Source organism: Haliotis rufescens, unplaced genomic scaffold, assembly GCF_023055435.1.
Source record: "Haliotis rufescens isolate VD_foot unplaced genomic scaffold, xgHalRufe1.0.p SCAF_95, whole genome shotgun sequence".
In the NCBI taxonomy this organism is placed as follows: domain Eukaryota; kingdom Metazoa; phylum Mollusca; class Gastropoda; order Lepetellida; family Haliotidae; genus Haliotis; species Haliotis rufescens.
Genome location: NW_025964389.1, coordinates 1,038,823 through 1,110,911, shown reverse-complemented (window position 1 = coordinate 1,110,911; position 72,089 = coordinate 1,038,823). Strand labels below are relative to the sequence as shown.

At 40.4% G+C, this 72,089-nt stretch overlaps 3 protein-coding genes and 1 long non-coding RNA gene across 6 annotated transcripts in view; 2 read left to right on the top strand and 2 right to left on the bottom strand.

Annotated features, from left to right (window-relative positions):
* LOC124129031 overlaps positions 1 to 14,877 on the bottom strand; it is a 16,140-nt gene extending 1,263 nt beyond the window's left edge. Inside the window, exons 1-4 of one of the 2 annotated variants that reach the window (XM_048391695.1) lie at positions 14,769 to 14,877; positions 4,227 to 4,338; positions 2,506 to 2,685; positions 1 to 558 (exon numbers count right to left, since the gene is read on the bottom strand). The exon at positions 1 to 558 is cut by the window's left edge and continues 1,263 nt beyond it. In XM_048391695.1, the coding sequence (XP_048247652.1) occupies positions 137 to 558; positions 2,506 to 2,685; positions 4,227 to 4,299 (675 nt within the window). In that variant the 5' untranslated portion in view covers positions 4,300 to 4,338; positions 14,769 to 14,877 and the 3' untranslated portion in view covers positions 1 to 136. The remainder of the gene's footprint in view (positions 559 to 2,505; positions 2,686 to 4,226; positions 4,339 to 14,768) is intronic. The other variant, XM_048391696.1, reaches the window with a different exon arrangement.
* A 22,991-nt stretch (positions 14,878 to 37,868) lies between these two features.
* On the bottom strand, positions 37,869 to 46,769 carry LOC124127526. The gene is made up of 5 exons (XM_048391697.1): positions 46,720 to 46,769; positions 44,818 to 44,929; positions 44,622 to 44,732; positions 44,352 to 44,502; positions 37,869 to 38,192 (listed from the first exon to the last, which is right to left on the bottom strand). The coding sequence occupies exons 1-5, from the start codon at positions 46,742 to 46,744 to the stop codon at positions 38,073 to 38,075; spliced, it is 519 nt and encodes a 172-aa protein (XP_048247654.1). The 5' UTR covers positions 46,745 to 46,769; the 3' UTR covers positions 37,869 to 38,072.
* A 6,089-nt stretch (positions 46,770 to 52,858) lies between these two features.
* Positions 52,859 to 56,871, top strand: LOC124127529. Its single transcript, XR_006859982.2, has 3 exons — positions 52,859 to 53,154; positions 55,732 to 55,768; positions 56,191 to 56,871. It is a non-coding gene; the product is annotated as an uncharacterized LOC124127529 (long non-coding RNA).
* Positions 56,872 to 61,179: 4,308 nt separating this feature from the next.
* On the top strand, positions 61,180 to 70,661 carry LOC124127528. 2 transcript variants are annotated; one of them, XM_046490915.2, is made up of 2 exons: positions 61,180 to 61,625; positions 69,264 to 70,661. In XM_046490915.2, the coding sequence occupies exons 1-2, from the start codon at positions 61,613 to 61,615 to the stop codon at positions 70,184 to 70,186; spliced, it is 936 nt and encodes a 311-aa protein (XP_046346871.2). In that variant the 5' UTR covers positions 61,180 to 61,612; the 3' UTR covers positions 70,187 to 70,661. The 2 variants fall into 2 exon arrangements, with proteins under 2 accessions (XP_046346871.2, XP_046346872.2); XM_046490916.2 differs by lacking the exon at positions 61,180 to 61,625 and adding an exon at positions 65,525 to 65,821.
* Positions 70,662 to 72,089: the final 1,428 nt, after the last annotated feature.

Here is a 72,089-nt window from a genome sequence, read left to right as displayed (position 1 = left end):
TAGTTGGTGAAACCAAGCAATGTCACTTTACTGTGATTCAGGTCTCCACCGGCTATAATGGTCTGGCTCAAATCTATTCTTCCAGCTCTTTGTCGTGCCAACGTAATGAAATTGTTGTTCCAATCCGATTGTTCCCTTATCCAGACATCACTCCTGAGGGGTACACCGCCAACCATCTCACGTCTCTGAACATGAAGGTCACCCCTAACGCCTCGGTAAACTCAGTGGCGACTCCGTATACCAATTCTGCATCAGTACAGCACGCATCTGACAGATAGATCGCCACACCCCCTCCTCTTTCCCTCCCTGATACATCGTTATCTCGATCTTGAAAGAAACCTTTGTACCCAGTTATGTTCCTTTCAGTATGATTATCCTTGTACCACGTCTCGGACACCAGAATGACGTGCGCCCAGTTGAGATCATCATCAAGACGACGCTGTAGGATCCACTTCTTTCTGCATAGGGAGTGCGCATTCACGACCAATGCATTGGGCACAATAGGCACAGAATCCTGAGGAGGGACAGCTGGTGCCGGATCCGGACTGGGCGGCGTAGCTGAAACACATGTATCAAAGATAACCGTTGGAGCCAACAGTATATACAAGCGTCAAAAAGTAACTGTGATCAATATAACGTGGTGTAAATGTTATGTTATTAAAAATAACAACATAATATATGGTCATTAGTCTGATCAATGTTTTATCATTACAAATGCATTAACAAAACCCATACTGGGTAACAGGGGACAGTGGTACGCTCTTAAAGAGGGATGGTGAAGAACTCAATTAACAATGCCAATATTGGGCGTGACCACCATTTGCGTTGATAGAGGCGAGGCACCGGATAGCCTCGGAGATGTTCTAATTGTCACTCAGAGATTGGACCATTTGAGCTAGCGTTACCGGCTTGCTCTGGTCCTGATGTAGGTATTGCTCTATCTCATCATGGACATGTTCTATGGGAGAGAGGTCGGGTGAAACTGTCGGCCATGCAGTACAGCAATGTTATGTTACCTCAAAACGTCTGTTTTAACACGTGCAACGTGTTGGTGGGCATTATCCACTGCACACTGACGTTACGTCCCTGCATTTGAAGTGTAGAACATGATATCGAGTGTTGTCGTCCAGGTAGCGTACGCTTTTCAAATTGACATGATGAGATGTGTTCTCCTATAAGTTTTGATGCCACCCCATACCATTACACTTCAACCCCAAACTGACGACGTTCAGTACCGCAGGCTTCGCCCAAACGTTCTGCTGGAAGCCTGGAGACCCCATCAGGGATGTCCAGATGAAACCTGGACTTATACGTGAGCAGTATACTGTCCCTATCTTGTCTTCTGAACCCCAGATGCTGTCTACACCAAGCAAGGCGTGCCTGACGGAGACGTGCGAGCAAAATTGGTCGTATCGCGGGACATAGGGGCCGGGTGTTGTGGTCCCTCTACTGGTCGCATATATTCTGCCAAAAAATGGTCTCAAACCAGGAATTGTCCAAAAAGTTCATGTAGTAGTTTGGTATCGATTCCATAGATTCACAAAAAACACTCATGACTTGCAACACTCAAGTCATGAGTGTTGTCCTGCTGTAGATAACGTCTCCAAGGAGATGATGTATTTCGATGAACAATAAAATGTCTGGAAAGTTCTTTTCTCGCTATTCCTGTTTGCAGCATAACCACGGCGCGATGACGTTTATTTTCAGCAAGCCGTGACATTGTATGAGCATTATTTACAGTTTAACGCAAGTGTTTCAGGAGCACCTGATAGTAAAAGAACCATTGTGTGCTGTTTACATAAAAAGGAAAACACGTGTGTGAGTATTAGAAACGCATGTACATGCCTTAAAGTCGAGGAGATGTATTCATGAATATGGAGTGAAAGTTACGTTATATAATTTCAGAATAGATATATATTTTAGTGAGCTTTATAAAGGAGCACAATCTCTTTTTTCCGTATGTATATGTGTATATGGGTTCCTAGAAGAAATATTATACTCATGATTCAAGCAATACTTGAATTCAAATTATTCTTTTTATCGTGTTGGTGTCTTGTTCTCTTAGGAGGAGACATGAAGAGAAGTATAGATCCAATATTTAGTAGTAAATAATGGTCTCTTTACAATGTATATTCTCATAAGGCACTTGAGTCACACTGTGTGGATCAGTGCTACAAAAATATTTGGTGAATAGCGAGTGAGTGAGTTTGATTTTACGCCACTTTTACCAATATTCCAGCAATATAACGGCGGGGGACACCAGAAATGGGCTTCACACATTGTACCCATGTCGGTAATCAAACCCAGGTCTTCTGCGTGACGTGATGAGCGACCGCTTTAACCACTAGGCTACCCGACCCCTCTCGGGATTAAATGCTCTTTTATGTGTATGCATCATCAATTAAGTTGATTGAGACATTTAAGCAAACCTCTTATGTCGAATGAGGTACTAGTCAATGTGCCCTGAGTATTATTTTGAATTTACACGTTTTTGATTGTATTTACCTTTTAAAGTAGACTGTGAATCTGTATCCACGGCGAGGCCAGCAAATTTGTCGGCAACATCTTCCACAGCTTTCTGGTCTGTGTCATCCTCTGGAAGCTTCTTCTTGAGATTGTCTTCAGATTTCTTTTGCCGTACACCAGTGACAGCGTTGGGCTCCTCGTTGTCTTTTATTGACACTGCTGAAGTATGGACGACATGTGAAGTGTCATGATTCTCGCTAACCATTTTATTTGAACCAACTTCTTCATGATTTGTCTCTTCAAACTTACAAAAACACATTCAGTCGGACCCCATTATCTCCAACCTAGCAGGGCCGATTTCTCTGCTGGAGGCGACAAAAGGATCGGGTGGTCATGATCGCTAGTTTGATTGATGCATGTCATTGTATTTAAATGCGGGGATTGATGCTCATGAAAAAACAATTGGAACACAATAACCATAATCCTCCAATCAATACAATCAAGGAAGGACTTTATTTATATTCACAGAAAGTGTTTGTGACAAGTGGAATTAATACCATATGGATTCTTCAAAATCCAATTTTTTTTCTTGACTTTATGCAATCTCAGAAAAGAACCAAGTTCCACTTTGTACCTCACTATCCAACGTGACAAATTTAAGGACAATTTTCATTCCTTGATGCATGGGCTTTTGATACAAAACATGGTGATCAGATACAGCTAAGTACCTATACTCAGAGGTTCAGGGCAATTTGTCAAAAATGAAAGCAAATGCCATCTGAAGTTTACTGAGAAAACAATACGGGAAATGCTGGACTTCCTCGTTGATAACATGTATCTTATTAGGCATAGCAACAGTCACTATTTAGTCTGCCCACAAACAACAAAGTGCCCCTCTCAGTTCAAGCTTGATTCTTCTTTGGATATTGTGAGTAGCGTAAAGTGGCTTTTTCAGGAAGTGATGTCATGATTTTCCTCGTGTCTATTCAGGATGTTTTGTTTGTCAGTTAAGATTACCATTACAATTGAATTACAATATAAGTTTTTGGTTTTGTTTTGTTTGGTTTGTTGTTTAACGCCGCACTCAGCAATATTCCAGCTATATGACGGCGGTCTGTAAAATAATCGAGTCTGGACCAGACAATCCAGTGATTAATATCATGAGCATCGATCCACGCAATTGGGATGGATGATATGTATCAACCAAGTCAGCGAGCCTGACCACCCGATCCCGTTAGTTGCCTTTTACGACAAGCATAGTCAATTTTACGGCAAGAATGGGTTGCTGAAGACTTATTCTACCGTGGCATCTTCACGGGCCTACAATATAAGTACATAATTAGTTGAATAATTGGTTTAAATTACTCAAAACTGTTAATGTGGCAAATGCCAACTTCGAGATAAAGGTAGGCAATTCTTTAGTTAGTTCGAGATATCTGTACATGGGAGATGATGGGGTTCGAGATAACGAGGTTTGACTGTACGTACTACCTAATCAATCTCAAACTGAGAGTTAAACTTAGTTTTTATTCGTAGCTCTAATGAGCAAATTGCAAAGATAAAAATTCCTGACTTTACATAGCATGTGTTACCGTAAATATGTTGGAACTAATTGTATCTCAAGTTAATACATTATGTGGTCAATGTGTGTGTGTTTGTTGCTTTGTTGCTTAACGGCACATTCCACACTTGTCCAGTTGTATTACGACGACCATGTGGTCAATGCTTATATTGCGAATAAAAACTAACTGTCAGCTTACGAGCCTCATTATCCTCATTCTGCTTTTCAGTTCTTTCCTTTTCAATAGTTCCCTTCGGTTCAGCGTGGGCCATGTCGTTTTGTTTAATTTGTTCTTCAAGTCTTTCGAATGGCTGAAAACATAAACCTTGTCGTAAAACACATAAACATCCGTTTCGTGTACACACGTCTAGATGGTGCAGTCTGTAACATTTTATACAGTTATCACTAGCCTGGCAAAATCTATTTCTGTGTTAATATAAAAAAAATATATGTGACCTGCTATCGACGGTGTCCTTCTTAAATTCACCACTATTGTGATATAATATAAAGGACATAATATACTCAAAAGCAAAAACAAAGAGGGCTCCTGTCATATTCAAAATGAATCATGTCACACGAGAGGTTCAGAGGCAGGTCCAGATAGTCAGGTGTCCACCTTGTGCATTGATTGAGGCCTTACACCTTTGCCTAACTGAGGCCACTACACGTTAAAGAAAGGCCTCCTGAATGGCATTCCATATATGACATTTCAGAGACACAACACCAGGAAGTAATGTAGCTTCGAATTAGTGGTATAACTAAAAATACAACAACTGTCATATAGCAATATTTCTATGAAAAAACGTTGGGTTAAACACACGAGAGTTATGTAGGAAACATATTTCTGAATTGCATTAATATATAAGACTTTAACATCTCAAATTCTAGGGTATGTAAGTCATATCGTGCGATGTAATGGAGAAAAATACTTCGTGAAACGTACTTGTTTTTGCCAAAACCGATGTTTGACCAGCTAAAATGAAACATGATAACCCGACCTGATACCATCACTATTTGATAGTGATTCATAAACACATTCTCATGATATAGATGGAATCGTACAATCGACAATCGAGATTTCGTGTGGCGATGGAAAGGATTTTGTCGTTTATTTTTGAACGGCCTCATATCTACACGAACACAAACACTGAACTCAATAGATAAAGTAAACATATATTACATTATGTCTCTAAACAAATTCATGGCTTCAAACACAATGCTTTAACAAAATGAACACATTAACAATCTATTATCAGCCGGAGTGTTCAATACACATGAAATAACTTTGATATCACGAAAGAGGTTCACAGCAATAGACCGCCTGATATGGCCGCCGCCATGTTCAACAGTGAAGCAATCTAGAACGTCAGTAACGAGTACGTTGTAAACATGATAGTGTTCATAACAGCGACATATGTCACACCTGACTAAATCGCCATGATATGTCACTATAGGACAGTAAAGCTAGAGCTTGTGATGTGTCCCTACATGCATGATATGCGGTGATAAGAATGCAGTCTGATAACAGCTTCTTTACATATGTTCAACCAAAGTCATCAAGCTACATGCACTACAATCACATACATGTGTCAAAAAAAATAATCATTTGTAATAGGAAACAACATGATCACACTTCGTAAATAACGACAGAACCATGCAACATGTATCTTCGTGATCCACGAATATTTAAAGTGACCATCAGTGAGTTATAATTTATATTTTAGTCATAAAGAGACGGAATGATACTTAAATAGGCTCAGACATCCCACAAGCCACCACTCTTTGCTTAAATTAAATGATGTTTATTAATTATCCATCTATTATCAATCATTTATTGAGTGAGTGAGTGAGTGAATTAGAGTGAGTGAGTTAAGATTTAACGTCACATCGGCAATATCTCAGCCATGCCGTGACGAGATAAAGCTAAACATTGACAACAAATATATTTACTTCGAGGAAACAATATGATAAGCTCTCTTTCTGGTCAATATCAAAGTCACCAGCTTTCAAACATTTTAGACCACCTGCGTGGCAGGTGCCATAACTGTTGTTCACTCCAACACATGTCGTCAATAAAATAGTTGATATGTTTGCTATATTTATATTCTATTTCATTTTTGAGAGTCTATAATACAACCATCTGTACTACAATACAACTTACACGTACCACGATACACATATATGTACAACTGTAAAGAACACATATACCATAACACAGTACACCTGTCTCACGACATATATGTCACTATAAAACACCTGTACCATGGTATAACACACCTGGACCACAATACAACACGTATACTACCATACAACATACCTATATATGATAAAAATGTTCCAAGATACAAGGCACTACTACAACTCAACACACTTGTACCACGGAACAACACACCTTGATCACAGTACAGCACACCTGTACCACAATACAACACGTGTACTATCATACAACATACCTATATATGATAAATATGTTCCAAGATACAAGACAAATCTGCTAAAAACACAACATACCTGCACCACGGTACGGCACACCTGTTGTACAATGCAACATATATGTACATGTATTACAATACAGCACACGTGCACTACAACACAACACACATGCACTACACTACTTGGGTGCTGCATGTCATCGTAACCCAAGTGATTAGATCGATGCTCATGATGTCAGACACTGAATTGTCTGGTTAACAAGATTATTTACAGGTCGACGTCATATAGCCGACTATTGTGAAAGCAGCGTTAAACAACAAACAAATAATACCATGTTACAACACACCTGCATCATGTTACCACACATCTGTTCCATAATACAATACGCATGTACCATTTTACAAGATACCTGTATTTCGGTACAAGCGAGTAAACAACGGTACAACCGACATGAAACGCAGAACAACAGGACCCAGTCGCACAAAGCGATCTTAGCGCTGCGACTGTCGTAGGCCCATGTTAAAGTGTGGGAGTTACGATCACCTTAGCGCTAACATAGTTTAATGAAACGGGCCAGGTCAGTAACTGCCCAAAGGGAAGGCGAGGGCCTGAATACAAAACAGGTCCGACACATGTTGGAAAAGGGAGGCATGTGTCCATATCGACCTATGTTCCTAGATAAATTTGTCAAGTGATATAAAGCAGGTGGCTACTCCTATATATTCAACTATGTAGACAAGCGGCACACATTGTCATGTATGGTGTTATTATGGGTAACTTATGTCATGTTGTCTTTGTGACAGTTATAATTGCACCAAAGCTAACATTCCTTCTCAAAATGCTCGGCAAGATACAGGCAGTAGCATAATCGAAATCACTTATGCCTAGACACAATTAATTTCTTAAACACAAACAAATAACCGTTATACTCGATTAAGTTTTCGATCTGAACGGGTTACTAGATATGGTGCAAATACTGGTTTCTGGTTTTCAAAAGTTGTTTGATCGCAAATCCGCGAACACCTCGTATCATCACTATTCGATATATAGTGATTCATAAACTCGTACTTATGATACATACGGAATATAATAGTGGACTGATTTTTTTTTAGATTTTGGAACGGGTTTTGTCGCTTTTATTTCCAGATCAATCCAGCATGCTAGGATACAACTTAAAGAGTGGTCAACGCGGCATTGGAAGAAACTCTCAACCACTTGTTCTAAATATTGCACTCATTTAAACGAATAATGCCATCTGACATTGGCTAAAGAGAAGAAACTAGAACCTTCACAAACACTTATGTATACTAAACACGTCCCATTTTAATTCTGAAAACAAAAAGTGCAGAAACTCTACAGTCTTTGCCCAGTCTCGGTCAAAGGTATTTACAAAATTAAACATGCTGTTTTCCTGGGAACATACCAAGGAATAAAAAATGAAAAACAAATTGTTAAAAAACTCAATATTTACACTATGTCGCCCATGGGCGAAGTGTGGCCCATGGGCGAGAATAAACTGACGGGCAAAAGAAACTATACCAACACTGATTTGGTGTTGACAACATTATCAAATATATCACAAAAATATAGTGTTGCGAGTTGGAAAGATAATTTATCTGAAAATGTTCTGATTCTAATGACACAAAGGTGGCGTTTACATGAACCTCAATATCAGGTAAGGAATGACACAGGGGGTAAATGTCAATTTGCAAAATAAACAAATCATCTGAACGAAAACAGAAAACGCATTTTTTTATAAATGCATTACTGTCAGTATCTTGTATGGCCTCCATTGCTCTGAATACAGGCTCGGACACGTCGCCGCACGGAGTTTACAAGATCCCTGATGACGTCATTGGGGTTGGCTCGCCATTCTTCCAACAGTGCCTCTGTAAGTCCCCATGGTCCCTGGTATGGTGTTCTCCCTTTAGTTACTGACGATCTCTAGCCCATTTTTATATTGTGTTGTTAATTCTTTCTGCTTTTACATGTTCCTCAACTAGTTTTAATACACTCTGTGATATTCTAGTTATTGTACTGTCCTTTGCTGACAGGTTTTTTATAAATTATATATACTTATTTGTTATAAATGTATTAATTCTCGTCACGATATGGCTGAAATATTGCCGATGTGACGTTAAATATTAACTCACTCACTCACTCCAACAATGCCTGAATCAACGTTTAACGACTTGGTGGAGGGGGATTTCTTTCCCTTATTTGTCTGTGCAGATAGTCCCACAAGTTCTCAATGGGTGTTAAGTAAGGCGATCTTACTGGCCATAGCAAAAGGTTTACATTAATTGCAGTTAGGATGTCTCTGGTGATCCTGGCGGTGTGGGGGCGAGCGTCGTCCTGTTGGAAGATTACTCTGGGATTCCTCTGGGGGAAGGGAAGCACCACAGGACGCAATACATGGTCGATGTAGACTTGAGCATTTAAATTACGGTCAAAGACAACGAGGTCTGCTGTACGGTCCCTGTAAATCCCACCCCAGACCATGATGCTTCCACCACCGAATGGCACGGGCTCCTGAACACAACAATGGACTGTTCTCTCTCCTCTCCGACGATACACACGCACACGGCCATCAGCTCGATACACCTGGAACCTGCTTTCATCAGAAATGAATTCGTTGCCAGTTCCTGTTTTGCCACCGCTGTACCATTCTTGCCCAATGGAGGCGGTTACGTCGGTCACGACGGCTCAAGGTCATCCCGCATAAGGGCCAGTAGGCCCGAATACCGTGTTGTCGAAGACGCCTGGCAACTGTCCTTCTGCTGACCACATGATGTAAGGCTGCGGCTGCCGATGACGTCACAGTGACGAAACGATTGCGTAGATGAAAGATGCGGAGGTACCGATCTTCATTGGCGGTTGTGACCCTGGGTCTTCCACTTCTTGGCCTGCCATCTGTACAACCTGGTTGTATGAGTCGTGTCTGCAGCCTCGTTATCGTTTTTCTGGTGCAGTTGAAGATGCGAGCAACATGGACATGGCATGTTCCCAACTGCAACTTCCCAATTGCTCTCTCTCGCTCTTTTTTCGGTCAGTATCGGCATGTCAGCTGCAGTGGCCGGTACGATTGTGGTGTAAAACATACAGATTGGCGGATTTTATACCGTTCCGAGCCATTTTATCGTGAATGAAAAAAGCTCCATAAAGTCCATTATCGGGAAAAAGCAGGATTTTTTAAACTCAGTAATGACGGAGCTGCGTTCATGCGATTTTGTTTGACAATGAAAACTCCAGTTCAGTGCTTATGTGATATTTTTTAAATACAAAATACTTTGGTATAGTTTCTTTTGCCCGTCAGTTTATGTTCCTTTACTTAAAACTCATGTTTTTGTTTCGCTAATACATATATGTAGATCTTTCAAGTATCATGACACAAAACTTATCTCATTCTAACTTAATTCAAACGATTTTATAGCGATATTGAACCAATTCATGGTGTTATTTTCCAACGAATTAAAGTTTAGTTTGTTTCTTATTCATTTGCCATTTTATGTCTCGTTGATACATCACACTGGGAAATTAAGTGACACTTGAAATGATACTTGACCTTGTTGATTGTTACTATACTTTAAGGATTTCTGTGGCCGGTGGCGGACGTAATTCAAACTCCTTCCACACTGACACTGCATCAAATATATTTGTGTACCGATTACATAACTCTTACGGACAGGGTGGGGTGGTAGTTCACCGGACGATACTGTGTATATTCGGCGGCTCCTTTGATATCTCCTCCAAACATACTTTTATTGAATGACCCATTAAACGATGATACACATCTCCTTGAATATATCAAGGCACTAATTCATCTTTCATAAACTTTTTTTTTGTCTTTGTGCTTAATATATCCACATATCAACGAACATATGTAATACATGTATCCACAATATACATGTACAGGCTAGGTATTTGCCCACAGCAACACCTGCATAACTGTTTATTCACGCGTGGTGTGGTACATCGTAATTGACCGAGAGCAGGTATTGTAAAATCACCTGTAAATAATGCCGACACTCTAATTAGATACATCGTACTAATAAGAATATGAGAATTATCATAAGAAGGCTGTTGTTTTTTCTGAACTGTTACCATTTTCATACTAAAAGTTACAATGCATTTAAAAGTTGCTTTAGTGTCACTCAAGATTTCCTCAATCGTCTATGAACATCGCACCGCATATAATGAAATAATTATTTCGAGATTTCGTTAGAATGTGAGATATTCAGCTAGACGTTATGCATTGAAAGACGAATCGGGTTTTTTCCCCATTAAAATACGCGCACGTGTACCTGTATATTTCATATCTAGTGTCACTTAATTTCCCAGTGTGATGTACCAATGAGACATAAAATGGGAAATGAAAAAGAAACAAACTAAACTTTAATTTGTTGGAAAATAACACCAATGATTTGGTGTATACGCGCATGAATTCGAATGCTAAACTGTCAAAACGTTTTGAGAGATAAGGCCGGGTTCATTAAAGATCGTTCATTTAAGATATGTAAAAAAGGTAAAATTGGTAAAACTTCTGCAAAGGAAACATCCAACCAAAGGCCCTTTTTAAATAGTAATGTAATGATATAATACAAAGTATGTTTCACATGATTCAATGTACTTTGTAAACAATTAGTTAATTATTTAAAGGGACTGACGAAAACATGGGCGAAATATTTTAATAACGCCAAAAATAGTTGAATTAAGTTAAAATGAGTTGAATCATGTGTCATGCTTATAATTCCTTAATGTATTTGCGAAACTAAAACTGTTGAGCAAAGGAAAATATTCTTTTTCTCGCCCATTGGCGAAATATTTCAATATCGCTATAAAATCGTTGAATTAAGTTAAATGAGTTTGACTTTGTCTCATGATACTTGAAAGATATACATATATGTATTAGCGAAACAAAAACATGAGTTTTAAGTAGAGGAACATATTCTCGCCCATGGGCCTGTCCATGGGCCTGTCCATGGGCCTGCCCATGGGCCAATCTTCGCCCATGGGCAAAACAATTGAATATAAACAAAGCGACAAAAACCTTTCCATTTCCAATAGAAAGCAGAGCCGATTGTACTATTCCGACTATTTCACGGTTTTACGGGTCTCTGAATATATGTATTGGGTGGTCAACGTCAATGATGTGGTTCGAGTTATTTAACGCCCCACTCAGCAATATTCCATTAATATGACAGCGATCTGCAAATAATTGAGTCGGGATCACACAACCCAGTAATGAATTATGAGCAACGATGGCTGCAAACAAACAATTCAACGCGCCTGACAACTCGATCCATTACGCCATATCTTACGGCCAGCATAGTTTGTAAAGCCCTAACCCTTCTTTAAATAGGTCACGTTTTGCCTCGACCGTTGTTATATGTGGGTACATTGGAAAGGCACTGGTGAGTGTGTGGGTGAGTGAGTGTGTTTAACGCCGCTTTTAACAGTATTCCAGTTATATCAAGGCGTGTCAGCTTAATGTGGGAGGAAAGCCCGACGTGATGTAGGTCTCAGACGTTTATCACTTCGGTGAAACCCGCGAGCACGGGTGTGGTGCTGATAGACCTCGAAACTTAATCGGGGCGAACCGGGAATCGAACCCACAATCATAGGTTTCTAGCCTGCCCAAGGGACGCAACTCTGCACAGCGAATCGTGGTGGCTTAGACGTCTGGGCCACCCGTATCCCGGCACTGGTGAAGTCTTAGCACTTCCAACGAAAAGGGGCGGTGGCGTATTAAGCGCTCGATCGTTACGCCAGAGACTAGTGTGTGATTCCCAGATGGGAAAATTCCCATTTCTGGTGTCTTTTTTGTTTGTTGTTTTAATGCCGCACTGTAAATAATCGTGTCTGGACCAGACAAAACGGTGATTGACGTTATGAGCATAGATCTACGAGAAAAAAGGCAATTGGCGCGTAGAAGGCAAATTATATGTGGAAATTATATGTGGAATGGCCCAGGGTCAAAATAAAGAATTGCATCGACATCATTTTTTAAGGGACGCATCAAATTAGAAATGTCCGCCAAATGATAGAGTCGGAATCTTACAATGGTGATTTTTGATGTTTATGAAAAGGGTTTTGTCGCTTTTATTATGATGGCAAATGCTCATTATAGCAATCAACGAGGATATATTTTCTTAATTTTAATCTGTTGACTATCAATGCTTGATTTGCTTTTGCGAAACCCATTCCCTTTTTTTAAGACACTTGACAAAACAATAAGTCACACACAAAGGAAGGTACATCCATCAATACAGAGCTAAGCGAGTTGTTTGAAAAGTTGTTCTTTAAATATCTGAAATTAATACAATATAGCATGGTTTTGTCCAATGAAAGACATCTTTTCCTTTTCAGGAATGCAACTGTACTATAATAAGTCAGATAACTCCCATCCCGAGTGAAATTCATGTCAACAGTACGCTCATTATTATTGTTCCAATTATTACAATGTGTTACCGCATGTGAGTGAGTTGGGTTTAACGCCACTTTTAACAGTATTCCAGTCATATCGCGGCGTGTCAGCTTAATGTGGGAGGAAAGCCCAAAGTGATGCAGGTCTCAGACGTTTACCACTTCGGTGAAACCCACGAGCACGGGTATGGTGCTGACAAACCTAGAAACATAATCGGGGCGAACGGGATTCGAACCCACAATCATAGGTTTCTGGCGTGCCCAAGGGACGCAACTCTGCACAGCGAATCGCGGCGCCTTAGACGACTGGGCCACCCGTGCCCCCCAAACGCATTTGAAAACAAGTAACGTGTCTATAACCGTTGTAAGTTTTCATCAACAGTTTATCGTGTGGCAGTTCATCTCAACATCTTCATCACATACATGTTCAAATCAAACTAATAAGGCAATGGCATGGTAAATGCAATCCCTGGCACGTGTTCCGACAAAGTTCAATTATCGTCACTTTCAAAGTTATTTTTCCACACACTTTGTATGTGTTTGTGCGTGTGTGCGTACGTGCGCGCGTGGGCGCATGTGTGTGTAGCAAAATACAGCTGTGTGTGTTAAGTTTATACATCTGAATGGTTGCCTTTGGGCTATTATTTAAGTTTCTTCAGTGAATTATTGTTGTGTGTTTGGGGGCAGCTTCATTGTTTGTTTTCATCAAATTTGCCAAAGTGAAAAATAAAAGCAATCTCAAAATCACATTAGGCAACCAGGACAGAATACTAAAGGCACTCAACTATTGCACATCATATCGTTCTTTACATGATCTTTAATAAATTACCTCTGTAGACTAACTGTAAATGACATATTAGGGGACATTACTGAACACAAACGAGCAATGGCCATTGTCAGGTAGGGGACTAGCGTTGTCACCATGTTCCTGATCAAAATAAAAGATCTGATTAACGATTATGCAGTTGACACGACATAGTTTGGTGAAGTTGAATACGGTATTGATTGGTAGAGATAACAATGGACTTATATCGACGTACAAGGAAGTCATGATTAAGTTAACAGCATTCAAGGCGGTAGTTCCCAGGTACACAAATCACACAATGAATCGACCTTAATATCGATTTGCAGTGAACGGAACACGTTAGCTGTGGCGCCTCCCAACATGATAACCGATATCAGCTTTGCATTGACAAAGGAGCTTGCTTTTGCATGTGTTTGTGGCGGGTGGCACCGGTGGGGAAGCTTATGCTCACCTGTACGCGAAAACCTGGTGTCATCACTATTTTATGGTGAGGGGAAATGGGGCTTAAAGTCGCGTACAATATTATTGCACTTATATAGCGGCGTGCATGCACGTGTATCTAGCTGCTTGTACTAGTCCGGACTGATGCCGATTTATAGTGCTAGCCCACTGGGATACCATGCCGCATAAATACCCCACTGAGACACAGTACACTGACTCCGAGCCGACTAGTTTTAGCCCCTTAATGGCGAGCGCCAGACAGAGGAACAACAAATACCATCTTTTAACGTCTTTTGGCATGACGCGGCCGGGAACGAAACCAGGACCTTCCGATCTCAAGTCGGACGCTTTCACTAGACCACATGCTTATGATATAGTCGCAATCGTACAGTGGACTCTACTTTTATCAGATGTTTCTTTGATTATGGAAATGGGTTTGTCGCTTGTTTTTACATGTTATATGTTTTCAAGGTTTGGATCTTTGAGTAAGTGTTCATGTGAAGCCCGCGAATGATTAAACAATAACCCACAATCGACTCTCCAAGCCATATGACGACCTGTCCTCATCGTTACAACTGGCTACAGCATGGCCAGCTAAAGAAACACATCAAATAAATTTAATCAAGTGAGTCCTACCTGGTATAAGATTGCCCTTTGCTATAGTTCCACTTAATTCAGTCAGAAGTCCTCGTCAGTCAGACCGTCTACACCTGTCTATGGAACCAGAATAAAATTCCTGCTTAGTGTTCAGGTGAATGTCACGTGATATGACAGACAATGCCAGCCTTTTGTTTGTTGTTGTTGCCGACAGGTTGCTAGACATTCTGTGCGATTGCGATCAATTGTTTAATGCGCATATGTTTTTCTGCATTGTCTGCCAGGAAGGAAAATGATTAACATGTATTCTCTAGCTAGAAAGGTACACGTACTAATATCAATGTCTGAACTATAGTTTTCAAGTAAAAGAGTGAGATGATTGGCTTAATACTGTTTTTAACAGTTTTTCATTTATACCACGGTGTGTGAGCTCAATGTGGTTTCTTAACTATTAACCGCCGCAGTCAGCATTATTCCAGTGAGAGAGTGAGTGAATGAATGCGTGAGTTGGGTTTAACGCCGCTTTTACCACTTCGGTGAAACCCACGAGCACGAGTATGGTGCTGACAAACTTAGAAACTGATAGGGGCGAACCGGGATTCGAACCCACAATCATAGGTTTCTGTCCCAATGACTGAACCGGATTGAGGGGATTGGCTTTATACTGTTTTTAACAGTTTTTCATTTATATCACGGTGTGTGAGCTCAATGTGGTGTGTTAGCTGTTAACCGCCGCAACAAGCATTTTTCAAGTGAGTGAGTGAGTGAGTGAGTGAGTGAGTGAATGAGTGCGTGAGTTGGGTTAAACGCCGCTTTTAACATTATTCCAATTATATCACGGCGTGTCACCTTAATGTGAGAGGAAAGCCCGAAGTGATGCAGGTCTCGGACGTTTACCACTTCGGTGAAACCCACGAGCCCTGGTATGGTGCTGACAAACCTAGAAACTGATCGGGGCGAACCGGGATTCGAACCCACAATCATAGGTTTCTGGCCCAAGGGAGGCAACTCTGCACCGCGAATCGGGGCGCCTTAGACGACCTGGCTACCCGTGTCCCCATTATTCCAGGCTCAGTGTTTTAAAAAAGGCCGAAGTAGTTCAGGTGTTACATGTTTACAGTTTTGGTGAAACCCACGAGCACAGGTATGTTGTTTACAAAACCAAGAATCATAATCGGTGCGAAGCTGGGATTGCAGCCAATGATCATATGCAATGTACATATGCAAGTTTGAGAGAAATAGTTAATGACTCCGTGTTTCCTTGTTTCATGGCAGAAGGGGCAGCAATCATGGGAGCAAGGTTTTGCACGATAGAATTCCCAATTTCACGTTGATATATATACCATGGGGAGCACCTTTTGATCATTACGGCTGTGAATGCGTACATATATGCAAAGTTAAATTACAGTTTCGTTTACTGAAATGCAATGATTTAGTTGTGAATGCTACCTTCGGGACAAATATGGCTCAATGTTAGTGCATAGCACTTCAGATATTTAGAAGCAACAGATTATAGATGTCACACTGACACATAAGTTTAGTTTGAGAAAACAAAATATATATGAATGGTGCTCAGCTTCTGGTCAATAGCTAACACACAAGCTCACACATATGTCAGGCCACCTGTGCAGAACCTTTTCGTCAATATGATAATGGGAACCTCACACTGTTATAACATAAGGCTGTGAGGGACAGAACGAGTTACTTCGGTTTACCCCTATTTTGAATAGTATTTCAGTTATTTCACATAAGGCACTCGTGAAGAGCAACCTCCTCGTGGTGAGTGCTGGGTTACGCTAATAGCTCTTCCCCCGTGTGGAACCGGGGCAGAATATTTCCACAGCCTCCCATTGCTGGTCGTATGAGGCGACTAAAATGGGCAACCTGTTTGCCGTGGGTTGCGTCCCTGTGTCGGCGGAGGACGGGAGTCTGGTAGTTGAGGGCACTGGTTCCTGGAACTGTGTTCCTTTGCCCAACACACTACTTCGACCCTTACTTCGCCTAGACGGGTGGTAAGATGGGCCCGGTCTTATCAATCGGCTGGTCATGCCAGGCCCTGTGCGTAATATTGTATATGCACACCTGTGTTGTATTTCACTGTATATTTTGGTCTTGGCCATGCATACCTTGTGTATGTTCTCAATTTTGGATTGTATACATTGCCTAGAGTCTTACGCCAGAAGGCGGTGGCTCATGGGCCAATCTGGTACTTTCGACCTCTGAGTTCTGTATGTCTTCAATTTCTTGCCATGGGCCGAACCAGCCTGACATTTTATTTGATAGACAAATACAGCTATTCATGTTGTTCTTACTGGAGTATAACACCTCTGTATCCCTGATGTTTGCATGTTGGAGATCCGGTGCAATAAAACATCGCTCTTTGTAGCACTCCATGGTGGGTGGGGAGCAGGGGTGCTGAATCAATTACTTTCACCATGGCTCACAATCACTCTGGTTCGATCCGCAATGAAAAGAAGAGACGTTTGGAAACTGAGATTTTATCATCTGATGATGATGCTTCTCTCATACCAAATAATAATTCTTGGGCACGTTTTTTGGTAGTTGAATCCAGAAATGAATTACCACTAAAAATAAATCCTTTTGCCATATCTAAAGCCATTGCAGGTATTTGTGGTGAAGTTAAGAATGTTTCACGGCTCCGGGGCGGTTCTCTTTTGGTAGAGTGTGCACGGAGACAGCAAGCTGTCAATCTTTTGAAATGTACTACATTTGCAAACACTGAAGTTGCTGTCTCTGCGCACAGAACGTTGAACTCGAGTCGGGGGATCATCCGCGACAGAGGCCGTTGTCTGGCGGAAATGAATGCAGATGATATTCTTGACGAACTCAAAGATCAACATGTCACTTCAGTGAAACGGTTTACTCGAAAGGACGGAGAAAACATTATCAAAACAAATACTTATTTGTTCACATTTGCACTGTCGACTATACCACAATCAATTAAGGCAGGCTATTTCAACATCGGAGTGGAGGTGTATGTCCCCAATCCACTCCGATGTTACCAGTGTCAGAAGTTTGGGCATGGCTCCAAATCATGCGATCGGCCGATTGTTTGTCACCGTTGTGGTGCAAATCATGACGCCTCAGATTGTACAGCTGACCCCAAATGTGCTAATTGTATGGGTAAACATGTTGCGTCTTCGAAATCCTGTCCTCTTTGGAATCATGAAAAGGAAATCTTAACTGTCAAATGTAAAAACAACATTTCTTTTCAGGAGGCTAAAAAAGTCGTTGCCAGCCGGTCACCTCCATCAGCGCACACCTATGCTGCTGCTGTCTCTCGACCTTCTACCACAAGATCTATAGAATGTCAAACTGACTTGACATGGACACACTCTGAACACCCTGTGCCTATGGTTACAACATCAGAGAGTCAGACCAATGATTCCGATAGTCAATCATGTGGCATCTCTTCAGCATCTCAGGTTGTGACTCAGACTATGGCCCCACCTAAACCAACTCCTGAATTACCAGCACCTAACAAACCATCGCCTGAAATGCCCAAAAAACAAAAGAAGAAACAAAACAAGAAAATTTCTACTAAGATCCCTACTCTCACTGAAACATCTGTAGATGTTCACAATTACTTTGATCCTCTCGAGATGGATGTTACTCCATCTTCCATGAGTGGTGACTCTTTTTCACGTTCACGTAAGCGATCTCCTATAGAACCGCCATGAACCATTCAAATATATTTCAATGGAATTGCAGAGGACTTAGGCATAATTTTCACGAATTGCAATTATTAACAACAGATTTAAGTCCATCAGCAATTTGTTTACAAGAGACGTACCTAAAACATACAGATAAATTTGAATTAAGGCAGTATAGTTCCTATCATTCTTTTTCTCCTCCGGGTGATAAAGCTACTGGAGGAGCTACTATTTTGGTGCGGCGGGGCGTTGTTCACAGTCCTGTTCCGCTTGACACAAATCTGCAAGCAGTTGCAGTTAGACTTACACTGCATATTGCCTTGACACTTTGCTCCTTATACATTCCACCTTCTTCAAATCTTCAGCGTAATGATCTACAAAAACTATACGATCAGCTCCCAAAGCCCTGTGTTATCATGGGTGATCTAAATGGGCATAATCCTTTATGGGGAAGTGCAATCATTAATCAAAAGGGAAAAGTGATCAAGGATTTTGTTTCCGATAATGATCTCTGCATCTTTAATGATGACTCCGATACGTATTTACACCCTGCTACTGGCACGTATTCATCTCTCGATCTGTCTCTGACAGATTCAGTTTTGTTACACGAATTTTCCTGGTCAGTCCACGATGACCTGTGTGGAAGTGACCATTTCCCCACTGTACTTAAACCCATTAATCCCGCTGATGATCCACCTTCACCTCGATGGAATTTTTTGAAGGCTGATTGGACTTTATTTCAATCTTTATGCAAAGATAAATTGCAACTTACGTCTTTTCAGAATGTTACTGACCCGATTCAGTTGTTCTCAGATCAACTGAATACAATTGCTGATGAATCAATTCCTAAGTCCTCCGTCAACCCACGTGTTCGTAAACCATGGTTTGATGACACTTGCAAACAAGCTAGGAAATGTCGTAAGAAGGCGGAGAAATACTTCCGTAAACATCCCACTGTCCATAATTTAAACACTGTCAAAATTTTAAATGCTAAGGCAAGACGTCTATTTAAGCAAAATAAACGTCTATCATGGAGAAACTATGTCTCCAAAATAAACACTCGTACCCCTATGTCCAAGGCATGGAACATGATTAAAAAGATCAAAGGCAAGGGATCAAATTCTACAGTTAACCATCTGAAGGATGGCGATACTTTACTAACTGATAAAACTGCTATTGCCAATAGACTTGGGAAAACATTATCTCAACATTCGTCTTCATCTAATTACGTTCCCGAATTTCAAAAATATCAGCTCCAACAGGAAAAGAAAAAAGTAAATTTTACATCTGATAATGGTGAAGATTACAATGAGGTATCTTCACTACATGAGCTATATACTGCCTTTGGGCAAGCTCATGATACAGCAGCAGGCGCTGATAATATTCATTATCAGCTACTGAAACACTTGCCTGAATCATGCCTTGAAACTTTGTTGACTATATTCGATGACATTTGGACATCTGGGACGTTTCCAACTTCATGGCATAATGCCATTGTTATACCAATACCAAAACCTGGGCGGGATCATAATGATCCTTCAAATTACCGACCTATCTCTCTAACTAGCTGTGTTTGTAAAACGATGGAAAGCATGGTAAATAATCGATTAGTGTGGTACTTGGAAACAAATAATCTTCTTACCAATATACAATGCGGTTTCCGGAAGAACAGAAGTACTATCGATCACTTAGTGTGTTTAGAATCGTTTATTAAAAATTCCATTGTAAATAGACAACATGCTGTATCGATCTTTTTCGATTTAGAAAAAGCATATGATACAACATGGAAACATGGTATTTTAAAAGATCTTCATGATTTTGGATTAAGAGGCCGTTTGCCTCATTTCATATCACAGTTTTTAACAGACAGGCAATTTCAAATCCGAGTGGGTACAACCCTGTCTGATCATTATAATCAGGATCAGGGTGTCCCACAAGGCAGTATTTTGTCTGTCACTTTATTCAGTATAAAAATTAACAGTTTGTCCAAAGTTTTAAATGATTCAGTTGATGGATCACTTTTTGTGGATGATTTTAATCTATCTTGTCGTGGTAAAAATATGCGCACAATAGAAAGGCAATTACAATTATGTCTTAATAAAATTAACAAGTGGTGTCTAGAAAACGGGTTTAAATTTTCCAAATCAAAAACTAATTGCATACATTTCTGCCGAAAATATAAACCGCATAAGGACCCTGAACTATTTCTGAATGGCACCCCTATCAAAGTTGTTAAGGAAGCCAAGTTCTTGGGACTTATTTTTGATCATCACTTAACTTTCCTCCCGCATATTAAATACCTAAAAGCTAAATGCCTGAAGGCACTCGATCTATTGAAAGTTGTTTCTAATTCAAAGTGGGGAGGGGATCAAACAACCCTCTTACACTTATACAGGTCACTCATTCGTTCAAAACTTGATTATGGCTCCATCGTCTATGGTGGAGCCTGTAAAAGCAATTTAAAAAAACTTGATACGGTACATCATCAGGGCCTGAGGCTTTGCCTTGGTGCCTTCAGGACGTCTCCAATTCACAGTATATATGCAGAAGCGGATGAACCTTCTCTTAAACAACGCCGTCTAAAATTATCTTTACAATATGTCACTAAATTATATTCTAATCAGTCCAATCCAGCTTTTAATTGCGTCTTCAATCCTCTTTACCAAGATATTTACAATAAAAAGTCATCTCTTGTTCCACCACTCGGAATCAGAATCCAGTCTGCCTTGTTTGCTTCCAATATTAAACTGCAAGATATAGCTCCAACTCAAATGTTTTCAACACCTCCTTGGCAAATGGTACGGCCAGAGGTTGACCTTACATTAACAAAACTAAAGAAATCAGACACTAACGAATTAATTTACCAACAAGAATACAGTCAATTAAGAAACAATTATGACACTTATAAATCTATATTTACAGATGGATCCAAGGATGGTGGCGCAGTTGCTAGTGCCACCGTCATTGGATCCAGAACAATATCTTCACGTTTACCTGATAACAGTTCCATATTCACTGCAGAAGCAAACGCCATTTTTACAGCACTTAAATATATCAGTAATCAAGCTAAACATAAACAATTCATACTGTTTTCAGATTCTCTTTCATGCCGTCAGGCGATTAAAAATATGTCATCAAAACATCCACTTTTAATCGAAATTCTCGAATTATTTAATGATCTTGCTACTGGCCAATATGACATCGTCTTTTGTTGGTTACCAAGCCATGTTGGTATCAAAGGTAACACAATGGCCGATGCTGCTGCAAAAGCAGCCCTCAACAAATCTGTGACACCACTTCTGATCCAATACACTGATTTTAAACCCATGATTCGATCTTACATCCGAGATCTTGTGCAACAGAAGTGGGACGCCCAAGTAGGTATCAATAAATTACATGAAATTAAACCAAATATTGGTTACACCTACTTGGGCTGTCAGTCCAGATTTGAAGAGGTCATTATGCGACGATGTCGTATTGGCCATTCAAGATATACACATGAGTATCTTTTAAATGGTGAGGATCCTCCGTTTTGCATCCCTTGTGATGAAAGAATCACGGTCAAGCATGTCCTGCTTGATTGTATTGATTTTTCCATCACAAGGGATAAATATTTCAATGTTAAAACAATTAAGGACCTTTTTAATGATGTTAATTCTCGTTTACTGTTATGTTTTTTTAAAAGAAATAGAGCTTTTTCATAAATTTTGATGTGCTAACTGTATTGTTTTAAAAATTGGTAGTGCAATTTAATAACTTAGATTGTTAGTGGCTATACCCTCGAGGGGGGTTGAAGTAGCGTAAAATTATTGTCCCCCTAAGAGGGTATGTAAGTCCCATTTCATTCCAGGTATTTTTCTGCATACCAGGCTTTTAAACGTAGTATATTCGTTATTTTAATCTAAGGCTTAACTGATACACTGCCGTCAGTGACTGAAGGGATGATATAAATCCTGCCGGGGTCCGTGCAGGAAGCTAAGGTACTGTAAGTCCCCATGGTCCCCAGTATGGTGATCTCCTTTCAGTGGCTGACGATTTCTAGCCCATTTTTATATTGTGATGTTCATTACTGCTTACTGTTTTTATTATTCACAACTAGTTTTAAATCAAGTCTGTGATATTCTAGTTATTCTACTGTCCTTCGTCGACAGGTTTTTATTTCGAATAATTATGTGTATTTTTAATGTACTTCTCGTCACGATATGGCTGAAATACTGCCGATGTGACATTAAATCTTACCTCACTCACTATTTCACATAAGGTCAGATTGTTGGAGGAAAGCCCAACCCGATGAAGGTCTTTGATGTTTACAATTTCAGTGATGACTAAGATAGACACCTGAACCGAGATTTAAACCCACGGACATAGGTGTCTGGCACTCCTAAGGGGTGCAACTCTGCACAGCGAATTGCAGTGCCTTCATAATCCTCAATAAAATCAAGGAAAGACCTTCTTTATATTCACAGAAAGTATTTCAGACAAGTGGAATTAATTAATGCCATGTGGATTCTCAAAAGGTCAAAGAGGTTGCTTGACTTTTTGCAATCTCAGAATAGAACTAAGTTCCATTCTAACACATGTTATATTTGAGATAACACTTTCTCAGTAAAGTACAGATTCTAGTACTTTTTTGAGTTGAGTCCCGTCCGGGATTGGAACCCACACTTGCCAGAGTGAGGCACCTAATCGCCAGCACACAAAGTCAGCGACCTAACCCACTCAGCCACCGTGGCTTCCACAAAAATGAAAGTCCGACAACTGGTAGTCTAGATCACGTACTTTGAGTACCCCTATGACAAGTGTAAATTGGCACAGCTCCCATGGCCGAAAGCCATGAATATCTGTACTTTACTAAGAAAGTGTTATCCCAAATATAACATGGGCTACATTTGACCAAATGACATTGTGTATTCAAAGTTCCATTCTGCCAAAACATTTGATTTTTCAACTTTGTACACCACTATTATCACACATGACAGATACCATGACACCATAGATTAGCGTAGAGAAGCTTGCCGTTGACGGGTGTGGTAGACAGGCGTAGTAGACAGGCGTGGTAGACGGTGATGTGTACAGCTGCGTCAAGGGTGCCAGTACAAGTACAGATTGTGATCAGATGTCAATTCCCACAGAGGAAAAGGACTTAGATCTGAATTGACCAGAGGAGTGTTCTGTAAAGGGAAAGATAGGTAGGACGTTTTGTACTTCTTAAGAAAGTTGTTTGGAAGAGTCTGTCTATAAGTGAGTCTAATAATGTTTAACAATCAAATAAGCGCAGTTTGAAACTTACCTTGTCCATTTCAGTGGTAGACTGATACTGCCAACTTCCTACCCCAGCACCACACATGATTAGGGATATTTTCCTTTAACTCATTGTATCATAAATGGTAACTAAAACATTTTGTTGATGTGACGTTTTAACCAAATGCAGTTTGATGCGTTGTTAGACATACCTGTGACATACCATACTACCTGTATTAAAATCTTTCTCAACAATCACATGACGAAAGACGTTCACCGAATACAATTACCCGAGAACATGTTTGTGAATACAACCGAGTCATCGTTCAACAAGAAAGTGTTAGCGGGTGTTTCAGGTAGAAATGTGAGCCATGATACATGAAACATCCCTCAACACCTCAGAGCTGCCGAGTCATCAGGAGGTACACATGGACACCATCAGTGGACGATCGTGTCTGAAGCAGGACGTTGTACCAAGTTTTGGACATACAGATCCTGATAACACCAACATGTTAAGTTGGCATCTTTGGATCATGCTGGCTCTGTGTTGATTGATGAAATGCTTGGGTAGTTTAGTGACCAGACATATTGATATGGAGTGAATCAGAGGCTGTCCATACCTGCACATGAAGTGGTGTAATTGGCAGGTGTTGGAAGAGGAAACAATAATTTGTTAATTTCAGAATTATTCAATCACTTGTTTAAACAAACATGACGATAAGTTCACGTCTGTGTTGTCCTTCTTAAAGTTGTTGATAGTGGACGGACGAGTACCGGAAATGGATGCACTTACATAAACACTGTTTCAGTGAGCTATAGAGCAGAAAATCAATCTTGATTCAAATCAAAATGACGGGACAATGTTTGCCCTAAAGAATAATTCCTGGAGCAGAAATGATTCGTTTATAACTTTAGTTTTACTTACGGCATTAGGAGTAGCTGGTCGCCAATGGCAGCTTATGGCCGTCGATGCTGGTCACCTGTCGCTGTCTTTTCCTGATGAACGAAGCATGGTCCGTTGGTTACGATGCCTGAAGTGGCAAGGAGATTTTCGTCAACATTTGTAGAAACAGACCATTTAAACACCAGGGTGGAAACACCTATTCTTTGACAAAGATACACACTAATCAACTTCTGAAAGCATCTACCAACACCAATTTCCGACACATATCAATCTTGTCTGAAAATCTTCAAAGTTTCACAATTTGGTTGCATCAGTGCCAAACAGTACTGAAGTTAACTGATGTAAAAATATGTCGCGGTATTTTCATAGTGGACAGAACAGTTTGATGTTGGAGGAGAGCCAGAATTGATGTAGGTCTCAGACGTAACGACTTTGGTGAGCAGGGGTATGCTGCTGATGAACCTAGAAACAGTCATGTCGAACAAGGATTCGAATACGAATTTATAGGTATCTGGGACATCTGAGGGAGGTAGAGTTACCATTGCATGTGGGAAGGTGAGGGGGGTGAATGTTGTAGAATGCCGCAGTCAGCAATATTACATCTAACAATTGACTTTTATGCGAACAGTGGTCGATGGGATGGGAGAATGATACAATCACATGTGCCAGGTCAATACATTTACTAGACAACAAGAATCAGGTACTGGGTATTCTGTTCAGTCCTGGGTAACCTGGAGAACATATATACTCAACAACAAAAGTTCCTGTGACACCAATATTTTAGTGTATTTTTCAAACAAGTAAAGTTTGGTTTTCAATATTGTAATATATGTATGGAATCAAGTCACAAAAACGCAACTGCTACAGAAAAGCAGGCATTCCATGCAAGAGTTGATTTTTATGCAAGCTCCATGCATTTCACTACCCAAGAATGAGTATAAAACATGTGCGTTTACGGGATTCCATATGCATTGTTAGCATCGTGCTGACAACAGCCACTCAGAAAAATAACAAACTTGCGCAATTATTCAATATTACGAAATGCCACGCCTGTCCGAAAATGAGCGTCTGCGAGCCGTTGGTATCTTTGAAGCAGAATCAACGTGATATAGCAAGGCAATTTAACGTCCACAGTTACACCATTTCTTGGTTATGGCAACGTTGGTAACAGACGAATGCAGTCAGAGACCATCCTCGGAGTGGCAGGCCACGCGTAGCCAATAATCGACAAGACAACTGGATTCGAACAACACACCAACGAAATCGATTCAAGCCAGCAACAGTGACTGTAAGAAGCATCCCTGGCCTTCGACGAGTATCTTCACAAACCGTACGTCGTCGCCTCGGATGTGCAGGGATTGTAGCCAGAGGACGAGCCAGTCGTCCCATTTTGACAGGAAACCACCGTCAAGCACGTCTACGCTGGACGGCCATGCAGTGGGGACAAGTTCTACTCACTGACGAGTCTCGTTTTCACCTCAGCAACAGCGATGGACGGATTCGAGTGTACCCACGTCGAGGTGAACGTTACGGCAATCATTGTGTCATGGTACAAAGTCGGTTCGGCGGCGGCAGCGTTATGGTATGGGGTGGTATTACAGCAAGACAGAGGACCCGTTTGAAATCTCAATGGACAGCGCTACCGTAACGTGATAATCGGCCCTTGCGATCTTCCGTTTTTGCGTCGTCATGGCCCAGGCATTACCTTTCAACATGTAAACGCCCGGCCTCATATTGCTCGACTTGTTCAGGATTCTCTTCAACAAAACAACGTGAATGTCATCCCCTGACCGGCTCGCTCCCCTGACCTCTCACCAATCGAGCACATGTGGGATGAGATGGATCGGCGCCTTTGTCGTCAACAACGTGTTCCATAGACACTCCATGAACTTCGAAACATGCTCCAGCAGATATGGACAGATATCCCACAGGACTTTGTGCGACGCCTGGTCCATTCTATGAGATGAAGATGGGTTGCTTGCATCGCAAACCAGAGGTGGACACACACGCTACTGATTTGTAAATTGACATTTAAGCATGTTCATGTTTTTTCATGAAATCAAGCATTTTTTTAAAGTCAACCATTTGAACACATACAGGTGTCTTTTATCTGTTGCAAACAGAAATTGTTTTAGATTTAGTAAAAAACATAACTTTGCATTAACTCTTATTCAATGTCACAGGAACTGTTGTTGTTCATTATAGAAGTAGTAGTGAAAGCAGTAGTACCGATTTCCGATTTCCGGGTACATTCTGGGAAAAGATTGTTTATGTTTGTCTGTTGATAAACGCCATACTCAGCGATACTCCAGCTATATGGCGGCGGTCTGTAAAAAGTCGAGTCTGGAACAACATGACAACATTCACGCAAAAGGGATATGATGACATGATGTCACTGAGCCTGACCACCCGATCCCGTCAGTTGCCTCTTACAAGCAGAGTTGCATTTTCTGGCAAGCATGGGTTGCTGGAGTTTATTCTACCCTTGATATTCAAGGGTCTCGTGGACAGTGATTTTGGGTTTATTGTCACAGCATATAAGCAGTGATATAGTTAAGTATCGGCGAGACCGTGGTCTAGTTAAAACGGAACAGTCACCGTTGCACTTAACAATGTAATATTAAGGATACTAATCATGGTGTTCCGATTGTAGAACGAGTTGGGGTGTATCGTTCAAGTATATTAATACAATATTTGAGAACACCCTGTTCTATATTTATATGTCGCAATTTCAAGCTTACTGTTGATGTTGAGACTGGCAAATATTGAAATACCATTTACAATGAAAGATAGTGTATGTCAAGGAAGCTTAAAGGTTTATTTGCTGTTGTTCCTGTTCTTTGTGGGATTTCAACTCTGAATTGAGGATCAACTTCATTGTCAAAAAGTAGTTGATATCATACAATCTAAACTATTATTTTTATCATACATAGAAACAGCATTGCTATTACAAGAAAACATTGCTTCTTTCTAAATAAAAGATACGTCCGTCTATTACAATATGTTAATAAAACTAAAAACGTCCGTCTATTGCTACATGTATATGTTAATAAAACAAGAAACGTCCGTCTATTGCAATATGTTAATTAAACAAGAAACGTCCGTCTATTGCTATGTGTTAATAAAACGAGAAACGTTCGTCTCTTGCTATGTGTTAATAAAACAAGAAACGTCCGTCTATTGCTATGTGTTAATAAAACGAGAAACGTCCGTCTCTTGCTATGTGTTAACAAAACAAGAAACGTCCGTCTATTGCTATGTGTTAATAAAACAAGAAACGTCCGTCTGTTGCTATGTGTTAATAAAACAAGAAACGTCCGTCTATTGCTATGTGTGGATAAAACAAGAAACGTCCGTCTGTTGCTATGTGTGAATAAAACAAGAAACGTCCGTCTGTTGCCATGTGTTAATAAAACAAGAAAAGTCCGTCTACTGCTATGTGTGAATAAAACAAGAAACGTCCGTCTATTGCTGTGTGTGAATAAAACAAGAAACGTCCGACCTTCTGAACGACTTGGCGAACAATATTCCTAGAACACAAAAGTCCAGCCAATGAGAGGTCAATATTGGGAACCTCCCCTCTCTTCGCTCGTCATGCCAAAAACACGGGTTCGATTCCCCACATGGGCGTAAAAGCGGCGTAAAACCATACTCACTCAATCACTCATTGGACAGAAGGACTGTGCGACAAAACGCAACAGTGAAACAGTGCGCCTAAACGCACTCAAACGAACATTAAATCGACATGAAATTGTTGAGTTTCACGTGCACGCTGAACTTGACATGTCATGCGACTATGGTTTTCAGTTCAGTTGTGATGTAGTTGTGATGTAGTTGTCAGGTGGGAACATGTGCTGGTGTTTTCTTCCCAATTCGGGAGTTAGAAGAAGAAACGTTGTTATAAAACAACCCATTAATATAGTTCACATCTAAAAGTTTCCTGATCCACAACTAGTTGATAAAGCTGTTAAATATAGAAAATGTAATTGACGAGATAAATTTAAGAAGTTTGAACTTGTTTTAATAGTATCAATAGTATTTGTTTTGGTTGTCTTTTAAGGGTTTATCGACCCGTGAAAATTCAGCAAACAAGTTTGGTTTCCTACAGTCACTTGGATTTACCCCGCAGTCCCCAACGTCGGACATACAGTGTTGGTGGTGCGTCTTGTTTCTGCACAATGACGCAATCGAGTCTCTCAACCGCGAGATATTCTCTTCGACTATTTATATAACTACTAGATGAATTGTAATCAGTTCTCAGAGCTTCATATTTATGAAAACCAGAGATGTACACATGAATTCGTATTCCAGTGTACATGTACATAGGAAATGAGCTTGGGCAAAATGAAGGGTTTGACATTCAGTTAATAACTCACATTGGTGACTAAGCGTTGTTTTATTGTCAGGTCTATAGCTAGTTATTGTAGTCATATATAAATAGTAATAGGCATGCTTATTGGAAAACATGTGTCACGGCAAGCTACACAATGTATAGCGAACATGTGCACTGTGTTCACACATAGATAATGTCAACTCTTACATTCCTTCTTAGGTTTTCCCGTTGACATCTACGGCAACAGCGACATTAGGCACTTTGGCGACACAAACGGTTCCAACTGGTTAGGAGTTGGGTTTAACACCGCTTTTAACACTATTCCAGTTATATCACGGCGTGTCAGCTTAATCTTGGAGGAAAGCCTGAAGTGATGCAGGTCTCAGACGTTTACCCCTTCGGTGAAACCCACGAGCACGGGTCCGACATTGTGAAAGAGGTTATTTTAAGGTTTAGCGTCACCATAGCATTTCAGTTAAACCTCGTATTCAACACACCTATGCATAACACAATGTTCTACACAAACACATCTGATTCTGGTTTGTTTGTTCTTTAACGCCGCACTCGGCAATAATCATAATAATATAACTGGACCAGACAAGCCAGTGGTTGACATCATGAGCATCGATCCAGGCATTTGGGATCGATGACGGCATCAACCAAGTCAACGAGCCTAACAATCCGATCCCGTTAGTCGCCTTTTACAGCAAGCATGGGTTGCTGAAGACTCATTCTATTCCGGATCTTCACGGGCATCAACCTTTAGGAGCAACAATTTGGGGATGGGGGTGGTTGCCTGGTGTGCTGGGTTGACTGAGGTCCGACGTTGGGGCCTGCGGGGTAAATCCAAGTGACTGTAGGAAACCAAACTTGTTGAATATTCGCTGGGTAACATGTCCAGAATGGAAATCGCATTGCAATGGTAACGAGATGCGCGATGCGACTTTGGAAGTATCCATGTTTTAATAAAAGTGCAACCTTTAGGAGCAACCATTTTCAGCATTTGATTTCAAGGGGATGGGGGTCGCCTGGGTTGCCTGCTGCTTGGTTGCCTGGGGTCCCTTGGGTCCGGCCTGAATGGCCTGCGACGCCAGTCAAGGAAACAAAAAAAAGTAAAAATGCTTGTTGGAAATAATTGCTCGAAGTAATTGCTGGAAATAATGTTGAGAATGGAAATCGCAGAGATCGTAAAACGAGATGCGCGATGCGACTGTGGAAGTATCCTTGTTTTATAGTGCAACCTTTAGGAGCAACCATTTGATTTCAAGGCGATGGGGTGGGTTGGAGATGGGGGATTGCCGATAGGGGGTTGCCTTAGGTTCATGCTGCTGGGTTGTCTGAGGTCCCTGTGGTCCCTGGGGTCCCTTGGGTACGGCCTGTGGGGCCAATCAAAGACTGGAAGAAAGTACACATGCTTGCTGGAAATAATGTTGAGAATGGAAATCGCAGAGATCGTAAAACGAGATGCGACTGTGGAAGTATCCATGTTTTATAGTGCAAACTTTAGGAGTAACCATTTGATTTCAAGGGGATGGGGGTCGCCTGGGGTCCCTTGGGTCCGGCCTGAATGGCCTGCGAGGCCAATCAAGGAAAATCAAGGAAAAAAGAAATCATGCTTGCTCGAAATAATGTTGAGAATGGAAATCGCAGAGATCGTAAAACGAGATGCGACTGTGGAAGTATCCATGTTTTATAGTGCAACCTTTAGGAGTAACCATTTGATTTCAAGGGGAAGGGGTGGGTTAGGGGTTGCCTCGGGTGCATGCTGCTTGGTTGCCTGGGGTCCCTGCTGCTTGGTTGCCTGGGGTCCCTGGGGTGCATGCTGCTGGGGTACCTTGGGTCCGGCCTGAATGGCCTGCGACGCCAATCAAGGAAAAATAAGTAAATGCTTGCTGGAAATACTGTTGAGAATGGAAATCGCAGAGATCGTAAAACGAGATGCGACTGTGGAAGTATCCATGTTTTATAGTGCAACCTTAAGGAGCAGCCATTTGATTTCATGGGGATAGGGGGTTGCCTGGGGTGCATGCTATTGGGGTACCTTGGATCCGGCCTGAATGGCCTGCGAGGCCAATCAAGGAAGAAAATAAACATGCTTGCTGGAAATAATGTTGAGAATGGAAATCGCAGAGATCGTAAAACGAGATGCGCGATGCGACTGTGGAAGTATCCATGTTTAATAGTGCAACGTTTAGGAGCAACCATTTGATTTCAAGGGGACTGGGAGTCTTATTTTGGTTTGAGCTTAGTTCACTTTACACAGACGTGACTCGTCGATAATACAATCGGGAATGTATGCACTAACATAAACAAACACCACCAGCGGACAGCAGGGAACATTGTTCATAATTATTATTCGGGTATGGCGCCATTATTGCCAGATCTAACTAAAATTAAGGTAGGAGTAGTTGACCTGAAAACACATTAAATTATTTTGAATTCTCTTTGGGGTTAAGGATATGTTCCCGATACAGACGTTAAAAGATGGTACATTTTGTTTCTCTGCCTGGTGCTATTCATTAAAGGGATACACTGATCGGCTTGGAGACGGTATACTGTGTCTGAATGGGACATCCATGTTAACGTCGGCATGGTATCTCGTTGGACTGGCGCTAAAAAGGGTTATAATCACAGCAGTTAAGTTAGCCTTCACATCAAGTGGGTTACATGCTCCAAGTTGCAAGGTCAACCAAACATGAGGTGAGACCTTTGTGATATATGATATAATGTACCACACACTATGTATAATATTTATGTACACCAAGCAACTACCATGATTTATACAATTGTATATCGGACATCACAAAATCCGTATTTGGAATTTATCAGATTCGGTTAAGAACTGGTCTTTAGCAACCCATACTTGTAGAAAGCGACTATGCTGGTAGTAAGAGGCGACGTACGGGGTCGGGAGGTCAGGGTCGCAGACTTGGTTGGTGCATGTCATCGTATCCTAATTGCGTTGGTAGATGCTCATGTCAATCACTGGATTGTCTGACACAGACCGCGGTCAGACATGTGATATTATTGCTTATCCATGCAACTGGGATACGATGACATGCATCAACCAAGCGAGCCTGACCACCCGATCCCGTAAGTCGCCTCTTACGAGTGACTGTAGGAAACCAAACATGTTTGTTGAGAATGGAAATCGCAGAGATCGCGTGTGTCTGCGTGCTCGCATGTGCACGTGAAAAACATAGGAAGAAAAGTTGCCCACTTCGTCGTATGTAGGCCAGCGTGGAACAAACCTGTAACAAATCTACGGAAGTGCCGACAGAATAAGAAGTCGGAAACACATCATAGTAAGAAGTGACGTCAAGTTCCCAACAGTGACTTCGTCCATAGAAACGGAAGTGACATCATATACCGAAACTGGAGTCATCGAAATGCCAATATGATATTTTCTGTGGAGTATCAGGAACAGTGCATGTGTCATTTTTGTATGTGTTTTTATTTACATTACTGTCAGCTGTCTTGGAGTATAGTCCCGCGGGACAAAAAGGGTTAACTTAAGGGCGACAAATGGGAACGGATGTTGGGGTCAGTGAAATCACGGTTGATGCTTGTCATCGATTCCAATTGCGTTGAATGATACTCATGATGTCAATCACTGGATCGTCTAGTCCAGACCGCCGTCACACAGCTGAATATTGCTGAGTGCGGCGTTAAATAACAAACCGACAGACATCTTCCACAATAGTGAGTTAAAATTTATCGCCGCATCGGCACTAGCCCTCTACAATACGAACGTGATATGAATTGTATCGTGATTATATATATATATATATATATATTCCTGGTGGGTGGGACTGTGTACCCCCTCGTTGGAGGTAACACATTCACTCAGTCGGGGGGCACGGGTGGCCCAGTCGTCTAAGGCGCCGCGATTCACTGTGCAGAGTTGCGTCCCTTGGGCACGCCAGAAACCTATGATTGTGGGTTCGAATCCCGGTTCGCCCCGATTATGTTTCTAGGTTTGTCATACCTGTGCTCATGGGTTTCACCGAAGTGGTAAACGTCTGAGACCTGCATCATTTCGGGCTTTCCTCCCACATTAAGCTGACACGCCGCGATATAACTGGATTACTGTTAAAAGCGGCGTTAAACCAAACTCACTCACTCACTCAGTCATAACAATTACAAATGTGCTTAAATCAAGTCACTGGGTTCGTTCATCCATAACCAGTGACAAATTAAACGCGCGTTTGATGAAATCTCGCAATTGTTGGGCTTTGTTAAAATATTCAGTAATAATTACAGCGCGACAATGACACGTCACTTTTTGATGAAATGTCGCGCTTTTACAAAATAAAGTAAGTTTTCGAATGTGCTCTTTTGTATCGAATGTTTGATTTGATTGGCTGAAAGTGAACTGGCTCTTAATCCTTTGAATTCAAACTTAACTGGGCAAATTTGGCCTTTGCTATATTTGATATGCAAGTGTATTCCGTAGTATATTCATAAGGGTACGTGGTAATTACGTCAACCATCATTTGATTGGTTGCATATTGAAATGGTTTTAAACCCTTAAATACTGTATTAAACTGGCCTTAGTGTTTAAAAGTTTTATATCTGCAGGAGTACATTTTTTGCTTTCTTTTAATCTGATATTCTAGTTATTTTACTGTCCATCGATGACAGGCTTTTATTTAATCTAAATATATAACTTCTGGTCACGATATGGCTCAAATATTGCCGATGTGACGTTAAATATTAACTCACTATTTTTTGCTTTTGAATATGATCTATGACTGACACGCACAGGAAAAAAACAGTGTCGAATCCCTTGTGAGCATTTTCCAAAGCTCTTTCTTCCGACGACCGATCAAACAATTCATATTTCATAATCCCCCCCCTTATTTTGTCGAGTATATCTGTCACGTGTTGAAATAACCATAAACACAAATTAAGTTTTTAAAAGATTTATTCCCTCCCTTAAAACCCCAATAACAATACTTAAATACAAACTAATTCCAAATTAACTAACTAAACTAATCCAATTGATAACTTATATTATTCTCTACGCATAAATCCGCATAATATTTAGTACATTGCAGAGAACTAGAAGTTTAATACATTTCATATTTTGAATGCGTCTTAATTTATTGCTAGTATTGTCTACACCTACCAGTGACTAGAGCTATGACTTAAATCCTGCTGTGGATTCATGCAGGTAGCTAAAGTACTGTAAGTCCCCAATAAGGTGGTCTGGCCATGGTGGTATATAGCTCGTATTTTAAAAATGTCAAATGTAAAGTTGATGTATATATGTTGGTTAGAGGTTTTAGTGTTTTTTTACTTTGTTAGTTTTTAGATTTCAATCTGCGATACCATGCTAATGTTGAACTGTCCTTTGTGACATATTTATCTTTCAATTTGTTCTCGTCACTATATGGCTGAGATACCGCCGATGTGACGTCAAACTCACTCACTAGCTTAACTTATCCTAGTAGTTCTATTACGAATGACCTAATAACAATACTGATATCTACTACTCATACTCTTCAAAGAAAACTGTCATGTTATCAAGATGTGTGGAATTTCTATATTTTGCTTGGCATTACAATATATCACTAAACTCCGCTCCCATACTTCTAATCCAGCATTTAACAATATCTTCAATGCTCCATATCAGCATTTATATCTCAGAAAACCAAACACAATCCCACCACTTGGAATTCGCATGCAATCCCATATCAAGGATGCCCATTTAAATCTATCTGCCATTGCCGAATACAAAATCTCAGAAATGCCTCCTTGGCAATCGATACAACCTGATGTTAATTTAGAATTAGCGAACCTGAAGAAGTCAGACACTAATCAATTATTTTATCAACAAGAATTTCATGAACTGAAGATCCGATATTCCTCTTATACCAGTATTTACACTGATGGTTCAAAAGATGATGAAAAGGTGTCTGCTGCAGCTGTTGCTAACAATTATACTATGTCTATACGTATTACTGACGGAAGTTCGATCTTTACGGCAGAAGCTCAGGCTATATTATTAGCTTTGCAATATATTGAACAGTCTTCTAAAAGCAGTTTTCTCATATTATCTGATAGTTTGTCCTGTTTACAGGCCATCAAAAATCGAAAAGTGGATCATCCATTTTTAGCTGACATTTTAAGATGTCATCTCAATTTATCCGTAGCTGGAAAAGATATAATTTTTTGTTGGCTGCCCAGTCATGTTGGCATCAGTGGTAACTGTAAAGCAGATTCTTCGGCAAAAGCCGCTCTAAATAAACAAATTTCAAACACAAACTTCCCTTATTCTGATCTAAAACCTTCCATCAGACAATATGTGAATGACCATTGGCAAAAAAGTTGGAATACCAAGACTATGAACAAACTTCATGCTATCAAACCACAGATTGGAGGTCACGCATGTTCTGTTTTACATCGTCATGATGAGGTTGTTTTACAGCGGTGCCGAATTGGCCATAGTTATTATACACATTCGTTTTTATTGAAGGGTGAAGATCCACCTTTTTGTATACCTTGCCATAGCCCTCTTACTATGAAACACATTCTGCTGGAATGTGTTGATTTTGCACTTGTCAGGCAACGTTTTTATGATAATGTTCGTACCTTATCTGAACTTTTTACCACAGTTTCTAATCACTTGATTTTAGCGTATTTAAAGGAAATCAAGCTCTATGATAAAATATAGATTTTTACCTGAACAGTCAGTTTTTTACCTCTGAATGTGATATATGACTGAGATTTTAGTGATTTTCAACATCACTTTTATTCTATTGGTTGATATCTGATTATGAAAAAGACATTTCTCGCCGCGAATAGCTGCAAAATTGCTGATGCGGCGTTAAGCAATATTCACTCACTCACTATATTTTGCTGTCCTTCCCACAATCATCACGATCATATCATTTGCAATATCCTTACTCACTTATTTCATATCTGGTAGCAAAAACTGTGTTAATGTACTTAATCGCACCTCACCCTGTGGTTCCTATCCATCACTTACATCCTGGTTGAAGGTTGGCACGGAAACACCTCTTATAGCCCCTAAAAAGGCTCTTTAACAGTTTTATTTATAATAACCAAGTGATTGGTAGATCCTGGCATGTATCAATAAATCAGACGAAAATGCAGTGTCATGACAAACATTATGTACATAAATGACCCCAGCAGTGACATCCAATGTTGTCCTCAATTATCACCAATCGCTTGGTTACAAGTATGTAATTTCGGCGATTATATGGCACAGGCTTTGGATGTAGCTAGTAACAAGTTTCATCATGAATTGTCTTCATTAGTGGATACATTCTTGGAAAGCAAGTTGGAAATAGTTCTTAACATGTAGAAATGGTTTGTTCGGTGACAATATTGATGAATGTACACATTCACTTTTCAGTGGTTCCTTTAAGAAAAGGGATAATCCTTATGATTTTTTAACCTCAGGACATCCATTTATTCAACCTGAAATAAGTCTGGGTGATCCTGCCATGGTCAATCCTGCATCATATGATAGTCTTCAAACTGTTCTGGATAAGATATGTTCAGACAGTGACTTCGGCAACAGTAGAAAGTGGCTAGTTCTCGGATGCGATGGTTCTTCCTACAATTTATTAAGCAGAATGCTTACTAAATGGTACAAATGTCCAGTTTGTCAGGCTATTGTCAAAAAGGGATTGCACGGTTTGATAAAGCACTGTAGTATTGAGCACCTAAATGATGATTTTGTTGTAGATGGCAGTCACCAACTTTACAAGCAGATATTGGTTGTACCTGGAGCTGGACACATTGAGATAAATGGTGTTAGGTCAATTTTCAAATGTCTATGGTGGCCAGAAGCCCATTTCTGGTGTCCCCCGCCGTGATATTGCTGGAATATTGCTAAAAGCGGCGTAAAACCATACTCACTCACTCACTCTATGGTGGCGATATCTACAACATGTTGCAAAGCTGCTTGGTTTCTCTTCACCAGCTGCGGTCAATATGGCTAAGTCAGCCACCAACCACCACAAGTCTTGGGGAATGCTCCTTATTTTTCTATATGGTTTCACAGACGAACTTTTGTGTAGTTCCTTACTGCCAAAGGCACCTGAGCATCATTTGTGCACTATCTCTGCATTTCATGCTTGGCTGAAGCAACATAAAAATCCCAATGTCGAATTCCTATCCAGCATTTTGTTCGAATTCATCATTCCATCATTCCATTATTCAAATATAATTCTGCTGTTAGGAGAAACAACAGCCAAGCAATGACACACAGCCGGGATTCATTTTCAAGGCTTTTTATGCAATGAATAAAGGTATCAAAATATCCTATCAAGAACTCATTCTACAAGATGAAATGATGAGACTACAAGCCCCACCAGAAATTGAAATTTATCTTAATGTCTGTGAGGTAATTTCTCCCTCCGGTCATCACGGTAAAGGTGAAGGTGGTGACTTTGTATTGGAGAATAACAACAGAAAAGTGAAAATGTGGATGCCTCCAGGTGTACCCACAGATGATGCATGGCTGAGGAGCTGCAGAAATCTTCCCAACTTGGAACAGGTAAGAAATGGTCAAGTCAAGCATGTGTTTTACGTACGAAGGATTATTGGTAATTTGAAGTGGTATAAATAGAATATAACAAAGACACATGAATTACTTAACCATAAAATGGTAAGAATGAAGTAAATTTATGACATGCCGTTATGTACATAGCGGCGTATAAGTAATTTTGTTTATTCATAGCAATATCTTGTACAATTATGTACTTTTAATTGTTCTGCAAACGACATGTGCAGGAATAGCTCCGTTGGTAGCGTAGCTGACTATGGGTGAAGGGAATGCGAGTTCAAATCCGATCTTGTGGAATTTTTTATAATGTATATATACACAAGTACATGTATTATGCAAGATAAGAAATTTCTTTTTCTTCATAGTAATACTTATAATGAAAGATTGTTTCTAGGAAAAAAATAACAAAAGTCATGATAATATTTTTCTTTTTTATTTAGACCTTTAAATTTTGTTGTGCTCTGATCACAGACAGGTGATGTTTTTCAAATCTCAAACTTCCCTTACGTAAATGCCGATGCATTCACAATGCACCCAATAATTGCACAGGGATTTTTTAAAGTCACATCCAATCCACTTTGCGTTATTGTCCTCAGGGCACCCATACACTATGTCACAAATGGGACAAATAGTTTGCTTTCGACTGGTTTTATTTTTTACTTCTATTGCTTGATCTTTTTTGTGAGGTCGTGTCCGTTGTGGTTTCAAGCGTTGGTGTTCTTGGTTGTGAGTTAGTGACAGAAGTAGATGGTTGTGGGTTTGAAGAAGAGTGAGTGAGTGAGTGAGTTAAGTTTTAAGTCACATGGGCAATATTTCAGCCATAACGTGACTAAATCAAGTTATATATTAATACATAGTGACAATAAAATCTGTCGACAAAGGACAGTAAAAACACTAGACTATCACAGATGTAGATTGTAAAACTAGCATATCAGAATAAAATTCATAACAATTCAAAACAGTACACAATAAAAATGGGCTTTAGATCACCAATAGCCAAAGGTAGGTCACCATACTAGGTACCATGGGGACTTACGATACTTCTGCTACCTACATGGTAACCCAGCAGGATTTACACCATCCCTCCGGCTACTGGTGATTGTCGGCAAGTTTAAGCCAAAACATTTAAAAACAACAAGAATTCTACGATTAAAAACATGGAAAATGAAAAATACTTTGAATGAAATGGGACTTACATACCTTCTCAGGGGGACAATTATTTTACGTTACTTCAACCCCCTTTGAAGGTACAGCCACTAACAAACTCAGTTATTACGTCATTCTACCAAATTAAAATCACATACTTTTTACAATACATGTACATATCAAAATTTATCAAGCAATTCTATTTCTTTTAAAAAACCAAGAATTAAATGAGAATTAATCTGATTAAAAAGATCCTGTAACGATGAAACTTTGAAATACTTATCCCTTGTGATGGAAAAATCAATACAGTCAAGCAGGACATGCTTGACCGTGATTCTCTCATCACAAGGGATACAGAACGGAGGATCTTCACCTTTTAACAAATATTCATGTGTGTATCGCGAGTGGCCAATACGACATCGTCGTACAATGACCTCTTCAAATCTGGACTGACAACCCAAGTAGGTGTAACCGATGGTTGGTTTTATAGCATGTAATTTATTAATACCTACTTGGGCGTCCCACTTCTGCTGCATTAAATCTCGGATGTAAGATCTAATCGCGGGTTTGAAATCAGTGTATGGGATCAGAAGTGGTGTCACAGATTTGTTGAGTGCTGCTTTTGCAGCAGCATCAGCCATTGTGTTACCAGTGATACCAACATGGCTTGGTAACCAACAAAAGACGATGTCATATTGGCCAGTAGCAAGATCATTAAATAATTCAAGAATCTTGATTAAAAGTGGATGTTTGCAAGATATATTCTTAATCGCCTGAAGGCACGATAGAGAATCTGAAAAAATAATGAATTGTTTATGTTTAGATTGGTTTTTGATATATTGTAGTGCGGTAAAAATGGCGTTTGCTTCTGCTGTAAAGATAGAACTGTTATCTGGTAATCGCGAAGATATTGTCCTGGATCCAATGACAGTTGCACTAGCAACAGCACCACCATCCTTGGAACCATCAGTAAATATAGATTTATAAGTGTTATAAGTGGTTCTTAATTGATTGTATTCTTGTTGGTAAATTAATTGGTTAGTATCTGATTTCTTTAAGTTGGTTAATGTGAGGTCAACCTCTGGCCTTACCATTTGCCAAGGAGGTGATGAAAACAGTTGAAAGGGAGCAATATCATGCAATTTAATATTAGAAGCAAACATGGCAGACTGGATTCTTATTCCGAGTGGTGGAACGAGAGATGATTTTTTATTGTAGATATCTTGGTAGAGAGGATTAAAGACGCAATTAAAAGCTGGATTTGACTGATTTGAATATAATTTAGTGACATATTGTACAGATAATTTCAGACGGCGTTGTTTAAGAGAAGGTTCATCCGCTTCTACATACAGACTGTGAATTGGAGACGTTCGAAAAGCTCCAAGGCAAAGCCTCAGGCCCTGATGATGGATAGTATCTAGTTTTTTTAAGTTACTTTTGCAGGCTCCACCATAGACGATGGAGCCGTAGTCAAGTTTTGAACGGATCAGGGACCTGTACAAGTGCAATAGTGTTGTCTGATCCCCTCCCCACTTCGAATTAGAAACAACTTTTAACAAATCAAGTGCCTTCAGGCATTTAGCTTTAAGGTATTTAATGTGTGGTAAAAAAGTTAAATGGCTATCGAAAATAAGTCCCAAGAACTTGGCCTCCTTAACAACTTTGATAGGAGTGCCATTCAGAAACAGTTCAGGGTCCTTATGTGGCTTATATTTTCTGCAGAAATGAATACAATTAGTTTTTGATTTGGAAAATTTAAAACCGTTTTCTAGACACCACTTGTGAATTTTATTAAGACATAATTGTAATTGTCTTTCTATTGTGTGCATATTTTTACCACGACAAGATAGATTAAAATCATCCACAAAAAGGGATCCATCAACTGAATCATTTAAAACTTTGGACAAACTGTTAATTTTTATACTGAATAAAGTGACAGACAAAATACTGCCTTGTGGGACACCCTGATCCTGATTATAATGATCAGACAGGGTTGTACCCACTCGGACTTGAAATTGCCTGTCTGTTAAAAACTGTGATATAAAATGAGGCAGACGGCCTCTTAATCCAAAATCATGAAGATCTTTTAAAATACCATGTTTCCATGTTGTATCGTAAGCTTTTTCTAAATCGAAAAAGATCGATACAGCATGTTGTCTATTTACAATGGCATTTTTAATGAACGATTCTAAACGCACTAAATGATCGATAGTACTTCTATTTTTCCGGAAACCACATTGTATATTGGAAAGAAGATTATTTGTTTCCAAGTACCACACTAATCGATTATTTACCATGCGTTCCATCGTTTTACAAACACAGCTAGTTAAAGAGATAGGTCTGTAATTTGATGGATCAGAATGATCCCGCCCAGGTTTGGGAATGGGGATAACAATGGCTTTATGCCATGAAGCTGGAAACATCCCAGATGTCCAAATATCATCGAATATATTTAACATAGTTTCAAGGCATGATTCGGGCAAGTGTTTCAGCAGCTGATAATGAATATTATCAGCGCCTGCTGCTGTATCATGAGCTTGCCCTAAGGCAGTATATAGCTCATGTAGTGAAAATACCTCATTGTAATCTTCACCATTATCAGATGTAAAATTTACTTTTTTCTTTTCCTGTTGAAGCTGATATTTTTGAAATTCAGGAGCGTAATTGGGGAAGAAGAATGATGAGATAAAGTTTCACCAATGCTATTGGCAATGGCAGATTTATCAGTTAACAAAGTATCGCCATCCTTCAGATGGTTAACTGTAGAATTTGATCCCTTGCCTTTGATCTTTTTAATCATGTTCCATACCTTGGACATAGGGGTACGAGAGTTAATTTTGGAGACATAAGTCCGCCAGGATTGACGTTTATTTTGCTTAAATAGACGTCTTGCCTTGGCATTTGAAATTTTAACAGTATTTAAATTATGGACAGTGGGATGTTTACGGAAGTACTTCTCCGCCTTCTTACGACATTTCCTAGCTTGTTTGCAATTAGCATCAAACCATGGTTTACGAACACGTGGGTTGATAGAGGACTTAGGTATGGATTCATTAGCAATTTCATTCAGTTGATCTGAAAACAACTGAATTGGGTCAGTAACATTCTGAAAAGAAGTAGGTTGTAATTTATCTTTGCATAAAGATTGAAATAAAAGCCAATCAGCCTTCACAAAATTCCATCGAGGTGAAGGTGGATCAACAGCGGGATTAATGGGCTTAAGCACCGTGGGGAAATGGTCACTCCCACATAGGTCATCATGGACGGACCATGAGAATTCATTTAACAAAACTGAATCCGTCAAAGACAGATCTAATGATGAATACGTACCAGTTGCAGGGTGTAAGTAAGTGTCGGAGTCATCATTAAAGATGCAAAGGTCATTATCAGAAACAAAATCCTCAATCACTTTTCCCTTTTGATTAATGGTGGAACTTCCCCATAAAGGATTATGCCCATTTAGATCACCCATGATGACACAGGGCTTTGGGAGCTGGTCGTATAGTTTTTGTAGATCATTACGCTGAAGATTTGAAGATGGAGGAATGTATAAGGAGCAAAGTGTGAAGGCAATATGCAGTGTTAGTCTAACTGCAACTGCTTGCAGAGTCGAGTCAAGCGGAACAGGACTGTGAACAACGCCCCGCCGCACTAAAATAGAAGCACCTCCAGTAGCTTTATCTCCTGGAGGAGAGAAGGAATGATATGAACTATAGTGCTTTAAATCAAACTTATCTGTATTTTTAAGGTACGTCTCTTGTAAAGAAATTGCTGATGTATTTAAATCACTTGTTAATAACTGCAGTTCATGAAAATTATGCCTAAGTCCTCTGCAATTCCATTGCATTATATTAGACAATTGAGTCATGGTGGCTCAATTGGAGATCGCTCGCGTGAATGTGAGGAGGAACTACTCCTCCGCCTGTCCTGTGAGGACAGAGTAACCTCCATGTCCAGAGGCCCAAAAGAGTTCTGTAAAGGAACCTCTGAAGGTGAAGGGACGATTGGTAGTTGTTTTTTCTTTAATTTCTTTTTTTCTTTATTTGACAATTTGACAATGACTGGTTGATTGACTGATGTTTGAGATTGATTCTCAGCCTGAATCTCAGTCTGAGAGCCTGAACTAGATAGACTGATGGTAGGAATATCCTGACTGATGTGAACTGTCGCAGCTGGTTGGTCTGACTTGACCCATGTCAAGTCAGTCTGACACGAAATAGTTGAAGACGCAACAGAGCGAGTGACTGCAGCGGAGTAGGAAATAGTAGAGGGAGTAGTGGTCTGATTTTTGAATATTTTTTTTGCATCCAAGTAGGATATGTTTCGTTCGCATTTCAGTTTCATAATTTGTGATTCCATTTGCCACACAGGGCATGATTTGGAGGAAGCAACATGTGGGCCAGAACAGTTAGCGCACTTCAAATCCTTCTCACAGTCAGTGCTATCATGGCTGTCACCACACCGATGACATGCCACAGAGCTATGACAGGACTTTGATCCATGACCAAAACGTTGACACTTGTAGCATCGGAGCGGATTGGGGACATACACATCCACTCCGATACTGAAATACCCTGCTTTTATTGACTGCGGGAGGGTTGTACGGGCAAACGTCAGAAGATACGTATTTGTGTTTGTGATGACACCGTCCTTCTTGAATGTGAAGCGTCTAACTGCAGTTACAGCCTGGTCTCCTAACTCTGTAGTGATTTCGTCTTCAGACATGTCGGACAGACAACGAGCCCTGTCACGAACAATGCCTCGACAAGAATTTAATGTTCTGTGCTCAGACACAGCAACCTCAATATTTGCAAATGTAGAGATAGATAAAAGATTGAGAGATTGCTGTCTCCGAGCACACTCCACCAGAAGCGAACCACTACGGAGACGGGTAACGTTCTTCACCTCACCGCAAATCCCAGAAACAGCCTTAGAAATAGCAAAAGGATTGAGTTTGATGGGAAGGTTATCAGCAGCCTCAATAACCAGGAATCTAGCCCAGGTATCAATATTTTGAGCAATACTTCCAGGTGAAATATCGATTTCTTCTAATCTTCGCTTTTTTTCATTTCGAGATGAACCAGATTGTTGTTGAGCCATGATGAAAGAAAATTATTCAGCACCCCTGCTCCCCACCCGCCACCGAGTGTCACCAGGGACAGTGTTATGTTGCATCGGATATCCAGGATGCAAACACCAGGGATACAGGGATGTTATACTCCAGAGAATATGACGCGAACAGCTGTATTTGTTTACCAACTCAATGCCAGACTGGTTCGGCCCATGACAAGAAATTGAAAACATACATTATTCGGAGGTCAACATCACCAGATTGGCCCATGAGCCACCGCCTTCTGGCGTAAGACTCTAGGCAAGTAATTCAATTCACACAAGTTATGGATGACCAAGACCAAAATATACATTACAATACAACACACGTGTGCATTTACAATATTACGCACAGGGCCTGGCATGACCAGCCGATTGATAAGACCGGGCCCATCTTACCACCCGTCTAGGCGAAGTAAGGGTCGAAGTAGTGTGTTGGGCAAAGGAACACAGTTCCAGGAACCAGTGCCCTCAACTACCAGACTCCCGTCCTCCGTCGACACAGGGACGCAACCCACGGCAAACAGGTTGCCCATTTTAGTCGCCTCATACGACCAGCAATGGGAGGCTGTGGAAATATTCTGCCCCGGTTCCACACAGGGGAAGAGCGATTAGCGTTACCCAGCACTCACCACGAGGAGGTTGCTCTTCACGAGTGCCGGTTTGAAGAAGAAGAAAAGGTTTGGGATTTCGGAAGTGGTTTAGGAGAGGTTTGTGTAGCAGCATGAGAGGGTGTGGAAATCGGTGAAAGCAGAGTTTGAGAAAGATGGGTGGGTTTGGTTAAATAAACAGTTTCATTGTTATTTGGGTAAACTTTGGTTGAGCTGGAAAAAAATGAAAACATTACTAAATGCATATTTGCGGTTCATTAAACCTACACATTATATGTTTTCAATTATCAACAGTTGATACAAATTATAGTATACGACAACATATTACATACCTTTTGAACCCATTGATACCCAGGTGTGGCCACCTGATGGGGATCACTTGCATCCGATCCTTTGATTTCCAAGTAGGGTTCAGCCCCAGTTGTTTTATGTAAATCAACCGCCTAAAAACATACTCTAAAATTTATAATTTTGTATAACAGATGAAAACCAACATACTATTGGCAGTTTGTGCTGAGTTATACGTACCATTTCAAAAAGCACTGACAATTCCCTGTCGCCGGAGATAGCAGGGTGGAGATCGTAGCTTCGACAAAGCAACCATTTACAGGCAAGCCCTTGCCCACCCCACCTAACAGGCCTGGACGAAAAGCACCAGATGTACAGCAGTGGCTCGACATTGCAACAAACAGGAGAAAATATAGGTATTTATATATACGCTATTACATGTGTGTGTGTGTATATATATATATATATCTCTCACTCATTCTCAATGTCAGTATCTCTGACTCTCACGCACACACACTACTTTCTTTTGCGTTTATCAGGAAAATAGTGACATTTATTTCCAAATTTTTTTTAGAGAAATAATGATTGAGGAGAACCTGCTAGAAAATGTTGGAAGACCCAGACTAAAAAAACTTATCCTAACGCAAGAGGAACGCAAAGAGTCAGAAAAGCCCACCAAAATGACTATTGCACAATTGGTGGAAATCATCCAGACGGAACTTGAAGCCCATTTGGAAACCCATTAAATCAAATCATAACATAGAACATTCATTGACAGAGTATTGATGACATCTAATACCAGTGGAAAAAACTACACGCAACAGAAATGCGTTGATGAAGTTCTTTATGGAAATTGACTCTTACATTGAGGAGGAGGAGGAGGAACAAGACCTAGAAGGTCAGTAATAATTACTTACACACTTCGTTAAGGTCTAGAAGCGTTTGGACCTTTTAACAGGATCCGAAAATAGGTTCCCCGCGAGTCCCTGTGTGATGGGATTTAGCAACATTGCATTTCGTCTTTTTCTTGGAGGGGGGAGGGGGGGGGGGGGGGGGGGGGACTTCTTCCATCGATTCCTCTTTGTTGATTTTGTTACTTTAACATCCTGATACAAATGTAACCAACATAAATATAGTCTATACTTTTCATAAATTACAACGAATTTTTTTTACATGATACATACATCTATATTCAACACTTAAATGTCCGGAAAATAACATTATGATATAGCACAAAGCCTATGACCCCTTTCAGCAATGCATCGCGAAGAATTTCAAATTTTGTCCCCTTTGGTTTTCCATAGACTTACTGACGCCAAGGCCCGATTTGGGCGTTACCTCCCTTGCCGGGACTGCAGGTGGCGTGGCAGAGTAGGAAGCATGGCAGACGGAGAGAGGGGTTGACAAAGTACATTTCAGGTAATTTTTTACTTCAATGTTGTCTTTTTGACTGATTTATAGCACCGAATGTGTCCAAATGGCGGAGGGGTACTCGGGTTCACAATAACCGGTGCAATAACCTGTGGGTTCATTGACGCCAGTTGGGGGTTTTCCCCGACCTGACTATGGATAGCTACAATCATTTCCAAATTGTCATGACGCCAGTGTGCTCTGAAAATCACATGTCAAACATGAGGTGAGGTGAAATGGGGTTTAACGTCGCGTCTAAGATTATTGCACTTGTGTGTGTGCGTGCGTGTGTGTGTGTGCGTGCTTGTGCTTACTGATGCCGATTTATAGTGCTAGCTCACTGAGATACCATATGCATGCCGCAGTTTAACATGAACAGGTTGGGGAAACCCCTGAAATGAAGGAAATGGACCCACCTAAGTGAAACACCCCCAATTGAGTGAATACACGCACCCACTATCCTCTATAAAAAGGTGAAAAATCCACCTTGCGGTGTCTGAACAAAACGTCGCAAGATGGTAAGTCACTTTTGATCAGTACGATACTACATTCTCCACCATGAAACACATGCCGACATGAACACGTGCCTCGGTACATGCGTTGATAAACATTTAGAAACAGACATTCACGCGTTGTACAACAACTCTGTCCTGTCACATTACTATTACGCTACGATACAACTCACAATTTACACCAGAACGACGTTATTATCCCCTCTCAACACACACGAACCTGCCGGAAACAAATGGCCGCTCATGTCACTCGCCAACTGCGATAGAGCACTCGTCATCCGGAACTGTGGTGAACCGAAAGGGACACAATTCGAACACAATGACAAGGGAGGAAACCCTGAACGCATGCCATCATTTAGGGATGTAAAATAACTAAATTGCTTAGGAAAAGAGTCATTTAAATGAACACTTATATAACATCATCCAGCTGCAACTACATCAAAATAAATGATTGCCACATTCAAAATACCACATTGTTTCTGAATGTAAAAGGAAAGTAAAGTACAGATGAAGACAAAAAGTAAGAGGGCAACATGGAAAAAGACAGACCTGTGCCCAAAAGTCCCCCACAGCAAAAGGTCACCACACGGGCTTGACTGCATTGATTTTTCCATCAAAAGGGATAAATATTATAGTGTCAAAACAGTCAAGGACCTTTTTAGTCAAGTTAATTCTCATCAAGTATTGCACTTTTTAAAGGAAATTGATTTAATACATAAATTTTGATGTACATAATATGTTTTTATATATTGGTAGTGCTAATATATAACTTAGATTGTTAGTGGCTGTACCCTCGAGGGGGGTTGAAGTAGCGTAAAATTATTGTCCCCCTAAGAGGGTATGTAAGTCCCACATCATTCAATGTATTGTTATGCATACCAGGTTTTTAAAACGTAGTATTTTTGTCATTTTAATCTAAGGCTTAACTGGTAAACTATCGCCAGTGACTGAAGGGATGATATAAATCTAGCCAGGGCCCATGCAGGAAGCAACGGCACTATAAGTCCCCATGGTCCCTGGTATGGTGATCTCCCTTTAGTTACTGATGATCTCTAGCCCATTTTTATATCGTGTTGTTGATTCTTTCTGCTTTTATCTGTTCCTCAACTAGTTTTAATACACTCTGTGATATTCTAGTTATTGTACTGTCCTTTGATGACAGTTTTTTTTATAAAGTATATATACTTATATGTTATTAATGTATTAATTCTCGTCATGATATGGCTGAAATATTGCCCATGTGACGTTAAATAATAACTCACTCACTCACCACACGGGCCTTGAGGTCAAGCTTACATTGAAGACCCCAAGGACAGGGCCAAAAGTTGTTCCAAGCGGAAATTAACTCTGATTAAAATGGTAATTAATACAGTATACAATATGTGTTTACCGTCATAAGGAGCGTCACATTCCATGGCAGCCTCCACATCCAAAAGGCAAGTATTTTAGCCTTTGTGCCGGAGCGGACTGCCTTCCACTGACGGCGCATGTCATCATCAGCCTGAAGAAGTACGATATTAATATACACATAATAATATGAATTCAAAACATACCAAAGAATACAAAAGTTAGGGTCATCCATAAACAAAACGATTATTACCATGTAATCAAATGTACACTCTTCATACCTGTACATGTTGCAATGTGACCTCCATCAAGGTCATTAGTTCCTCTTTTGTGCGGTGATCAATTTTTAGCGATTCCACCCTGTCAGCAGCGATCACCATTATCTTTGACAGGGGTGTCCCCTTACGGGAGAAATCCCCGCAAATGGCCTTATCCCTGTTTAAATTAAAAGCGCATACAGTGTTACAGGATACAAAATGATGCACATACAATGAAATGTGGAAGCAACGTTACCAATTGCTAGTGTACGTAATACAAGTTACATGAAATGTATAAGGATGGGTACTCTGGGTGAAGAACAATGCTGGTGTCCCCCGCCGTTATATTGATGAAATAATGCAAAAAGTTTCCGAAACCCATACACAGTGAGCACTGTAGAAGAAATAAGTACTAAGTTATGAATAATATACACACCTGTATATTTGTCGGTTATGCTGACACTGTCGCACACAATTCACTAGGTCTGCATCAAGATGGAGGCTCTGGTCAAGGCCAACATGCGGACTATTACTGTCAGGGTTTTTAAAGTAATGTAAGTGCCTCAACCATGAAATCAATCCTGTTATTTCAGCAGCCAATGAAAAGTGTGTGACAGTTGAAAAGTCATGGGTGACTGTCATGCCTGCAGCATCAAACATGGCTGATTTCATCTATGAGAAAAGAAATAATGACAATTATGATACACCCTTCAAATGAGTGAGTGAGTTGGGTTTAACGCCACTTTTAACAGTATTCCAGTTCTATCGCGGCGTGTCAGCTTCACGTGGAGGAAAGCCCGAAGTGATGCAGGTCTCAGACGTTTACCACTTCGGTGAAACCCACGAGCACGGGTATGGTGCTGACAAACCTAGTAACATAATTGGGGCGAACCGGGATTCGAACCCACAAGCATAGGTTTCTGGCGTGCCCAAGGGACGCAACTCTGCACAGCAAATCACGGCGCCTTAGACGACTGGGCCACCCGTGCCCCCACTCTTCAAATGAACAGACAATACATCAAACCTAATATTAATTTATATTATCATGTATAACATGTATGTATGTCCAATTTATAACAAACAGGTCAAAGAGTTCATAACGACCACCGGAGCAGATGTCTACATGGAGTTTTGTGCAGATGGGGGTGGGGCCAATTTCTATATGGTCACGCCCTTTTTGGAGGAAAAATACGGTGTATGTATACCAATGTTACTTCTAACAATATAGATTCATAACCACTTTGTGATACATATGGCATATGGAGGTTATATTGCATACCTAAATACACTATTATGAATGGAATCCCTGATCAATTTTATATGCATTAACTATTTTAACACGTGTTATTGGAAAACTAATAATATAACGTCTTATGCAGGAACCCGATGGGGCAGAAGCTGTTCACCAGAAAACAATCACCATCCCCAAACCAACACACATTATCACCCAGACACCTGATCAGCCATCATCACCACAACCATCTACATCTGGCACATCACCTTCCCATTCTATGGAACCGTCCATTTCCATGAAAGCATCAGACCCGCCCATTCAAGATAAACCATCAACATCACCCGCCAAAACGACAGCCCCATCAAGACCCAAGAGAAAGGCAACTAAAAAGGTTTATGGACAATGTAAATCCGCTAAAATTCAAAATGTCACAATTTGCACCTATTGTAATAAGGAATATTCCCCAGAAGATCACAGACTACACGAATGGGTGGGATGTGAACACAAATGTCAGCCCGAATGTTCATTTTGGTGAAACATTGGCTGCATGGGTGTTCACATTAAATCCACCAAAGACCTCAAACCTTTAACTATTTACTGTCCTGTCCGCAATCAATCATTAAAATCATAACATGCATCACGTGGTTGTTTGTTGAATTAATGTACTGTTAATTGTGCAAGGATGCGGGATCCCCACTGCATACTGGTATTGCTTCATATGAAGTATATCATAGGTTACGATGTGTTTTATGCTTATTTTAAGCCGTTACTATATACAGGAGTGGGCATGTATTCTATATAAACCATGTTCATATAGTAAGACGTGACGGTTCACATCATATTCATATGACATTATATGTTAATGTTTTTAATTAATGGTATTGCAGTAAAGTGTGTTAAGAAACACAACTTTTACTCCTGAGAGTGACATTGTACCAGACTATTGCTTGCCTACTCCGACGTCCGCGCCTCACATATTTAAGCCAGGGGAAAATTCCAGAGGTCAGTCAGTGGTCATTTAGCTGGATGATGAACACGTGAGTTGAAATATTGCTTGTGAAATAAGTCCTATACACTATCAGTTCGTTTCATAGTCACTGTATATGAACGGCGTGAAAAGTACATCATATGTTAGTACAGTTGTTAAATACGTTTTACCTTTTCTAATCTGTGAAGATTGCGACAACTACGGAGCAAGCCGTTTTCAGTTGGTAGGCCTGGTGGTATCCACATTTTTATTTTCCTGTTCCATGCCTCTAGGACGAAATCCCCTCCTTCTCCTTTGCTCGGGTGACCAGACTGAGAGAGAACTTCACTGGGATGAAGAAATTCGGTTACCTCCGGTGGTGCCAAACATCGGAGGACTTCATCACGAAATTCAATCTGCTGATACGTGGTATTGTTCATGCCATAATACAAAGTGGTCATTATGTATTTGGAGGCCAATATGACACGGCTGTTGTTTCTACGAACTGAGGCACGAAACATGAAGAGGGGAATGACGAATGTTTTCAAAACTTCCCAGGCAAAGATATGGTTTGGATTTTTACAATTTGATAGCCACTGGAGACATCCCTCAATGCTGAACTTTGTGTTGTTGACAATGCATTGACGAACATAAGGTATGATCAATTCGTCGATTGTCTCATACAGAAATATCAACACAAACTGCCAAGACTTGTGGTGATTCTGTGCTGCTTGTGCATGTGGTGTACGAACCCTGTCATAATTGCCATGTGTTTCAGAAAGGGATGCCATAGTAACTTAAATATGGAACGTACCATGTTCATTTCATAATGCCCAAATCCAGGCACTAACAACACATTGGGATACTTCATACATGTGTCTACATTGATGTCATTCCTGTCATGTTGACTGGTCAATTGTTCTTGCCCCCTCTACATTCATGTTGACACAGAGGACAAATGTACCATTTGTTTATGATATTGGTGACAATGTTGTACGGACATCCATCACATCCAACAGCTATCCATGTGCGAACATCTCCTGTGCCAGTTTGCTGATGTAGCTCATGCAGTACCCTGTCTACATTGTCATAGTTGTTTGGGTTTGTCAACACAGGATCGCCCAAGGTGACAGTGGGTTGTTGGGGTGCATGTCTACTTTCTATGAATGCATAGGGATCATGGGATTGTTTGAATGAACAGGTGTCAATGAGTGGATGATCCCTATCAACATTGTCTGACAGAGTACCATCCTGTGTGGGGGACTGACCCTTCGCAACTTCATGTAGCCTGTGCTCAAGGAAGTCATGAACAAGACTTGTCATGATGTGTTCACTTTCAGTGACCATTTCATCTAATAGTGGTGAAATAACATCTTTTAGGTAGACTGAATGCAACCATACATATGGTGACAACTGTGGGACTGATTGTATTTGGGAGACAGGGTCATTTATGTAAATGATGCATTTCGTTTTGTAATTTAAGTCGACACGCCAATTCCGTTCAATCTTTTGATTGTTATCAATAAATGCCATGATTGAGCCAACAGGTGGACAATTCAGTTTATGTTGTGTCCCGCTATCAAGCTACTGTGAATTGATCGTATATGAACCACATGGAGATGTGTGATTGTTGAAAACCGATGCCACTTTACTTCCGGTCATGAAATACGTGAGCAGGTTGCTGCCAAATGCTAATGGCCCAATGATGTTGCTGTCACCATGTAGCACATGTTTTCAATGATTGTAGACATGATGTAGTTTTTTTTACGCCATTAAATTGATCGGGAACTGTATAATCGTGACCCGTCATGTGTTGGATGAGAGTCAGTATCAGGGAATTCCGTTGACTTAACCAATGGGTGATGTTGATGTTATTGTAAAAATCTGCTTCACGGTATTGTGATTTTATTTTGTCTGATTCTGTTTTGATGATTTCATGTAGATAGTCTCCAACACTGGCAAGGATGGATATGATGTTCTCCGTGTTCAGTTTCCCTTCACGTAATCCCTTTGTGATTTTATCTACAACATCATTAAATGATTGTTCACTGTCTGAAAAGTCATTCTTCACATGTTCTATACACCCGTGACAAATATATTTTGAATCGTGAGTGAGTTGGCCTTGTTTTAAGAGTGCATCAATGTATTTTTTAGGGTGACGTCGAGATGATATTTCTGTAACTGGTGAGGTGTCAGTGGAACAGGCGTCATGAGCTTTACAGCTGCACCTGTGAATTTTTCGTTTAGGCATGATTCTTTTTTATCCTTTACATCCACATCTGTAAATAATAGAAATTTGATGAGCATGCTGCTTTAAAATGTTTCTTATCTGTACGTATGTGGTGACGTTTATTCTGCAAATGTAGTGAAATGTGTGTTCTTTTATATGTTTTTTCATTAACTTATAATATGTAAATATGTTGCTGGAGTTCCATTGTTTTATTTCAATAAAAGCTTTCAAGTGCAATTTTGCTTTTTTCATCCCTCAATGATGACATACGTGCAGGGTTAACTGCCTTGTCAGTGTATTCGAATTATGTCCCTTTCGCTCCACCATGGTTTCTGGCAAAATCTGACGACGAGTGCTCTTTCGCAGTTGGCGAGTGACATGAGCGGCCATCGCAGCTAGTTGCAGCTGGATGATATATAAGTGTTCATTTAAATGACTCTTTTCCTAAGCAATTTAGTTATTTTACACCCCTAAATGATGACATGCGTGCAGGGTTTCCTCCCTTGTCATTGTGTTCGAATTGTGTCCCTTTCGGTTCACCACAGTTCCGGACGACATCTCTGACGACGAGTGTTCTATCGCAGTTGGCGAGTGACATGAGCGGCCATTGTTTCCGGCAGGTTAGTGTGTTGAGAGGGGATATTAACGCCGTTCTGGTGTAAATTGTGAGTTGTATCATAGCGTAATAGCAATGTGACAGGTCAGAGTTGTTGTACAACGCGTGAATGTCTGTTTCTAAATGTTTATCAAAGCATGTACCGAGGCACGTGTTTATGTCGGCATGTGTTGCATGGTGGAGAATGTAGTACCGTACTGATCAAAAGTGACTTACCATCTTGCGACGTTTTGTTCAGACGCCGCAAGGTGGATTTTTCACCTTTTTATAGGGGATTGTGGGTGCGTGTATTCACTCATTTGGGGGTGTTTCACTCAGGTGGGTCCATTTCCTTCATTTCAGGGGTTTCCCAAACCTGTTTAATGACTTTTGGTATGACGTGGTCGGGGATCGAACCCCGGACCTTCCGCTCGTCGGGCGGACGCTCTACCACAAGACCACGGAGGCGGTCATGTCAAACATGAACACCCACACCTAAACATGCGCACGCGTACAGAAGAGAACATCAGGGTATGAAACTCCCAAAAAATTCAGCAAGACCACAGGACTGGCTAGCTGAAATACTTGCTAGCCCTGACCAAAACCTCCCTGCCAACCATAATCATATGTTTCTCAGGATAATTTAATTAAAAATATGATTGCTTGTAGCATAAGCGCATCGCTAAATGTTAGGTTGTCTAAAAGCTAACGGGGTTTCTTTTTTGGTTACATTTTATCACTCATCTTTACATGTGAATTAATGCTTATCATCGGGAAATATTTAGAATATTTTCACAGATGAAATATAAGCCGACCGTCGGGCAGGGTGATTAAAAAATCTGGCAGCCCGAGTTGAAATAAAGCCGTCTCGGACGGTCGGGCAGGCAGGTCTTTCGAACGCTGAGAACAAATAAACACACAAACACAAAAACAAACAAGGACACCACACGTAAATTGCACTCCACCAACGACTCACCATGAGGACGAACTCCACGTGCACAGTCTAACCAATACACGTCAATTTAACAGCGCAGGCTTAACATGTCTACGGATGTAATACAATATATATGATGTTTAACTGTATAATTATATAAAACAATTCACAAACTTACAATTTAATGCTATTTCTATATCGAAAATATTAGCAAGTTGGAACTAACCTTTCCTCCCGTGGTGTGCAGTTCAAAGTGGCACACGGTCAGAACAATGCGCACAGTCACAAGGCTAATTCTAATTAGCCAATCAGCAGGGATAGAAAATAATCACCTGATAAAAACATTTCAGCTACTCCAGAATGAGCCGAACCGGTTTTAGTGTGAACAAACCAGAATGAGTGTCACTGGGCATAACAACGGCTTATTTCAAGGAGTTGGAATATCACACAATCTATACAAAAATGGACCTGCATGTAAATTAATTGACATTACAACCAAACCACAAAATAACACTAAGAGACTGCCACTAATACAACATGTTTTTGATACCGTTTTTACAACGTTTTTATATTTTTATTTCATTTAAACAAACAATGTAAAACTCCATTACCTCCTAACGACAAACACTTTCATAAATTATGTACGCCGTGATGTACGTGGTGAATTAAAATCTAATTAGGACTTCCTAAACAAACGAATAGTAAGCGTGGGTGTCGACCAAACGCTGTCGGACCAATATACCCTTGAAAACGGCACTCCACTCTTGAATGTAATAGGAAATGATCTATTCGAGTCCAACCCCATAAAATAAACATATCTAAATGATGGAGCCCGATTCATCCGCATTAAAATGGCCCAAAATCTACTTCACTAATCTCTAAACAAAATACATGGGGCTTCTCCCTTAACCCGAGAGGGTGGTGGGGGGTCCATGCCTAAATGCAGGATCTTATGCTGAACGTTTTTTACAGGCGGTTGCGTTTGGATGAAGCTGTAACATTGATCCCCAAACGTTTATGTGCTTTGCATATGTATTCGCGAATGATAGACACATCATCGTTCTGTTTGACTTATTTGGTTCTCATTTAATGTAATTATTTTAGATAATTGGCAGAATGTGGTTTTACATACATGTCAAGTTTCTTTTTTTGAAGAGTATATATGCAACTAATTGGTAGAATGCCTACACACAGGCTTCGAAAGAATAAGTATATCAGTATATTCACTTCTGTCCATCGACCTTCAAACCTGGAGACGATGGACGCACCTCCCACACCTTCCACGCCCTTCCTTTCCAGGAACCATTTCTTGTAAGAAGCGGTGTGTTGAGGAGACAATCTGGCTCACATTGTTGATGCATGTCATTGTTTCCAAATTGCGTAGATCGATGTTCATAGAGTCAATGACATGATTGTCTGTTCAACACAAATATTTACAGATCGCCATCATATAAGTGGAATATTGCTGAGAGCGGCGTTAAATAACAAAACAAAACAAAATATAAAAAAACGCAAACGAAGATGAATATCTTACATAGATCAAATACCTTTCCACCTCCCACCTTCCCCGTTGTAGACTCTTTAATAACCAAACAACTGTAGAACTCATTGTGTAATTAATATCAGGTGCGGTTGGGTTGCTGTACACAACGTCTTCTTTGCTTCCAGATCTACCCTCCTGCTGGGGTCCTTGCAGGTAGCAAAGGTACTGTAAGTCCCCATGGTCCCCAGTATGGTGATCTTCCTTCAGTGGTTGGCGATCAAAAGCCCGTTTTTATCATAAATTGTGTATCGCTAATCTTTTATAGTTCCATGCTAGTCTTATATTCATATCTGTAATAGTCTAGTTTGTTTTACTGTCCTTTGTTGACAGGTTTTATACAGTCAAATTGTCTATATTATTGATGTATAAATTGATCTCGTCATTATATGGCTAAAATATTACCGATGTGACGTTAAATCTAAACTCACTCTCTCCAGATCTACCCAGATAAACTATTAATTTTCACAAAACTCCAGATACACATAGACATCATATGCATCCGTTTAAAAACTGGCAATATTAATAATTTACATATTATTTGAATTTGTCAGTGAGTTATTGCTGTAGCCCTTGATCTATTGCAGAGCTTACGAACACAGACGTTTGAAATTGAGGGATTTATACCTGGACTTGCACTGGTACAGTGTATTATTGCAATTGGGCTCCAAGATATGAATCTAGGACATGTCTTCAGGTTCTAGAGTCACGCCAAGTCATGAAATGGCTTGAGGAGACTAAGTGTACCAAGAGATCCAGATCCGAGACGTGGAACATTTCTTTGATATGATTTGCACTGTTTGATATTGCGTTATTGTATCTAATAAACGAAAACGGACAGTACAAACATATGCCTATCGAACGGATTTGCTTTGTAACAAACTGGAAGGAACAAGTTTTTTTCTAAAGCTGTTATACTCTCATTGGACCAATTCATATTAATCGATATATTTAGTGTTCGATGAAGTCAACAATTTTGAGTATTTTTCATTTTCCATTTTTTTAATCGTAGAATTCTTGTTGTTTTTAAATGTTTTGGCTTAAACTTGCCGACAATCACCAGTAGCCAGAGGGATGGTGTAAATCCTGCTGGGTTACCATGTAGGTAGCAGAAGTATCGTAAGTCCCCATGGTACTTAGTGTGATGACCTACCTTTGGTTATTGGTGATCTATAGCCCATTTTTATTGTGTACTGTTCTGAATTGTTATGAAATTTATTCTGATATGCTAGTTTTAAATCTACATCTGTGATAGTCTAGTGTTTTTACTGTCCTTTGTCGACAGATTTTAATGTCTCTATGTATTAATATATAACTTGATTTAGTCACTATATGGCTGAAATATTGCCGTTGTGACTTTAAATATTAACTCACTCACTCACTCAACAATTTTGACACAGTACTGATCAAAATATAGATGGCATAGACGTTGCGACAAAGAAGTGATTGACGAATTCACAGTTGATAAACACTAATCTTGGTAGTTGAATGTGGTGCTGATTGATGGAAAAGAATGAAGTATGTAGATGGACAAGGGAGTCATACGACTCTTCCTCAGATGTGGTTTGACCACGTTTACTTTATTCAAGGCTTTAGAAAAGCTTTCAAAACGTTTAATGGTAGATATGTGGGCGCTTTTTCAATATCAGATGGATCATTGACACAAATTATGTCCGACGCAATTCTATATTTGGACTTGTACCATGTTTTAAGGTGACTAAAAGACTTAGTCTATAACTATATTTTATCAAGGTGAGTTTATATGAACGACTTGCATTTAGTAAATGCATTTATCAATAATTTTCCTCCAGGTTAACAGTGTCCTTGCTTTGGAGTATTTCCCACGGTTTCCATTTCCTGTTAGGTTTGTTGTTATATCTCCGTGTATATTCCACAACAAAGTAACATTAGCAGCGAGTGAGTTGAAATATAACGTCAAATTGGCAATATTTCGGCCTTACCGTGACGTCGCAATTTTTAACTTTAAACATATCATTTATACTGATTTTCTTTATCATTATCTTTATCAATGGTAAGTGTCAAGGAAGAGTGTATATCTGAGATTAACGGGTTAAAGGTCCACCCAGGGAATCTATCATGTGTAGTATTTTATCATAAGATGAAATAACACAATCCACAACACTAATTTCTTTACAAGTGACTTTACCACAGTATATGTCCCGATGCAATCTGCGACCCGTGAAGATTCCGAGGTAGAATAGGTCTTCAGCAACCCATGCTTACCGTAAAGGGTGACTCTGTTTGTCGTAAAGGCGATTAACGGCATCGGGTGGTCAGGCTCGCGGACTTGGTTGATGCATGTCATCTATCCCAATTGCGTGGATCGATGATCATGATATTAATCACTGGATTGTCTGGTCCATACTCGGTTATTTATAGACCGCCGTCATATAGCTGAGTGCGACTTTAAACAACAAACAAACAAACAAACAAACAAACAAACCATGTAATCTGTCATTTAAAATGTTAGGATTATTTTCTTTTTATCAAATATTTATAAGCATATTCCCATGATTATTTACAAGAACTGAACCTCTCCTGTCCATATTCCATCGGTTCACCAATGAGGTGTATTTTGGGGCTAACTTCTTCAAGATCGACAAAATCAGGATTAGTTCTGGTTCTAGCATTAAAGTCTCCCAACAGTATAACTCTATAGTTCAATTTAGATTCTGTTATATCATTACAATTGTATTGGCCATTCGAGATATACACATGAATATTTGTTAAAAGATGGGGATCATCCGTTTTGTATCCCTTGTGATGAAAGAATCACAGCCAGGCATGTCCTGCTTGACTGTATTGATTTTTTCATCACACGGGATAAATATTTCAGAGCAACATCAATAATGGATCTTTTTAATAATGTTCCGTCTCATTTGATAATTAGCTTTTTAAACGAAATTGAACTGTTTGATACATTTTGAATCTGTGTACATAGTTACCATATTAATGTATCAGTAGTGTCTAACCTTTAACTGAGAGTGATAGTCTCTGTATTCTCAAAGAGGATTGAAGTAAAATTATTGTCCCCCTGAGAGGGTCTGTTTACTCCTACTACCGTTTTAGTCGCAGTATACTTGTTTGTTTTAATTTTTGAAAAACTTGATGATAATCGCCAGCAGCTTAAATAGCGGAAGTAGTGTTAGTCCCCACGGTTCCTGGTATGGTGGCCTACTTTCAGTTGCTGGCGATTCCCAGCCCCGTTTTTTTATAATGTACTGTTATTTATCGTGATATCTTTTTATAGTTCCATACTAGTTTCAAATGGGGCGGTCGGGTAGCCTAGTGGATAAACCGTTCGCAGATGACCCGGGTTCGATTCCCGACATGGGTACAATGTGTAAAGACCATTTCTGGTGTCCCCCGCCGTGATGTTGCTGGAATATTGCTAAAAGCGGCGTAAAACCATACTCTCTCACTCACTCACTCCTAGTTTTAAAATATACATCTGTGATAATCTAGTTCTTTTACTGTCATTTGACGACAGGTTTTATAATCAAATTTGTAGTATAATGACTGTCTAACTTGATTTAGTCACGATATGGCTGAAATATTGCCGATGTTACTATAAATATTCACTCACTCACTCAATATCAAAATCGTCTAAAAGAATCAACAATCATTTCGGAATGTACTTCTTATCATCACAGCGAAACCGGACTCCACAAAACGTCCATGTCACATTGGTGTGTTTCAAATAGTAAATCTTATCGTGTGTCAATCCAGGCAGGTGCAAGAGAACGTTCATCAAGTGTCGCATCCAAGATTATTGCACTTATATAGCGACGTGAATGCACGTGTGTGTGTGGCTGCTTGTTCTAGTCAGGACTGATGCCGATTTATAGTGCTAGCCCACTGAGATACCATGCCGCAGTTTAACATGAATACCCTACTCAGACACAGTATACTGACTCCGAGCCGACCAGTCCTTGTTTTAGCCCCTTAATGCCGATCGGCAGACAGGGTAACAACAAGTACCATCTATTAACGTCTTTTGGTATGACGCAGCCGGGGATCGAACCCCGGACCTTCCGCTCTCCGGGCGAACGCTCTATCACTAGACCACGGAGGCGGTCGCGGCGACCGGGAAGTAGACTATCGTGGGTAGAGCTGTCAACAGCTATACGATTTAGAGAAACGGGATCTTGTGATGACAAGTATGGCAGCTCACCCTTGCAGTAAGGTGTGTACGTGCTGTTATTTGTGTCATTATTACGACCTGGTTACGGCCTTTACTCCCAGTATAGTTAACAGCGTATCTAACATGTGCAAAAAAGAATGTGTTTGACACTGGGTTCGCAGAGTGTTTAGAATACACTGATATTGAATCTCTGGGACTGTGTGTGTGTGCGTGCGTGTGTGCGCGCGCATGACGTTCAACTGCGTTAACAAATCAGTTGTCATCCATGTTAATGTATACTTTTCAAAAAAAGAAACGCAAAGCCAGATATTTGTGTGGTAGGGAAATACATTTATACGAGGAACCGTACAAGGTATTGAGCCAAAATGTTTAGGAGAGAACACTTGGTGATTGTAGTCATCTCAGTTTCGGTACGTAGGATAACTCCAAGGTGAAGGTCAGCTACCATCAATAACGCGTATGTACCCCGTTGGAATCGATAGGGGCCTGACATCTCCTGCCCATTGAAGAGACGACTATGCGAATCACATCCTGGGGAATGGTAGCCACTCGGCCTGCAACGCAAAAGCCAACTGCTGCAACTTCTGTGGTTGTGGTTGTGGTTGACGTCGACGTAGCCGTCTATCCAATTCATCCCCCATGTGTTCTATCGGGTTCAAATCCAGGGATCAGGAGGACCAGGGGAGAACATCAACATTGTTGTGTAGACAGGCTCTTGTGATCCGTGCTGTATGCGGTCGAGCGTTGTCCTGCCGTAAGATTGCCCTGGATATGGACCAAACCCTGGCCCTTTTGTTGATGAACAGGATGCGGTTTTTTCCGAATCGTACGTGTTTCCCGACTAATGGTTTGCATGTCTTTGTTGTGATAGGTTTGATCCGGGAAATTTGTCACTGACAGTATAACACGTTAAACCTCTTCATTGTGCACCACTAGTTTTGCTTTTATGGCCAAAAGTTGGTTGGTTGGTTTGTTGTTTAACGCCGCCCTCAGCAATATCCCAGCTATTTGACGGCGGTCTAGACCAGACAATCCCGTTTTTCGCCTTTTACGTTTCTTTTTTTGTATACTATCGTTGTTTATTATATTATATCCAACTACTAAAGAACTGACCACACCGATGGGGATTCCCGTTAGATTACACACACACTATATGTTTGTCGTAAGTGGCGTTTAAATGAATTGGGTGGTTGATGCATGTCATCGTATGCCAAACGCTAATGATGCTCATTGTGTCAGTCACTGGATTATTTATTACAAACACGATTATTATCAGACCGCCGCTATCTTGTTGGAATATTGTTGACAAATAAACCAAACCATAAACCGAGGCAATCACAATAAAAACATTTTAAGAACACCCCGCACACAGCCCGTTCACATCCTCCGAGCAACATGACCTAGCACCCCCTATCTGAAACCGACGCAACCGGACTTTGCCTCGATCCCGCGAGATATGCTGACTCGACAAAACAATGAACCAGCGCCTGTGGATAACGTATGTTAGGTATCTCGCTGCTATTAATACACCGGGGCGTCGTGTTATGGAATACCGATCATGGTTTTAAATGACGAAGACGAAACAACAGCAGGAATGATTTATACATTGAAAGGATTATTGACTGAATACTGATAACAGAGTAGATCAAACACCGCGCATACCGTCCAATGTGGATCCGAGTTAGCCCAGATACGGGGATTCCCCTTCTGTGACGTCACAATACAGTTCTCGCTCAGCGTGGGTCTTCCTGTGCAACTACAATACCGGTTATTACTAGTAAATATATGAAAGTACATAGACGGCGTAAACAGAACCTGTTCCAATAGCTGAAGGTGATCCATGTATGATGGTGCAAGGTAAATCATTATTTATCTTAATTGTTTTAAAAATGATTATCTAGACTAATGTTTGATTATTTGAGTTTGAAAGGCTGTCAAATACACACTCATAAATATTGCGTTATGAGTTTAGAAATTTTTCGAACTTGGAAATTGACCTGATATGACTATTCATCTGGATTATTGTATTAATGGATACATGTTCGTGATTGGTTTTGTTCGCTGTCCTGATATCTCAGCGCAGGATATATACAGTCAGTTAACTTACGTCTCCATTCCACCATCTGAAGGTCCATGCAGGTTGCAAAAGTACTGTTAGTCCCCATGGACCCTAGCATGGTGATCTCTCTTCAGTGGCTGGCGATCTATAGCTCATTTTTATCTTGTATTGTTACGTATGGTATTATATTTTTATGGTTATGTACTAGTTTTAAATAAAATCTGTGACAAATCTAGTTATGTTACTGTCCTTCGACGACAGGTTTTTATACAGTCTAAATATATATATATTTTTGAATATATTTTTTCTCGTCACGATATGGCTGAAATAATGCTGATGTGACGTTAAATATTAACTCACTCACTCACTCACTCGACCATCTGAAGCTATGTATCTGGATGAAGTGTGTGAGGAGTGATTGTGTGATAAATCGCGCAGAACAAAACGTATTGATTAATATCCGGTATCCGAGAGTAGTTTTTTAGAAGCATCCTGGCATTGCTTGTTATTCTCGGCCACAAGGGTACAGAGAGGGTATCCCTAAACAGAAAAAAACATCAAAGGGATCGCCGCCGCAATGACAGCCAAGCATAACTGCCGGGGTCTTTTTGCTAGCGGCTGAAGATTTTTTCTCGCTCCTTGTTTCAAGACATACAATACAAGGAGGGTCCGAATGTATCTTCAAAAACATTTTACATGATATCCAACATGTCAAGCGAAATATATTGCCTATAATATATAAGCTCATTTTTATACAGCGAACCCCCTCCCTTACCGCTCATAACCCATCTAGAGGCGGCGTGGGTGCCTTGTGTTAAACACGCCGAAGACTCGGACTCGATTTCAAACATGGGTACAATGTGTGAAGCCCATTTCAGGTGTCCCCCGCCGTGATATTGCTGGAGTATTGTTACAAGCGGCGTAATACAATACTCACTCGCCGACTCATAACCCATCTAGCATGCGACTAGCAATACTTTTATTTATGACGTCCTTTTGCCTGTTATGTACAGCTGTCGTGGTAGTTTGTCGACATCGAGAAGAAAGGGTATTATTAAAACTGACCATTTACTGTCAGGGTGGAGTGGGAATTCCAACGTACTGCGTCGCTAGTCATAAGTAGGTCATTGCGTGCAATGATCAATCCTTGTTTTGCTTTACAACCGGTTTCCGAGAACTGTTAACTTTTGAGAAGTAGGTGCTTCCATGTCGCTATGATATCAGTTGAGAGTTGAAACGTTCATCATTTCCTCATTATACGCGATAGCAGGACGTTTACGCGTGTTCATTCCCCTCGTTTAGTACTAAACTTTAGATAAGTTCGGAGAAGCGTATTTTTGTCCTTTTGATAAAAGACTTTTTGTTTGAAGGCTGACTAAATAATATTAAATTACTCTTTGCTATGTATTCATTTGTAACATTGCTGTATGAGGTTTATAACTCTTTCATTGTGTAGATTAGCATTGCTATATATATTACGGGGCCTACCGGAGGTTAAAGCGTTTGCGCATCACGCTGTAGAAAAGAGTTCGACTCCACACGTTAGCTCATTGTATGAGTGCGTGAGTTTGATTTTATGCCGCTTTTAGCAATATTCCAGCAATATCATGACGGGAGACTTCAGAAATGGGCTTAACACATTGTACCCATGTCGGGAATCGAACCCGGGTCTTCGGCGTGACGAGCGAACGCTTGAACCACTAGGCTACCCGACCGTCCCCTCTTTGTGTGAAGCCCGTTGATTATGTCCCCGGACTGGTGGGAATAATGCTAATAGTAGCGTAAAGCCTTTCCCATCAACAGTGAAATTCCGTATAAACAAATAATGAATTCTTGTGATTTCACTTTAATCACGTATTGACGTCCTCAACATTAACTGTCCGGAAGTTGGGGTATCTGGATTAACAGTGTCCAGACTAACAATGGGTGTATGTCTGGATTGTGTTTCGCTATTTATTGGGAATTAGTTTAATCTGTACGAAATTCCATTGATGAAGTTGCACGTAAATAATGATGATGGTCATAGTTAGACGAGGCGACCAAATTGATCAAATGGTCAGACTCGGAGATTGCTGTTGAATGCGTGCCATCGTAACCTGACCGAGTGGATCCCTCTCAGAAAGTCTTTTAACGCCGAACTCAGCATTATTCCAACTATATGACGGCGGTCTCTAATCTGGACCAGACAATCCAGTGATTGATATCATGAGCATCGAGCCACGCAATTGGGATCGATGACATGAATCGACCATGCCAGCGAGTCTGACCACCCAATCCCGTTAGTCGCCTCTTACGACAAGCATAGTCGTCTTTTACGGCAAGCATGGGTTGCTGAAGACCTATTCTACCCCGGATCTTCACGGGTACGGCCACGTCATACCAAAAGACGTTAAAAGATGGTACTTGTTGTTACCCTGTCTGGCGCTCGGCATTAAGGGGCTAAAACAAGGACCGGTCGGTTTGGGGTCAGTATACTGTGTCTGAGTGGGGTATTCATGTTAAACTGCGGCATGGTATCCCAGTGGGCTAGCACTATAAATCGGCATCAGTCTGGACTAGTACAAGCAGCCACACACACACACACACACACACACACACACACACACACGTGCATTCACGTAGCTATATAAATGCAATAATCTTGGACGCGACGTTAAACCCCATTTCACCTCACCTCACTTAAGGGACTGAACATATCGCGTTAATTAGATAAAAACTGTAATTAATGGAAGAATAATATTATATGATAAAACAAATATTTCCCTCTGCTTCCCTGTCGCCATTATCATTTAATAGTACATACGTATAATTATAACAATGAATACAATTTTAATCATGATAGACGATATTTAAGGTAAGGTCGCCTTGTGCCGTTACATTACTGTACCTACGGTGTTGTGATTGGTTCAACGATATTTAAGGTTATGTTGGCCTTTGACGTCACATAACTGTCGACACGGTGTTATGATTGGTTCAGATGAGCTGCGCCATGACAACCCTCCTGAGAGGAGGAAGTGCGCGCAGGTCGACGATGTGTCATACACTGCTGGTGTCAAGTCAATACAACACTCCCTGACTATATTCGGTTTATATGTGTAGGATATGGTCCGAAAAGTCACGATTATTTTTGCACGTGGGGTCAGTTCGAGGCCGTCGTGACTATCCCGTTAGTCGCCTCTTACGACAAGCAGTCGCCTTTTTACGGCAAGCATGGGTTGCTGAAGACCTATTTTACCCCGGATCTCCAAGGATCAGAATCTGATGTAAAAGCAAAGAATATTTTCAAATTATTGATTTTTATTCACTTAATTTGATCATAAAAGTTAGAGATTGTGTCTGAGGGAGGTTTCTTTATGTCTCTTCGTTATTTTGGACAGCGATATAAAGTTTACATCTGAAAAAACATTGTTCACACAAATGTTATTTGACGCAACCAGATCACAGCTGCAATATAGCTGACGGCAATAACAACATTTGAAAAAATGTTTTGTTGTGGCGTTGGATGCTAGTTCATTGTTATTTGCCAACGTTTATTACATCTATACTATTATTAACATTCTCATTGTGTAGTTAGCGATACGCGACAATGTTGTACAACGTTCATCACCAACTCCACTACAGCGCCCTTGACGAGACATTTCAACTCGTCAAATCACATATCGTCACAAGGAGCTGTGTACACACCAGCGATATCGCTGTGTTATCAAGGGGTGTATATCACTGTATAACTCAAGTGGTCGTGATATCATAAGTACAGCGAGATGATATATCACGTGCAAATATCAGCTATGGTTTTATCACTACTCGTGGGCATTGTCTCGTGAACACCGCGTGTAGTTAATCAGCACACAGTCAACGGAGTCGGTTTGCGACACTTTCTCGAGTGTAGGGCCAGGCGGAAGAAACAGGAGCCAGGCCAACCACATTGTGAAAGTAGACACCTTGTTATGGTGTACTGACATACTTCAGCCTGGGGGATGCGGGAGTGTGACTTGTATGTATTACCTGATGCTTTTGTATGTACATAATGTAACAGCGTAAAAGTTGAATAGTTTATTCTGACAGAAACTCTTTTACATTCCGCTAAACTTCGGCATGAGTAACGGAAAAGCAGGATACGGATACATTCACCATGGGTCTGTGTTAACAAGCGAATGTTTTAGGATTGTAAATATACTATAGCTAAAATAGACATTGTATTTTTTTTTTAAATTAAATATTTTTTTATTCAATTATAGACATTGTATTTAGTTGAGCCTTATCATTGCTCACAATATCAATCACTAGTTCGCCTTGCTCAGATTCGATTATTTACATACCGCCGTTTTATAGCTGGAATATTTTCGAGTGCGGCCTTCAACAACAATCGAACATCAAACTTCCAAATCTGGAGTTCTGGTTGTAAAATTAGCTATGCCTATGAGTGCGCTACTCATGTATATTTAATTATATTTTAATTGAATTTTAATTATATATTAATACTCTCCTACCTTTAGGGGGTGTGCGGATTTCTAAATGAGCGATGGACTTTAATTTTATAAATATTCACTTGACATGTGGGGCGGCCGGGTAGCCTAGCGTTTAAAGCGTTCGCACGCCACGCCGAAGACCCGGGTTCGATTCCCGACATGGGTACAATGTGTGAAGCCCATTTCTGGTGTTCCCCGCCGTGATATTGCTGGAAGATTGCTAAAAGCGGCGTTAAACCATACTCACTCACTCACTCACAATGACATGTGAACAGTTGTGTCACGTACGAACTATTTACCTTTCTGTCAAAGGTATTTTGAAATTCAACTATCAATACATACGCCTCGCACACTTCCGGGTAAGACGAATATATCAGCAACCTATGTCTGTCGCAAGTGGCTACAAACTGGATCAGATGGTCAGACTCGGTGACTTGGTTGACGCATGCCATCGTATACCAATTGCTTGGATCGATGCTCATTGATGGTTTGGTCCACACTAGATTCTTTACAGGTCACTGGAATGTTGCTAAGGGGCGTTAAACAACAAACAAACAACATGTTGACTACATGTATTAACAGTGAGGAAATTAATGTGTCTAACTTCTCTACATACGTGCAGATATGATGTGTAGCCACCTGCATTATCACGATCTCTGGTTGTCGATGTGGACAAATGTCGCCCTTATCGGACATGTTGTATATTCAGTACGTCCTCACAATCTCGCCTTCCCTTTGCCACAGTTAATGCGTAACGTGTCTGTTGTACCGTGGTTTATTTTGTCTATTGTACCGTAGTACAGGTGTGTGGTATTGTGGTACAGGTGTTTTATCGTGGCAAAGGTTGTTCCGTTGTGCAGGTGTATTGTACCCTGGTATAGGTGAGTTGTACTGTTGTGTTAATGTAGTACATGTGTTTTGTATCGTTGTTCATATGACATTGTATTATCTAGTGGTGCGTATGTGTTGCCGTCGTACAGTTGTATCAGCGTGGTACAGGTGTGTTTGATTGTAATACAGGTGTCTTGTAGCATTGTATGTTTTTATTGTTGTAGAAGCGTGTTGAGTTTTGTCGTGTTTGAGCGTATTGTCGAACAGGTTGTTTCTTGTATCGTGGTACGTACGTGTTATACCGAAGTGCATGTGTTTTGTACCGTGGTACAGGTGTATCATCGTGGTTGGTAAAGGTGTGTTGTACCAAGGTCCGTGTGTAGTTTGTCGTACATGTGTTTTATTATTGTACAGGTGTGTTGTACCATGCTACGTGTGTAGTTTGTCGTACATGTGTTTTATTGTGGTACAGGTGTGTTGTATCATGCTACGTGTGTAGTTTGTCGTACATGTGTTTTATTATTGTACAGGTGTGTTGTACCATGCTACGTATGTAGTTTGTCGTGCATGTGTTTTACTATTGCACAGGTGTGTTGTACCATGCTACGTGTGTAGTTTGTCGTGCATGTGTTTTATTATTGCACAGGTGTGTTGTACCATGCTACGTGTGTAGTTTGTCGTACATGTGTTTTATTGTGGTAAAGGTGTGTCGTACCAAGGTCCGTGTGTAGTTTGTCGTACATGTGTTTTATTGTGGTACAGGTGTGTCGTACCACGGTCCGTGTGTAGTTTGTCGTACATGTGTTTTATTATTGTACATGTGTGTTGTACCATGCTGCGTGTGTAGTTTGTCGTACATGTGTTTTATTATTGTACAGGTGTGTCGTACCAAGGTCCGTGTGTAGATTGTCGTACATGTGTTTTATTATTGCACAGGTGTGTTGTACTATGCTACGTGTGTAGTTTGTCGTGCATGTGTTTTATTATTGTACAGGTGTGTCGTACCATGCTACGTGTGTAGATTGTCGTGCATGTGTTTTATTGTGGCACATCTGTGTGAATGTATCTCGGTTCCAGTGTGTTGTACCGTGACGCAGGTGTGTAGTACCGTGGCACTTCATGTAGGTGTGTTAAAATGTATTACATGTGGGTTGTACTGGTAACCTGTGGCTTTGTAATGGTTCACATGCATTGTGCCAGAGTGTTCAGATCTTGTAATGGGGTTACTGTTTCTTGTATCGAGACATGAATTTGTCCAGTTGTACATATATTTTGTACCATAATACAGATATACTGACCTACGTGTTAAACTGTTCTCTTGATATACTGTACACTGAAGTAGGTGTGTGGTACCTCACCTCAGACGTGTTGCATCTCGTTTACTGCCGCCCCGATCAAGTGTATCATTACATTATACCCATTGGATCGATTCGCTACAGAGCCACGACCCTTGATAACCGAGAGTGTGTTTCGTGCAGTATGAGTCTAATTCTATCAACGTATTCAACAGAGCATTGTTGAATTCTTTTGAAACTCTATGTAATTGTGATTATGCGGTATCCAATAAGGAAGTACTAGACTACTAAAGCCTCATGGTGCCACTTTGGTAGCATTAATTTACTTTTAAAATCGAAATTTCTCGTTATTTTAATTATTTTCTCGAAATTCCGAGTATTTTCTCATTTCTTCGATTATTTTCGCGTTATTTTAATTATTTTCTCGAAATTTTGAGTTTTTGAAAGAAACTTGAAAAACGAGAAAATACTCGAAATCACGAGGTAATCGAGGTAATTAGAAAAACTTGAAATTTCGATGTTTTTAAATAAACTTGAAATAACGAGAAAATATTCGAAATTATGGGGCTATTCTAACCCGGAATCCCCCATGAGGTAGTGCATGGAAGACTAAGTGCGTAAGGTTTTACGCCGCTTCTAGCAATATTCCGGAAATATCACGGCGGCGGCCTTACACATTGTACCCATGTGGGAAATCGAACCCTCGACTTTGGTGCGGTGAGCGAACGCTTTAACCACTAGACTACCCGACCGCTCACAAAGTACGGAAGAAGTGATGTAGGCACTAAATAAAATGGCATATGTTCCGCTAATCATGTTTTTTTCCCTGATATTATTCCAGAGCCAAACCTCACCGATGTTAAACGTACAATCATGACAAACAACTCAAACCAACCTGGCGGGCTCGACTCGGATAGTACGTCCGTGTTTCTCGGAAGCAGCGCCACCTATAGTGGGGAGTACAACGCCATCTATACACCAATAACCCACTGGTCAAGCAGTAGCCCCGAGCAATGTGACGAATGTTGTTTGAAGTGCTGTTGTGGAGCTTGCTATTTCCTTGGTTACCTGTTTTGTCTGCGACAGATGACACGTGCGAAACGTGCTCAGATCATATGGACATATTGTTTTGTGTTGGCAGTGGTTGGGGCGATGGTGTGTGCTTTAAGCGTGTTCGGTCCTTTCGAACAGGATGTGACTCCAACTGATATGCGTATTGTTAACAGGAAGATATCAACTCTTTTCTGTGACAGCCTCACTCTGGACTCGACCTCTCAGTTTTCGGCGTATCTGTTTAACACACAGCCAGACGTTGACACAGATCAGATACAGAAATACCAACAGGAAGACTCAGTATATATTCTTAATGGAGATTACAACTACTGGAAATTTTACCTTTTGGAAGGATCCGTCATGAATGTAATGTCGTGCGCAGATACAAATATAGATCTCTATATCATTAAAGGGGAAGACAACTTCAACACATGGAAAAGAGACAACTTTTGTTCCGACTGTTTTATTAAGGAAAGAATTGTGACTAAAAGCTGTCAAGTTTCTATGGACCATTATACGTTGAACGCATCAACGTCCGACGACTACTACTTCGTCTATAAAAACAGCATCTACGACGCTTGGATGACGGCACAATTCCGATTAGAGAGGACACTGTATAATACGAATGGATTTACAGACAGGTGCTTGAACAGTGTAAACTGTGACCTTGACCTTGACCTGGATTCAAACCATGGCGATGAAAAAACGTGAAACATAATATTTCTACAGTAGAAAATGTGTTTTTATACTTAAGTTGTCCCAGTTCCTTTATTGACATACTGGCAAGGTTCTTAATTGCAACCATATCTTCAAGGGGAAAACAGGGCAATATTTATATAATGGGAACAGGTATAAGATTAGAGCTGCTACACTTCGAGTTCGAATCCAGTTTCGTCCTGCTAACGATCCTGGAGATCAAAGTAGGAATTGTCAATGACCTTTTTAACCGTTGGCATTCCTCTTGACTTTGAGCAGTCACACAGTGATATAACTGAAGTACTGTTCCAGCAAGCTGATCACAGCCGCCACAATTCAACAGTATTGGAGCCATTTTAGAAGAGTTCCTACGGACATATTGAGTGTTTAATCTCGCAAGTGTTCTTTGTGTGATGGTATTTATGGCAAGATGCATTGAGTGAATTTGTATCCATGTAAAATCTACCTCAATAAACGGAGCAATATTTTCTGTGTTACTGATGTGATAATTAAAGTCAAGGTCGCAGACAGCAGGTACTGTCGAAATGGCAATATGATATAAAGATTATATTTTCAGTATAACGTCTCACAAATCATATCCACTAATACACTGGATCAGTCTGTACTAAGCCCCAGTCTCCGGAAGAACCTCAACGTACTGAAATAAATAAATGAATAAGATGAATACGAATGCGCGAAAAGCTATTTCATGGAACTTCATGCATTGGGACCAGTCGGAGGACGCGTGGTCCATGCCATAGAAGGCACACGCGTTCTACGTTTGTCGCACCAGTGACAAAATCGATGTCCGTACAATTCCTCATTTTATCTTGTCCCAGTGTATTTTTCAGGTGAATGTTTTACCTGCCTTTGCATGTGTTTGTTACGTTCGCCTTTTCGTCAACACATGGCAGCACCATTATTTCATTGCGATTCATAAACACATGCTTAAGAAATACCAGGAATTGTATTTCTCGTGATTATGCACTGTATTTGGAATTGAAACCTCTGATTGACCAATCTTTTAAGACATGGTAAGCTATTGTTAATTAGTGTGGTATTGCAGTATTTCCTGGACCCTCATCATATCCACACAGCTGATGGACTACTATCGTCCAGATGAATTCCTCCTCAGGACAAGCGAAACAATGTGTACTTATCTAGATCGTGTTTAGTTGTGCTTTAATCTTGTAACTCCGTTCGTTAGTGATGAATGTCTGTGTATTTATCTTTACTTAAGAAATAATTGACGAGTGGGAGTAGCATATCGTGAAATAAAACACAGCAGGGAGAATAAACCACGAGGGGCGCAGAGACCACGAGTGGATTATTACGTTTACGGGATATCAACATTTTGTACTGCTTTATTAAGGATGTCAATAAATTGTACAAGCTTTAAAATCATTTACCCGTATTTAAATAGTGATGACTCCCCGAATTGTCATATCTCTCCCACTATTTGGGTGCGATCGTTATTCCTTTGCGTTCATCTGTGCTACCCGCTACATCTGTGGGGAACAATTCAATAGACACTCCCTTTTAAAAATAACGTCGTACTATTTACGATATCATCAAGTTGCGGGCGCATGTTCGATTCTCCAGAAATGACGTCATGATAGAACAATATTTTATTATAGCGCTTCGTTTTTTGCGATTTTTCGCGTAGCTATGTTATATTTTCTGCAAACATATAATGAATATGGTCATTTAATAAATGTGCAGTTAATACATTTAATGTCAAGAAAGAAAAAGAAGTTCGTCACAGAAGCTGGAGATGGAACAGTGAATACACTTAGCACCGTTATAACAAGCTTGTGGAGCAGGGAAAAACACTAGGGACTGGTATGTCATACACAAGGTGAACCTTATGGAGCAGTGGGAAGACAAGGGACTGGTATGTCAAACACAAGGTGAACCT

What these genes read in the sequence shown, in the direction of transcription:
- LOC124127526 (XM_048391697.1), bottom strand. Translation starts at nt 46,744, where the DNA reads ATGAGCGGCCATTTGTTTCCGGCAG. An exon ending in TGTCAGTGCTTTTTGAAATG is followed by an intron (nt 44,733 to 44,817) that starts GTACGTATAACT and finishes GTATGTTTTTAG; the next exon opens with GCGGTTGATTTACATAAAAC. An exon ending in GGTATCAATGGGTTCAAAAG is followed by an intron (nt 44,503 to 44,621) that starts GTATGTAATATG and finishes ATTTTTTTCCAG; the next exon opens with CTCAACCAAAGTTTACCCAA.